Genomic DNA, 72,089 nt, shown 5'->3' with positions numbered 1-72,089 from the left:
GCTCACAGTGCATGTCAGTCCAAATGAGAATCATGAAGTCAAACGAACTGGCCAAGGAGCTCAGAGACAGAATTGTGGCAAGGCACAGATCTGGCCAAGGTTACAAAAGAATTTCTGCAGTACTCAAGGTTCCTAAGAGCACAGTGGTCTCCATAATCCTTAAATGGAAGAAGTTTGGGACCACCAGAAGTCTTCCTAGACCTGGCCGTCCAGCCAAACTGAGTAATTGTGGGAGAAGTGCTTTGGTGAGAGACAGGGGCAGACACTGACAGCTTGGGGCCCCTGTGCAAGAAATATGTCTGAGCCCCCTTCCTTTTATTGTGACAAAGCTACATATATATATATATATATATATATATAAATACTGTATATATATATATATATATATATATATATAGCCACACACAAATACATGTATATATATTACATAGTCTCCTTTATTATGTATATTGCTGTCCCTTATACAGTGCCCTCTCTTGTTATGTACAGTACTATCCCTTACATATTGGATTATATAGAGCCCTGTTTTTTATTACATACCGTCCTGTCTTGTTAGCTGTATAATGCAAAGATGGAGCATGGAAAAGCTTCCTTTCTAATGGAGGAGCTGATGGACTGGTCGTCTGGTCACCAGCTCCTCCATCAGCAGTCATTTTATATCTAAAAAGAAAGGGGACTATGTAATAAAAGATCACCATCATTCCCTTCTCCCCATCACCATCATTGCCTTCTCCATCACCCCATCATTGCCTTCTCCATCACCCCATTATTGCCTTCTCCATCACCCCCATTATTGCCTTCTCCATCACCCCCATTATTGCCTTCTCCATCACCCCCACCATTGCCTTCTCCATCACCCCATCGTTGCCTTCTCCCCATCACCCCCATCATTGCCTTCTCGCCATCACCCCCATCATAGCCTTCTCCATCACCCCCATTATTGCCTTCTCCATCACCCCCATGATTGCCTTATCCTTATCACCCCCATTGTTGCCTTCTCCCCATCACCCACATCATTGCCTTCTCAATCAACTCCATTATTGCCTTTTCACCATCACCCATGTTGTGAGTTCATTCTCCCCTTCACCTTTGATGTCTGATGGACTCCCTCTGCTGGTGAAGAGAGGTAGTGAAATTGATTGGGATGAAAGAACCTGTCATCTGAACTGGCGGAGTGTGATTGGACATCTGGAATTTCTGAGTGGATATAAGGTAGCCGATGCCCTGCAGGGCTACTGGTGATCCTTTCTGCTCTGAGCTCTTGCATCCAGCTTAGTTCCTGTCTACTAAAAGCTAAGTTTTTGCCCTGCTATTATTCCATGAGATTTTGTCTGGTTTACTTAGTGTTTGTGTTCAGCCAGTCCTGGTTGGGACTGGCTGAATTCCATTTTTGTCTCTGATCAGTTGATCTCTTTGCTCTGTTTTCAGAATATACCTGAGTGCTGATATAGAGATTTTGAAGTCTAGCGACTTCAGGGCCTTTTCCCTATCAGACGGTTGGGACATTTTTGGTAGGGTTTTTTGCGGATTGCAGCCAGCATCTTTTCTGTCCTGTCCTATCTAGTTAGTTGGGTGCCATCATTTGCTCAGCCTGTCTTTCTGTCTGTGTTTGTGTTTTCATCTGTTTTTCACCGACAATACATGTTGGGGGCTGTCTATTGCTTTGGGGTCTGCTCTGGGGCAGTTTAGATTTCCCCTTTCCTTCTTTAGGCTTATGTAGTTCTCCGGCTGTGACGAGGGGTCTAGGGCACCGTAGGAACTCCCCACGGCTACTGTTAGTTGTGGTGGATAGGATCAGGGTCTGCAATCCGATAGCTACCAACCTCTCCAGTTTTCTGGACTTAGCTTGTATTTTTGTTTTCTCCTCCTCCGGTCACTCATTCATAACAGAATCACCAGCCATACCGCAGATTCTAGGGTGCTCAATAGCAGGAAAGAATTGTAAAAAAAATAAAGTGTCAGAATTTTGTATTTTTTTTTTGGTGTATATTTTTTCCTCTTTTTCTCTGAGGCCGTAGGGGGAATTTTTTCTCAATGGAGATTAAGCAATTGTCTGATCGTGTGGAGCAGCTTACTGCTGAAGTGTGGGGAATTTCCGCCTATCTTGCTCATTCACAAGCTGCTGAACCAAAGATCCCTACTCCTGATGTGTTTTTTGGGGATCGGTCTACATTTCTGAATTTTAAGAATAATTGTAAATTATTTTTTGCCTTGAAGCCTAACTCATCGGGGAGCTCCGCGGAGCAGGTTAAAATTGTCATCTCTTTGCTGCGCGGCGATCCCCAGGATTGGGCGATTTCTTTGAAACCTGATGATCCTATTCTGACTGATGTGAACGCATTTTTTCAGGCCTTGGGGTTGTTGTATGATGAACCTAATGCTATTGATCAGGCTGAAAAGGCCCTGTTGGCATTGAGTCAGGGTCAGGATTCTGCAGAGTTGTACTGTCAAAAATTCCGAAAGTGGGCAGTCCTTACTACCTGGAATGATGGTGCCTTGGCAGCTCTCTTTCCAAAGGGTTTGTCAGAAACCGTAAAAGATACTATGGTGGGATTTCCTGTTCCCTCTGGTCTTGACGAGTCTATGTCATTAGCCATTCAGGTTGATCGGCGTTTGCGTGAACACAAAACTGCACGAGAGGTGTTGCCATCTGTTGAACAAATGTCTGAACCTATGCAATGTGATTGAGTTTTGTCTAGGGCGCAACGTCAGGAGTTCAGAAGGCGTAATAAGCTGTGTTTTTTCTGTGGAGATGCCTCTCATATTATTTCTGTCTGCCCTAAATGAGAGAAACGTTTGCACACACATTTGCTGTGGGTGGTGTTCAACCTAAGTTTCTTCTGGCAATTACTCTGATCTGCTCCCTGTCCACATTTTCCGCTAAGGCTTTTGTGGATTCGGGAGCAGCTCTGAACCTGATGGACTTGGATTTTGCTAAACGTTGTGGGTTTCCTATGACACCTCTGCGGACGCCTATCACTTTGAGGGGTATTGATGCTACTCCTTTAGCAAAGAATAAACCTCAGCTTTGGACCCAGGTGGTAATGCGGGTCGCCCCAGACCATCAAGAAAATTGCAGATTTTTGGTGTTGCATAATTTGCATGATACCATCGTTCTGGGGTTTCCCTGGTTGCAAATCCATAATCCAGTTTTGGATTGGAAATCTGTGTCTGTGGTGAGTTGGGGTTGTCGGTGTGCCCTTAGTGACGCTCCTATTTTCTCCACCTCTCCCCAGTCGCATGATGTTCCTGACTATTTGGCTGATTTTTATGATGTATTTAGTGAGAATGAGTCTGCGTCTTTGCCTCCTCATAGGAGTTATGACTGTGCAATTGAGCTGAGCCCTGGGTGTAAATTTCCCAAGGGTCGACTTTTCAATTTATCTGTACCCGAGCACGAGGCTATGCGATCCTATATTAAGGAGTCGTTGGAGAAGGGTCATATTAGACCATCCTCTTCACCCTTAGGTGCTGGGTTTTTTTTTGTGGCCAAGAAAGATGGTTCATTAAGGCCTTGTATTGACTATCGTTCTCTCTACAAAATTACTGTTAAATATCAGTATCCGTTACCCCTGATTTCTGATCTATTCTCCAGAGTTAAAGGTGCTTGCTGGTTTACCAAGCTTGACCTCAGGGGGGCATATCATCTTATTCGCATTAAGCAGGGGGATGAATGGAAGACGGCGTTTAATACTCCGGAGGGACATTTTGAGTACCTGGTGATGCCTTTTGGGTTCACTAATGCCCCTTCTGTCTTCCAGTGCTTCATGAATGATATTTTCCGAGACTTTGTGGATACATTTTTGATCATCTATCTGGATGATATTTTGATCTTTTCCAGGGACTGGGACTCTCATGTGGAACATGTTCGGACTGTGTTCTGGAATTTGAGGGAGAATTCCCTGTATGTCAAGGGATCGAAATGCCTTTTTGGTGTACAGAGGATTTCATTTTTGGGATTTATTTTGTCTCCGTCAACTATTGAAATGGACCCGGCCAAGGTACAGGCCATTTATGATTGGGTTCAGCCCACTTCTTTGAAGGCCCTCCAGAAGTTTTTGGGTTTTGCTAATTTTTATCATAAATTTATAGCTAATTTTTCTGGTATTTCCAAACCATTGACTGATTTGACTAAGAAGGGGGCTGATGTGCTGAATTGGTCTCCGGAGGCTGTTTCTTCTCTTCAGGAGCTGAAGCGAAGGGTCACTTCTGCTCCGGTTTTGCGGCAACCTGATGTCTCACTCCCGTTTCAAGTAGAGGTGGACGCTTCTGAGATTGGTGCAGGAGCTGTTTTGTCCCAAAAAGATCCTGTAACATCTAAAATGAATCCCTGTGTTTTCTCTTCCCGAAAGTTCTCCCCATCCGAACGTAACTATGTTGTGGGGAATCAGGAACTGTTAGCCATGAAATGGGCATTTGAGGAGTGGAGACATTGGTTGGAGGGAGCTAAACATCAAGTCGTGGTCCTTACTGACCACAAGAATTTGATTTACCTGGAGTCGGCCAAACGCTTAAATCCTAGACAGGCTAGGTGGGCCTTGTTTTTCACACGTTTTGATTTTGTGGTCTCTTTTCTTCCGGGCACTAAGAATTTCAAGGCAGATGCCCTCTCTAGGAGTTTCTTTGCTGATTCTCCTATTGTGACCAAGCCTGCTACCATCTTAGGTGAGGGGGTAGTTCTTTCTGCCATCTCGCCTGATTTGAGACGTGTTCTGGAAGCGTTTCAGGAGGACAAACCTGAGCGTTGTCCCATTGGAAAATTGTATGTTCCTGACCAGTGGAGGAAGAGAGTGATGTCTGAGGTTCATTGCTCCGCATTGGCTGGTCATCCAGGTATTTTTGGTACTAGAGATTTGGTGAGTCGGTCTTTTTGGTGGCCCGCCTTGTCTCGTGATGTCAGGAATTTTGTGCAGTCCTGTGGGACTTGCTCCCGGTCTAAACCTTGTTCTCGCTCTAGTGGGTTGTTGATGCCTTTGCCGGTGCCCAGGAGGCCATGGACCCATATTTCAATGGATTTTATCTCTGATATGCCTGTCTCTCAGAGAATGACTGTTATTTGGGTGATTTGTGATAGATTCTCTAAGATGGTACATCTTGTACCACTCCCTAAGTTGCCATCTTCCTCAGAGTTGGTGCCCTTGTTTTTGCAACAGGTGGTTCGCTTGCACGGGATTCCTGAGAACATTTTATCTGACAGAGGAGTTCAGTTTGTTTCTAGATTTTGGAGGACTTCCTGTTCCAAGCTGGGAATTCAGTTGTCCTCCTCTGCGTTTCACCCTCAGACCAATGGGCAGACGGAGAGAACAAACCAGACTTTGGAGTCGTATTTGAGATGTTTTATTTCTGCTGATCAGGATGATTGGGTTTCATTTTTGCCCTTGGCCGAATTTGCTTTAAATAATAGAGCTAGTTCTGCCACATTGATGTCACCTTTTTTTTGTAACTTTGGGTTTCATCCTCGATTCTCTTCAGGGCAGGTGGAGTCTTCTGCCTGCCCAGGTGTTGACACTGTGGTGGAGAGAATGCACCAGATTTGGGACCAAGTGGTGGATAAGTTGTCTTTCTCCCAGGAAAAGGCCCAGCGGTTTTCCAACCGGCATAGGACCATTGGTCCCCGGTTTAAGGTGGGTGATATTGTTTGGTTGTCATCAAAGAATATCTCTATGAAGGTGGCTTCTCCAAAGTTTAAACCTAGATTTATTGGACCTTACAGGATTTTGGAGATTCTTAATCCGGTCTCTTTTCGATTGGCTCTTCCTGTTACATTCAAGATCCATAACGTGTTTCATAAGTCTCCGTTAAAGAGGTTTGTTGAGCCAGTAGTTCCTGTGGTGGCACCTCCTGACCCTGTATTGGTTGAAGGTAATGTGGAATATGAGGTTCAGAAGATACTGGATTCTCGTCTGGCTAGACGGAGACTCCAATATTTGGTTAAATGGAAGGGTTATGGCCAGGAGGATAATTCTTAGGTCCCTGCATCCGATATTCATGCCGAAAGATTGGTTCGTGCTTTTCATCGGGCCCATCCTGATCGCCCTGGTGGCGTGGATGAGGGTTCGGTGACCCCTCCTCAAGGGGGAGGTACTGGTGTGAGTTCATTCTCCCCTTCTCCTTTGATGTCTGATGAACTCCCTCTGCTGGTGAAGAGAGGTAGTGAAATTGATTGGGATGGGAAGAACCTGTCATCTGAACTGGCGGAGTGTGATTGGACATCTGGAATTTCTGAGTGGATCTAAGGTAGCCGACGCCCTGCAGGGCTACTGGTGATCCTTTCTGCTCTGAGCTCTTGCATCCAGCTTAGTTCCTGTCTACTAAAAGCTAAGTTTTTGCCCTGCTATTATTCCATGAGATTTTGCCTGGTTTACTTAGTGTTTGTGTTCAGCCAGTCCTGGTTGGGACTGGCTGAATTCCATTTTTGTCTCTGATCAGTTGATCTCTTTGCTCTGTTTTCAGAATATACCTGAGTGCTGATATAGTGATTTTGAAGTCTAGCAACTTCAGGGCCTTTTTCCCTATCAGACAGTTGGGACATTTTTGGTTGGGTTTTTTGCGGATTGCAGCCAGCATCTTTTCTGTCCTGTCCTATCTAGTTAGTTGGGCCCCATCGTTTGCTCAGCCTGTCTTTCTGTCTGTGTTTGTGTTTTCATCTGTTTTTCACCGACAATACATGTTGGGGGCTGTCTATTGCTTTGGGGTCTGCTCCTGGGCAGTTTAGATTTCCCCTTTCCTTCTTTAGGCTTATGTAGTTCTCCGGCTGTGACGAGGGGTCTAGGGCACCGTAGGAACCCCCCACGGCTACTGTTAGTTGTGGTGTATAGGATCAGGAGTCTGCAATCTGATAGCTACCAACCTCTCCGGTTTTCTGGACTTAGCTTGTATTTTTGTTTTCTCCTCCTCCGGTCACTCATTCATAACACACCCCCATCATTGCCTTCTCCATCACCCCCATCATTGCCTTCTCCTCCACATGCACACAGCACCATTCACCTTTCTGCACATTCCTCCCCAGCACTACGCATGCACGCATACACACCACCACTTTTCTCTACACACACACACAACACACGTACATACTAAAAAAAAACACACACACAAACACAGCTCCTCTCACCTGTCCGAACACTCTCCCGCAGCTGCAGTATCACGGTCACCTCCTCCGGCTGCTTCCTGTCTCTGGCACAGCCGGCCGATGAATGATGACATCATCCAGCGGCGCTGCTGTCTGTGTCAGAGAAAGGAAGCGCATGCGCTGGACTGATCCCTGCAGCTCTGCTGCTATTTTCTCTTGTAGGCAGTGGAGCTGCTGGGATCGCTCCCTGCCCACTGCACATGAGGGCAATCTGGCCAAAGGCCCCCTGGAGCCTCGGGCCCGGAGAAACAGGCTAGACTGCCCTCATTATTAGCCACCCTGCAGGAGCCCCCTGGAGCCTCTGGGCCCCGGTGCATCCGCAGGTATGAGAGAGAGGTAAAGAAGAACCCCAAGATCACTGTGACTGCACTCCATAGATGCAGTAGGGAGATGGGAGAAAGTTCCACAAAGTCAACTTTCATTGTAGCCCTCCACCAGTCGGGCCTTTATGGCAGAGTAGCCCGACGGAAGTCTCTCCTCAGTGCAAGACATATGAAAGCCTGCATAGAGTTTGCTAAAAAAAACACATGAAGGACTCTCAGACTATGAGAAATAAGATTCTCTGGTCTAATGAGACGAAGATAGAATTATCACTAAAAAGTTCTAAGCGGTATGTGTGGAGGAAACCAGGCACTGCTCATCACCTGCCCAATACAATCCCAACAGTGAAACATGGTGGTGGCAGCATCATGCTATAGGGGTGTTTTTCAGCTGCAGGGACAGGATGACTGGTTGCAATTGAAGTAAACATGAATGCGGCCAGGTACAGAGATATCCTGGATGAAAACCTCTTCCAAAGTGCTCTGGACCTCCGACTTGGTCGAAGGTTCACCTTCCAAGAGGACAATGACCCTCAGCACACAGCTAAAATAACAAAGAAGTGGCTTCAGAACAACTCTGTGACCATTCTTGACTGGCCCAGCCAGAGCCCTGACCTAAACTCAATTGAGCATCTCTGGAGAGACTAAAAAGGCTGTCCACCAACATTCACCATGCAACCTGACGGAACTGGAGAGGATCTGCAAGGAAGAATGGCAGAGGATCCCCAAATCCAGGTGTGAAAAACTTGTTGCATCATTCCCTAGAAAATTCATGGCTGTAATAATTCAAAAGGGTGCTTCTACTCAATACTGAGCAAAGGGTCTGAATACTTATGACCATGTGGTATTTCAGTTTTTCTTTTTTAATAAATTTGCAAAAATTTCTACATTTCTGTTTTTTTCCAGTCAAGATGGGGTGCAGAGTGTACAATAATGAGAAAAAAATTGACTTTTTTGAATTTACCAAATGGCTGCAATGAAACAAAGAGTGAAAAATTTAAAGGGGTCTGAATATCATACCCACTGTATATCTATATCTCCTCATACATATGTACTGATTAGCCATAACTTTTACATGGGAATGAGAAAAGCATGCACTATGGGTAAGCAATCTGAGGCAATCTGAAGCTCTTGACAATATTGCTTTTATGTGGGTATTACATTGACCCACATCCTCTATTTAACATAACAAGGTGGCGGTCATTTCAATGTGCTACAGTGATTACCTCCCTAGAAAAAAATAAATGTGATTTTCTAATTAAAGCTATCTAGGAATCAACCTTCCTAACATTCCTTTCTTCACTTCTTTCCGTTCCTTCCATCCCTGAATTTTCTTCCATTCTTTCTTCCCTCCATCCTAACTCCTTCCCAACTCCATTCATTCCTTTCTTCCCTCCATCCCTGCTCTTTCCCAAGTCCCTTCCTTCCTTCCTTTCTTCTCTCCATCTCCGCTCCCTTCGTTCCTTCCTGACTGAATCCCTTTAGTCTTTCAATTGAGTTGCTTTAAGATGTGATAAAAAAAACCCAATTTGTAGGGGTCCCACTTCATCACTTACAAGACACCTTAAGAAGCCTCAATGGGTCGGAACACTTTTTGTCTCATGATTTGGACCTACATAATAGTAATGTTAAAGCTGATCTATATATACATTTATATTTACTATTAGTTTAAAAAATATTTAACTCAATAGTAATTAATAGTAGCAATACTCTGTGTTTTTCCCAATTTTTGATGAGTTGATGTTTAAGGTGGTTGCGGCACACATAATTTTTTTAAAGGAGTTACAGTATCTCAGGATATACATTTATACCATCTTTAGGATTTAGTTAAATAGTTATTTTGGTTCAAAAAGGTCACATGTCCATCAACTTCAACTGAGCAATGGGAAAGTACAAATGGAAAGGGTACAGGTGTATACATAATGCATGTTCCTGTCTGCCCTAAAGTGCAAGTTTTTCCCTCCTGATCCGGCATGTAGATTGACAGGCTCAGCTTCCAGAACAAGAATTTTACACATTTATATAAATATTTATGATATTTTATTGTAAAAAAAAAAGCATCTAAATCTTATTTTAAACCACTGATGGTTCCCACTGTAACCTTATCCTGAGTTAAACTATTCCACAGATTAATAGTTCCTATGGTAAAGAAGCCTTGTCTGCTTTGGAGATTGAACCTTTCTTTATCCAGGCGGAGGAAATGCCCACTTGCCTTTTGAGGGGGTTTTCCATGAAACAGCTTTTCACTACATTTCTTGTCTAGGCCATTTATGTACTTGTACGCATTAATAATGCCCTGTCTTAGACATCTCTCCTCAAGACTAAATACATTCCCATCTTTTAATCTTTATTCATAGCTAATAGTCCATGTCCCTTACCAGTTTTGTGGCTTTTCTTTGTAACTTTTGTAACTCTAGCAGCACAGTGGCTCAGTGGCTAGTACTGCAGCCTTGCAGCGCTGGGGTCCTGGGCTCAAATCCCACCAAGGACAACATCTGCAAGGAGTTTGTATGTTCTCCCCGGGTTCTCCTGCTTCCTCCCACAATCCTAAGACATACTGGTAGTGAATTTAGATTGTGAGCCTCATCAGGTATTGTCCTGATGAAGAGGTCATGTGCTGTCCTCGAAATGCGTTGATCTATAAAACCTGTTTAAATAAAGTTTTGAAAGTATACCGTCTGGCCGTCTATATCCATCAGCCGCGCAACAAGGTGACACTTTACCCGGATTATTTGCTTCTCAGTCCTTATGGACCCATGTCCTGCAGCAGCTGATCCATGTGCTACACATGTTTCTTAAGGGCAACTCTACCAGGTGAGCATATTTCCTTTCTCTGTACCACACTGTCAACCAGTTAAGACCCTATTGTGCTTTTTGTTCTCCCAATCTACACACCCTCACCTCGAAATAGTGAGTGACAGTTCAGCCATCCTATCTAAGACAAGGGCGTGCTGTGCTGTCAGTATGGTGATGGAAAGCTCAGCCATCCAATCAGAGGCTGGGGCATGCTGAGCTGTTAGTGTGTTGAGTGACAGTGGGCATGCTGGGGCTTCCTCGATGTTTCTGCTATTCTAGTGACTAGCTGGCTATTTAGTTGGCACTCTGGCTCCAATTAGTCACAGTTGTAGCTTAGCTCAAGTGGTGTGTTCTTGCTCTGGTCTGTTTTCCTGTATTTGATCTTTTTTGCCCAACTCTGGATCTTGCCATTGACCATCCGTTTACCTCGCCCTTTTGTCTTGATCCGCTACCTTGCCGGAGTTCTGACCTCAGTCTGTGACCTGACTAGGTCTTTACCTTACCCCTTTGCATATGACGAGCTCTCTTGGCATCTGACCCCAGACCTTTGACAACCGAATTCTCATGGCTTGTCCGTGAGTAGTGACTATAATCACACATAGCTTGGTGTCATCTGCAAAAATAGAAATAACACTATTAATCCTGTCTATATCACTAATAAATGAGGTGAATAATAGTGGACCCAGCATTGGACTTTGGGGTACACAATTTCTAACTCATGCAGATAAGCAGTCATTTATTACAACTCTCTGGGTGTGGTCTTTGAGCCAGTTTTCAATCCAATTACAAACCATACTTGTTAAGCCTATGGACCTTAATTTGCCCATTAGACGTCGATGTCGGAAAAACACCTTTGCAAAGTGCAAAAACACTATTCACAACTACTTCTCAATCCAGTCTTCTCAACTCTTCGTAAAAATTAATCAGATTAGTTTGACAACGTCTGTCTTTAGTAAAACCATGCTAACTATCACTTATAATGTTATTTTTATCAGATACATGGTAAACTTATAGGAGGCTTTTTAAAACTGGCCACCACATTAGCTTTGTGCTGGTCACTCAACACAGTACCGGTCATCAGTGTCTGATTGTAGGGGAAATATGACTTGTGTTTTCCTCCTGTGGATAATATCAACAAAAAAATGCTGTGCCATGACAGCAACACTTTGAGTTTCTGGAGGCTGCTTGGTCGGCTATTAACCCCCTTATTGAACAACAATATACTCTTTTACAGTGGTTTTAAGGGGCTTTCTTTCTTGGTGCTGCCTTCGCGCCGGAGCCCATTTTCGTTTTTTTGCGTTTCTGTTTTTCACTCCCCTTCTTTCCAGAGCCATAATTTATTATTTTTAAGTCAATATGGTTGTGTGAGGGCTTGCTTTTTGTGGGACGAGTTGCACTTTTAAAAGACACCACTAGTTTTAGCATATCATGTACTCAAAAACAGTAAAAAAAAATTCCAAGTGCGGTGAAATTGCAAAAAAGTGCAATCTCACACATGTTTTTTTTTTTCCACCATATTCAATAAATGCTAACACTGACCTGCCATTATGATTCTCCAGGTCATTACGAGTTTATAGACACCAAACATGCCTAGGTTCAAAACTTTGTTAAATAAAAAAAAAATGTGCACCATTTTCCGATACCCATAGCGTCTCCATTTTTCGTGATCTCGAGTTGGGTGAGGGCATATTTTTTGTGCACCGAGCTGACGTTTTTAATGACACCATTTTGATGTAGATACGTTCTTTTGATTGCCCGTTATTGCATTTTAACGCAATGTCGAGGTGACAAAAAAACGTAATTCTGGCATTTTTTTTTTCTCGCTACGCTGTTTAGCGATCAGGTTAATCCTTTTTTTATTGATAGATTGGGCTATTCTGAATGCGGTGATACCAAATATGTGTAGGTTTCATTTTTTTTATTGTTTTATTTTTAATGTGGCAAAAGGGGGATTATTTGAACTTTTGTATTTTTTTAATATTTTTAAAAACTTTTTTTCTTTTTTTTACTTTTGGCATGTTTCAATAGCCTCCATGGGAGGCTAGAAATTGCCATAGCCTGATCGGCTCTGCTACATAGAGGCGATGCTATTAACTAGTTAATAGCCGCGGGCGGATCGCAATTCCGCCTGCGGCTATTGCGGGCACGTGTCAGCTGACATGTCCCGGCTTTGAGGTGGGCCCACCACCGGAACCCACTTCAAAGGGGGAGATGCGACATGCGCCATACTAGTACGGCGCATGTCGCAAAGGGGTGAATGGTGCGTCAAAATAATGAAATAACATCCTCTGATGTCTGAGGATGCCACACGCGTCATTTATATACTAAAACACACAAACTGCTGCAACATTAATGATCGGTGTTATCACTGACCTTGGTTGCTTAACCTTATAGAAGCTGCTATCAAAAGCAACATGAAACCAAAACAAAAGAATAGCAAAAACCACTGTATATTAAATATACAAATATCATTTATTATTTAATATCACAACCTCAGTTTATTGCAAAATCATGACAATATTTCATACAAAAATTCATAAAAGAAAGAAAGGAGGGACAATGCCGGTAAAAAATGAGGAGGGAATGCAGGTCAGGGCGTAAGATTTGGGGCAAAGAAAGCATGGGTGTGCAAACACATTGTAGCAGTCAAGGGGCATATATTCAAATATCCAAATAGTAATCATCTCTAGTTTGCTCATCCAAATAATGATATCATAGTGATTAAATGCTTACCCATGATGAAACAAGACCTGCAAAGACTTCCCCATGGCCCCTAAGCCGCATTTCTCGTGCTCGCCCTGACCTGCATTTCCTCCTCATATTTTACATGCAATTTCCCTCGTTTCTTTTATGCATTTTTGTATGAAATATTTTCATGATTTTCTGGCTCCCTCTAGTGACCAGAGTCATAACCACAGTGTTATTGTGTTATTTTACTTTCACTTTGATGCTTGTATTTTTTCCCTCTATTGCAGTGCATTCTGGTAGGTTTTGCAAAGCATTATGCATAGCTCCCAAGCATCCCGATTCCCACTGGACAGTCCCGATTTCGGGTCCGTATCCCGCCGTCCCGGCCGGGATGCTTTCTTCCCCGCAATCGCGGTCACATGACCGCAAAATACAAGCAGTCTGACTGAGTCGCACATCACATTCAACTGGAAGTGACGTGCTGTAAGCTGACTGCCGGAAATGACTGCTGACCTCATTTCCGGCAGTCAGCTTACAGCACGTCAGGTGAAGGTAATAGTTCGGGACTCCGGGAGGACAGAACCGGCGGCCGTGGCAGCGCATCAGCGCTCCAGTACCACCTGGCTCTCACTCTACTCCATATGATCCCAGATCCTGCCTGTCTCTCTCTGTCACATGCTACCGCGGCGCTCGATGCGCGGCGCATGGAGCGGCAGCATGTAAAAGCAAGACAGGCAGGATCTGGGATCATATGGAGTAGAGTGAGAGCCGGGTGCTGTATGGAGTGCTCACTGGGGAGGGATTGTTGTTGACTCATAGACTGCCGGAAGTGTATGAGCTGGTGTCCATGACGACGCGTGGCTCCCTCTCTCCTCCTGCCAATGCTCTGTCAGGTTTAACCCTTTTGTTACTTTTCCTCACAGAGACTGGAATGGCCAAGAACTGACAAGAAACTGTCCTGTGCCAGCTATATACGAACCGTCCACACACTGTGCCAGCTATATACGACCGTCTACGCACTGTGCCAGCTATATACGACCTTCCACGCACTGTGCCAGCTATGTAAGACCGTCCACGCACTGTGCCAGCTATATACGACTGTCCACGCACTGTGCCAGCTATATACGACCGTCCACGCACTGTGTCAGCTATATACGACCGTCCACGCACTGTGCCAGCTATATACGACCTTCCACGCACTGTGCCAGCTATATAAGACCGTCCACGCACTGTGCCAGCTATATACGACCGTCTACGCACTGTGCCAGCTATATACGACCGTCCACCCACTGTACCAGCTATATATGACCGTCCACGCACTGTGCCAGCTATATACGACCGTCCACGCACTGTGCCAGCTATATACGACCGTCCACGCACTGTGCCAGCTATATACGACCGTCCACGAACTGTGCCAGCTATATACGAACCGTCCACGCACTGTCCAGCAATATACGAACCGTCCACGCACTGTGCCAGCTATATACGACTGTCCACGCACTGTGCCAGCTATATACGACCGTCCACACACTGTGCCAGCTTTATACGACTGTCAACACACTGTGCCAGCTATATACGAACTGTCCACACACTGTGTCAGCTATATACGACCGTCCACGCACTGTGCCAGCTATGTATGAACCGTCCACACACTGTCCAGCTGTATACGAACCGTCCACACACTGTCCAGCTACAGTCATATGTTAAAGTTTGGGCACCCCTATTAATGTTAACCTTTTTTCTTTATAACAATTTTGGTTTTTGCAACAGCTATTTCAGTTTCATATATCTAATAACTGATGGACTCAGCTATATTTCTGGATTCAAATGAGGTTTATTGTACTAACAGAAAATGTGCAATCTGCATTTAAACAAAATTTGACTGTGCAAAAGTATGGGCACCCTTATCATTTTCTTGATTTGAACACTCCTAACTACTTTTTACTGACTTCCTGAAGCACTAAATTGGTTTTGTAACCTCATTGAGCTTTGAACTTCATAGCCAGGTGTATCAAATCAGGAGAAAAGGTATTTAAGGTGGCCACGTGCAAGTAGTTCTCCTTTTTGATTCTCCTATGAAGAGTGGCATCATGGGCTCCTCAAAACAACTCTCAAATGATCTGAAAACAAAGATTATTCAACATAGCTTTTCAGGGGAAGGATACAAAAAGTTGTCTCAGAGATTTAACCTGTCAGTTTCCACTGTGAGGAACATAGTAAGGAAATGGAAGAACACAGGTACAGTTCTTGTTAAGCCCAGAAGTGGCAGGCCAAGAAAAATATCAGAAAGGCAGAGAAGAAGAATGGTGAGACCAGTCAAGGACAATCCACAGACCACCTCCAAAGACCTGTAGCATCATCTTGCTGCAGATGGTGTCACTGTGCATCAGTCAACAATACAGCGCACTTTGCACAAGGAGAAGCTGTATGGGAGAGTGATGCGAAAGAAGCCGTTTCTGCAAGCACGCCACAAACAGAGTCGCCTGAGGTATGCAAAAGCACATTTGGACAAGCCAGTTACATTTTGGAAGAAGGTCCTGTGGACTGATGAAACAAAGATTGAGTTGTTTGGTCATACAAAAAGGCGTTATGCATGGAGGCTAAAAAACACAGCATTCCAAGAAAAACACTTGCTACCCACAGTAAAATTTGGTGGAGGTTAAAGTTGAGAGTTGCATGGATTCAACTCAGTATCAGCAGATTCTTGACAATGTGCAAGAATCAGTGACGAAGTTGAAGTTACGCAGGGGATGGATATTTCAGCAAGACAATGATCCAAAACACTGCTCCAAATCTACTCAGGCATTCATGCAGAGGAACAATTACAATGTTCTGGAATGGCCATCCCAGTCCCCAGACCTGAATATCATTGAACATCTGTGGGATGATTTGAAGCGGGCTGTCCATGCTCGACGACCATCAAACTTAACTGAACTGGAATTGTTTTGTAAACACGAATGGTCACAAATACCTTCATCCAGGATCCAGGAACTCATTAATAGCTACAGGAAGCGACTAGAGTCTGTTATTTTTGCAAAAGGAGGATCTGCGAAATATTAATATCACTTTTATGTTGAGGCGCCCATACTTTTGCACGGTCAAATTTTGTTTAAATGCAGATTGCACATTTTCTGTTAGTACAATAAACCTCATTTGAATCCAGAAATATAACTGAGTCCATCAGTTATTAGATATATGAAACTGAAATAGCTGTTGCAAAAACCAAAATTGTTATAAAGAAAAAAGGTTAACATTAATAGGGGTGCCCAAACTTTAACATATGACTGAATATACGAACCGTCCAAACACTGTCCAGCTATATACGACCATCCACGCACTGCGCCAGCTATATACAACCGTCCACGCACTGTGTCAGCAATATACAACCGTCCACAAAATGTATTCATGTGTACCGGCAATATACAGCCATCCACACACTGTATACACGTGTACCAGCTATATACAGCTGTCCACATGTGATCAGCAGTGCTAAATGGGTGTGGTTTGGGGTGTGGATATGGGAGTGACTACTGAAATGGGTGTGGTTAGGGGGCGTGGCCTAAAATTTGCGACGGCTTTCTCCCTCTTTCCCGTCTTCAAAATTTGGGAGGTATGATTATGATTAGTTCAGCCTCCATTTCACTCCAGTTCTCCATTTTCCTTTAGCCTGCATTCAGAAAGCATCTCATTTCTTTTCTTCCCTTGTGATAGCATCTCTGGTACGTATTTATGTTTCCTGTATCTAATTCCTGTCCCATATTAGCCTGGTTAATTAGTCCTTCCCCTGGTTAGCTAGTAGTGCAGATGTTGATTTATAATGTATTATGTATAATATGTATCCCTGATGTACCCTGTATTTACTGAGCGTGTATATTATGCTTTGCTCTCGTGAGAGCGCGACGTCATCACCGGTGTTTCGCGCAAAGCATTACTGGGACTGAAGAACTGGAGTGAAATGGAGGCTGAACTGTCAGCGGTGTTTTGCGCAAAGCATTACTGGGACCGGACGATGTCGGGCACGTGGAGTGGAGATTGGGGGCCGTCAGAAGGTGAGAATATGTAAAAAATAGAATTAAAATAAAAAATAGTTATATACTCACCTTCCGACGGCCCCCCGATCTCCACTCCTCGCGCCCGGCACCTTTCGGTCCCAGTAAAGCTTTGCGCGAAGGGCCGGAGATGACGTCACTTTTGCGAGAGCGCGACGTCATCAGCGGTGTTTCGCGCAAAGCATTACTGGGACCAGAAGATGCCAGGCGCGTGGAGCGTGGAGTGGAGAGCGGGGGCCGTCGGAAGGTGAGTATATAACTATTTTTGATTTTAACAGAGTCTCTAGAATACCCGATGCAATAGAATCGGGCCACCATCTAGTATTTGTATATTTTATATACAGTGGTTTTTTGCTACTCCTTTGTTTTGGTTTCATGTTTGTATTGGAGTACTCCACCTTCCTATATTTTCTTGTGATTATTATTGGGGGAACCTAAACTCTATCATGCTCCTAGCCTATGGATTTAATAAGTAGTGTTGAGCAATCCGATACCACAAAATATCGGGTATACTAAGTTCCGATACTTTTTGCATATCGAATACCGGAATCGGAAGTTCCCATAATGCTATGAGCCAGTTTGATTTGATTCAGTCAATGAGGAATCCTCAGAAGTGTGGGCACATCCTGTTAGGCATGTAGGCATGTTAACTAATGGCATGGCTGTGATTGGCTGCTGAAATGATGTCATGATGCACTATAAAAGCCACCGCGGCCATTTTGGGTTCACTCTGCTGTGAATTCAGTTATGGACAGGCTGCTGTTCAAGACTCTGAGGGACAGTTAGAGATAGCGATTTGCTATATAATATTGTGCTTTACCCAGGCTACATTATCAACCACTGTAGCTTTCTTTTGCCTTGCAGCGCTGTTCACAGCTGTCTGGAAGGTCTGTGTGAGTGCAGCTCACGCTGTGTAGTGTGTCCTGCAACAACCTCTGGTTGTAGGCTGCTCAGCGTGCGTCACTGCCTTATACATTGTCCTTTTTTGCTGTAGTGCTGCTTATTTTTCTAGAATTTCTCCTATTAGTGTGCTTCCATTTGTATCCATGTAACCAGCTAGATTGGTTGCAAACACTATATAGGAGTAGATAGAGGAGCCTTTTTTCTGGCTTGTGCCCTGCAGCCCCAGCCAGATTGCGCCACTGCCTCATACATATTTATCTTTGTTTTATTGCTGCTCATTTTTCATTAATTCTCCTATTAGTGTGCATCCATCCGTATCCATCTACATTGGTTGCAAACACTATATTATATAGGAGTAGACAGCGGAGCCTTTCTGCAGCCTTTCAGTGCTAGTGCACAGTTCTCTGCACTGTTCACGGCTGTCTGTGAGGTCTCTGTGTGTGAGTGCAGCTGACGCTGTAGTGTGTTCTGCAGCCACCTCTGGTTGTAGTCCGCTCAGCGTGCGTCTCTGCCTCAGACATTGTCCTTTTTTGCTGTAGTGCTGCTTATTTTTCCAGAATTTCTCCTATTAGTGTGCTTCCATTTGTATCCATGTATCCAGCTAGATTGGTTGCTAACACTATATAGGAGTAGATAGAGGAGCCTTTTTTCTGGCTTGTGCCCTGCAGCCCCAGCCAGATTGCGTCACTGCCTCATACATATTTATCTTTGTTTTATTGCTGCTCATTTTTCATTAATTCTCCTATTAGTGTGCATCCATCCGTATCCATCTACATTGGTTGCAAACACTATATTATATAGGAATAGACAGCGGAGCCTTTCTGCAGCCTTTCAGTGCTAGTGCACAGTTCTCTTCACTGTTCACGGCTGTCTGTGAGGTCTCTGTGTGTGAGTGCAGCTGACGCTGTAGTGTGTTCTGCAGCCACCTCTGGTTGTAGTCCGCTCAACGTGCATCACTGCCTCATACATTGTCCTTTTTTGCTGTAGTGCTGCTTATTTTTCCAGAATTTCTCCTATTAGCGTGCTTCCATTTGTATCCATGTATCCAGCTAGATTGGTTGCAAACACTATATAGGAGTAGATAGAGGAGCCTTTTTTCTGGCTTGTGCCCTGCAGCCCCAGCCAGATTAGTATTAGCCTATTTTTTGGAGCCTCATCTATTGCATTGTAGGTTACCTTCCTGCATTGTAATAGCTCCAAAAAGTTTGTGATTAGAGTTGAGCGATACCGTCCGATACTTCAAAGTATCGTATCGGATGGTATCGGCCGATCTTTAAAAAAAGTATCGGTATCGCCGATTCCGATACCGGAAGTCCCATTCAAGTCTATGGGACTTCCGGTATCGGAATAAGAAAAACCCTTTCCTGCCCTTGTACAGCCTCTCTGGGGTCTGTACGGGCCTTTCGGGGGGCTGTGCCGGCCTGCCAGGGGGTCTGTGCAGGCTCCGGTGGTCTGTGCCGGCCTGCCGGTGGTCTGTGCAGGCTCCGGGGGGGCTGTGCCGGCCTGCCGGGGGGCTGTGCAGGCTCCGGGGGGCTGTGCCGGCCTGCCGGGGGGCTGTGCCGGCCTGCCGGGGGGCTGTGCCGGCCTGCCGGTGGTCTGTGCAGGCTCCGGGGGTCTGTGCAGGCATCGTCCGATGGGACTACAAGTCCCATCGGGCGATGCCTGCTACCATGACAGTGATTGACACATTAGCCAATGATGGGACAGTAGTAGTCCCATCATCCGGCTAATGTGTTAAATGTAAAAAAAAAAAAATAAAAAAATTGCATGCTACATACATACAACATGCATACTACATACATGCTACATTCATACTACATACTACATACATGCTACATTCATACTACATAAATACTACATGCAACATACATACTACATATATACTACATGCATGCTACATACATACTGCATGCTACATACATACCACATATATACTACATACATACTACATGCATGCTACATGCATGCTACATGCTACATACATAACACATATATACTACATGCATGCTACATACATACTACATGCTACATACTACATATATACTACATGCATGCTACATACTACATGCTACATAAATACTACATATATACTACATGCATGCTACATACATACTGCATGCTACATGCATGCTACATACATACTACATACATACTACATGCTACATACATACTACATATATACTACATACATACTACATACATACTACATGCATGCTACATGCATGCTACATACATACCACATACATAACACATATATACTACATGCATGCTACATACATACTACATGCTACATACATACTACATATATACTACATGCATGCTACATACATACTACATGCTACATACATACTACATATATACTACATGCATGCTACATACTACATGCTACATACATACTACATATATACTACATGCATGCTACATACATACTACATGCATGCTACATACATACTACATGCTACATACATACCACATACATACTACATATATACTACATGCATGCTACATACATACTGCATGCTACATGCATGCTACATACATACTACATACATACTACATGCTACATACATACCACATATATACTACATACATACAATACATTCATACAATACATACATAGACATACAGTACATATAACATAGAGTAACATACTTACCAATACTTGTCACATTGTTCCCCGAAGCCATTGTCTTTTCCGGAATAAATATTAACATAACAAACCACAAAAATACTCACCCACGATCCGAAGCAGTCCACGAGTGTGTCCCACGACGATCTTGGGTAGAGAACTGCAGCATCAGCTGTTGCTGCCGTTCTCTACGGGCTGCAGGAATCCAATGACGGAAGGTAGGTATCCTTCCGCACTGTATTCCTCCGCCACTTAAAAAAAAAAAAGTCCCTAGTCTCACTTTATGCCATTGCTGTGTGGGAAATTCCCACACAGCAATGGCATAAAGTGAGACTTAGGACTTTTTTTTTTTTAAGTGGCGGAGGAATACAGTGCGGAAGGACACCTACCTTCCGTCATTGGATTCCTGCAGCCCGTAGAGAACGGCAGCATCATCTGATGCTGCAGTTCTCTACCCAAGATCGTCGTGGGACACACTCGTGGACTGCTTCGGATCGTGGGTGAGTATTTTTGTGGTTTGTTATGTTAATATTTATTCCGGAAAAGACAATGGCTTCGGGGAACAATGTGACAAGTATTGGTAAGTATGTTACTCTATGTTATATGTACTGTATGTCTATGTATGTATTGTATGAATGTATTGTATGTATGTAGTATATATGTGGTATGTATGTAGCATGTAGTATGTATGTAGTATGTATGTAGCATGCATGTAGCATGTAGTATGTATGTAGCATGCATGTAGTATATATGTAGTATGTATGTAGCATGCATGTAGTATATATGTAGCATGTATGTAGTATGTATGTGGTATGTATGTAGCATGTAGTATGTATGTAGCATGCATGTAGTATATATGTAGTATGTATGTAGCATGTAGTATGTATGTAGTATGTATGTAGTATGTATGTGGTATGTATGTAGCATGTAGTATGTATGTAGCATGCATGTAGTATATATGTAGTATGTAGTATGTATGTGGTATGTATGTAGCATGTAGTATGTATGTAGCATGCATGTAGCATGCATGTAGTATGTATGTAGCATGCATGTAGTATGTATGTAGCATGCATGTAGTATGTATGTAGTATGTATGTAGTATGTATGTAGCATGCAGTATGTATGTAGCATGTATGTAGTATGTATGTAGTATATATGTAGTATGTATGTAGCATGTAGTATGTATGTAGCATGCATGTAGTATATATGTAGTATGTATGTAGCATGCATGTAGTATGTATGTAGTATGTATGTAGTATGTATGTAGCATGCAGTATGTATGTAGCATGTATGTAGTATGTATGTAGTATATATGTAGTATGTATGTAGCATGCATGTAGTATGTATGTAGCATGTAGTATGTATGTAGCATGCATGTAGTATGTATGTAGCATGTATGTAGTATGTATGTAGTATATATGTAGTATGTATGTAGCATGTAGTATGTATGTAGCATGCATGTAGTATGTATGTAGTATTTTTTTTTTTTTTTTTTTTAACATTTAACACATTAGCCGGATGATGGGACTACTACTGTCCCATCATTGGCTAATGTGTCAATCACTGTCATGGTAGCAGGCATCGCCCGATGGGACTTGTAGTCCCATCGGACGATGCTTGCACAGACCCCCGGACATCAGCACAGCCCCCCGGCAGGCCGGCACAGCCCCCCGGCAGGCCGGTACAGACCCCCACAGGGTGCACAGACCACCGGCAGGCCGGCACAGCCCCCCGGCAGGCCGGTACAGACCCCGAGCAGTCCACACAGCCCCCCGGCAGGCCGGCACAGCCCCCTGGCAGGCCGGCAGAGACCCCCGGAAGGCCCGAAATGACGGCGCATCATGATGCGCACACACCGCGCATCATGATGACGTCAGGCCGTCAATCAACTGAACTTCCGATTCCGATGCCGAATTCCGATATTGAAAAAATATCGGAAGTCGGTATCGGAATTCCGATACAGCAAGTATCGGCCGATACCCGATACTTGCGGTATCGGAATGCTCAACACTATTTGTGATACTATCGCTTTCACATCTTTGGTCACATCCTTTTTGTTTTTTTTTTTAAAAAACACGTAAATAAAGTTCACCAAACACTCCACTTGACAGTTGTGTAGGCCACATTAGCTCACATTAAAGTGTAGTCCACACACTTTATAAAATTAGTGTTTCTTATACCTATACATGGTCGTGGGCGTGGAGTTTCAGCAGGGAGAGGACGTGAGGATTCTGTGCCTGCTGCGGGCACCAGTGACTCAGCATCCCCCAGTTTTACCAGGGAACAGTCCTTTATGTGCAGCTTTGTAGGACCTCGCCGTACCTCACTGCTGCGGGATGAACAAATTGAAGCCGTTGCCAGATGGATGGCAGCTAACGCATCGACTTCAATTACTTCCACATCCTCTCAGGGCCAGAGCACTGAAGAGCAACCATCTGTCTCTTCACCACCTGCCAAATTGCCCAGGCAGTCAGAGAGCCTTGGACAGGAGCCATCTTCTCTACTTCTGTTCTCTGAATCTCTTGGCTTGGAAACAGGGGGCCAGCCAAGCAGCATTCTAGAATGTGAAGAAGAGGGAGTATGCAGTGATGCGCAACTGCTTTGTCCCTCTGAATCTGAAGAGGCGGGTGGGCCAGTGCCTATGGTCAGCACACCTCAGTACGCATCAGATGATGAGACTCAGGTGCCACTTTCTGGTGCGTACTGTGCTACCCAGGAGAAGCAGGTGTTTGAAGAGGGGAGTGTAGATGGTGAGGTCCTTGACCCATCATGGCGTGAGGAACAGGAAGGTGGTGGGAGCACCTCTGAGGAAGAGATTCCCCAAACGGCCAAAACAGGAGGGAGAGGGAGGGGGCAGATTTGGCTGCCTGTAGCCTCCACTTCGGAACCCATTAGGAGCATTCCTCTTCCAAAACCCAAAACGGGTGCTCCCAGGACTTGCAGTGCGTGGTCCTTTTTTGACACAGTTGCAGATGACATTTGCTTTGTCAAATGCAAGCTGTGTAATCAGAAAGTCAAAAGAGGGAAAAGTGTCAGCAACCTCAATACCATAAATATGTGGAAACATGTGCGGACCAAGCACGTGGTGGAGTTACAAAGACACACTGAAGACGTAGGCCAACCTACAGCACCACCTACCACCTCTTCAGCTCGTGTTGTAGCCTCTTCCTCCAGCTCACACACAGCTGGTTCGGCTTCCTCACAGGATCGCCATGGAAGAACCTCTGGCACTGTTGTCCAGAGACCCAGTGACATTCCACCCACAGCACCATGTTCCCTGTCATCCTCACACTCCCAGGCCACTCAAGAGCCATCGGTAGCACATGCATGGGAGAAAAGGCGGCCATAATCGGCAAACCGTCCCCGAGCACAGGCTCTGAATGCTGGCATTGCAAAACTACTGGCCCTTGAAATGCTTTCATTCAGGCTGGTGGAGACTGACACCTTCCGTAACTTCATGGCATTGGCAGTCCCACAATACACCATGCCCAGCCGCTTTTATTTCAGCAGGCAAACCATCCCTGCCCTGCAAAAGCATGTGGAGGGAAAAATTAAACATGCTCTACTAAACGCCGTCAGTAGCAAGGTCCACCTGACCACCGATGCGTGGACCAGTAACCTTGGACAGGGACGATACCTTTCTCTCACTGCCCATTGGGTCAATGTTGTGGAGCCGGGTACAGATCTTGAGAGTGGCGCTGTACGTGTTCTGCCAACTCCAAGGATTGCAGGAATCCAGTCTGTACACATTGACTCCTCCTCATACTCCAGTTCCTCAGAATCAGCGCTGCAGGAGCTGTCACGGTCTACCTCCACATGGACCCGAGAACGCTTAACTGTTACGACTGATATGAGCACAGCTGTGGCCAAACATCAACAGGCCGTACTGAAATTAATTTCTTTGGGGAATCGAAGCCACACAGCGCAGGAGCTCTGGAATGCCATCAAGCAGGAGACCGACGTGTGGTTTCTGCCAGCGAATCTCCAGCCAGACTTGGTAGTGTGTGACAATGGCCGAAATCTGGTGGCAGCTCTGGGCCTAGGCAACCTCACTCACATCCCATGTCTGACACATGTGCTCAACTTGGTCATGCAGAGCTTTCTGAGGGACTATCCTGATCTTGATGCACTGCTGCACAAGGTCCGCATAGAGTGCGCTCACTCGCGGCATTCCAGCATGGCAAGATCGTGCATTGCAGCTCTGCAGCGCCGATTCCGCCTTCTGGAACATTGCATGTGACCTACCCACCAGGTGGAATTCAACGTTACATATGTTGGAGCGGTTGTGTGAGCAGCAGGCAGCAGTAATGGAGTACCAGCTGCATCAGGCGCAAAAAAGTCGCACTGCGCGCCTGTCACACTTCACCACCACTGAGTGGGCCTCTATGAAGGACATCTGCCACGTTTTGTGTGCCTTCAATGATTCCACGTGGATGGCGAGTGCAGATGATGCACTAGTCAGCATGACTGTCCCCCTTATCTGCCTGCTTCAAAAAACACTGCAAGCACTAAGGGAGGAGTGTTATGAATGGGTCACCGAGGAGGAACAACAAAAAGCTAAGTCCCAGAAAACCAGAGAGGTTGGTCACTATGCAAATTGCAGATCCCTGATCTTAACCACACACCTAACAGTAGCAGTGGAGCGTTCCTACGTTGTTTCTAGACGCCTCGTCACCGCCGGAGGACTACATAAACCTAAAGCAAGAAAAGGGAAAACTAACTGCCCCAGAGCAGACCCCAAAGGAAAAGACAGCCCCCACACATGTATTGACGGTGAAGCAAGATGAAAACACATACACAGGCAGGAAAATAGGCTGAGCAAACGATGGGGCCCGACTAACTAGAAAGGACAGGAAAGAAAAGCCACTGTCTGCAATCTGCCAAAAAACCCTACCAAAAATAATGTCCAACACGTCTGATAGCAAAATTAACCCTGAAGCCACTAGACTTCTCCCACTGTATCAGCACTCTGGAATATTCTGAAACAGAGCAAAAAGAGGCCAATCTAATAAGGGACAAAAAGGCAAATTGGAAAATACAGAAAAATAGGAGTGGATGTTCAGCATAGCCCCAGCAGGGGCAAGCTGACCACACAAGAAACTGAATTGACCAACAAGTTCAAGTGTGAACATTAGCAAAAAACAAACTTAACTTAAGAAGACTGGAAGAGAGCTGAAGTCAAAGACCTGAGAAGCAGACTGAATCACCAGCAGCAGGATAGGGCGTCGGCTGTCTTATATCCAGTCTGATACTCCAGAGATCCAATCGTTAACCTTCTCATCAGGTGGCAGATCACTACCACTTAAACCAACCTCACTACCTCCTGTCACCACCAGAGGGAGAACGGAAGGAGAACTCTCAACTGGAGGAGCAGAAAATGAGCTCATAACAGAGGAGGTTTTGAAAGAGGTGGAGGATAAGGAGTCACAAATGCCATCTGCCTCTGGACAGTCTGTGCAATGTGGTTCCTCACAAAGGCCTAAGGGGACACTTTGTGAGGAGGATGAGGAGGAGTCAGTGGAGGAGGAAGACATCTCTAAAGAGGAGGGAGGTACACAATGCTCTAGTAGTCAGTATGTAGAGCGAGGGTGGGGTGATGCAGAGCAGGCAGAGATGACGCCTCAAGCAGGGGACAGCGTTTCTTGGCCAGTTGGGAGTCTGCAGCACATGGTTGATTTCATGCTGCAGTGCCTGAGAAACGACCGCTGCATCGCCCACATTCTCAACACGGCTGATTATTGGGTGTACACCCTCCTAGATCCTCGCTACCAGGACAACTTACAAAGCCTCATAACACCGTTGAACCGGGAGCGTAAAATGCGAGAGTACTAAGACACACTGGTGCATTCCATCATGTTCTCCATTCCACCCGAGGACAGTTCTGCTAGTGCTTTACAAAGCAGCTCTGTGCGTCGAGGCAGTGGAGGAAGCTCTGCACAAAGAGAGAGCAGAGGCAGCGCCTCGGCACAAGGCAAGACCAGTATGGCCCAAATATGGCAAAGTTTTGAGTGCCCGCCACAAATGTCTACACCATCACAGACGGCTCCAGTCAGCAGGAGGCAACGTTTCCGTCAGATGGTGACAGACTGCATGTCTTGCCCTGTCAGTGTACTCCCAGATGGCTCTTCCCCCTTCAAGTTTTGGGTCTCTAAGCAGGATACATGGCCAGAGCTTAGCCAGTATGCATTGGAGGTGCTGGCTTGCCCTGCTGCTAGTGTATTATCGGAATGAGTCTTTAGTGCCGCAGGTGGTGTACTATCAGACCGTCGCACTCGACTATCCTCCGATAACGTTGACCGGCTTACTTTTCTGAAAATGAACAAGGCCTGGATCTCGCTGGAATTTGCCAGTCCTCTTCCACAATAAATAATTGGTTGGCAACAGTATCCAGGTCTCCTGTTGAGTTCATGTTTCTACCAGGGCTGTGGAGTCGGAGTCGGAGTCGTGGAGTCGGAGTCGGTGCTCATTTTGGTGGAGTCGGAGTCGGAGTTGGAGTCGGTATAAAATGGACCGACTCCGACTCCTAAAATATATAATAAATTGGGTACAGTAATTCAATGCAGGATGTGCTGAATATTTATTCATAGGAGTTTGGGAAAGTTATGAAATGTCCTATAAATGGCTGTTATATTCCTGATCTAAGGCTACATTCACACACAGCGTTTTTCCTGTGTTTTTTGAGGATACGTTTTTCAGCTGCAAAAGTTGATCATCTTTTTAAAAAACTGCATCACCTGAAAGGTTTTTGAGCTCATAGATAATGTTCTCAATAGCAAAAGCAGATTAGAAATCTGCTCTATCTATCCATTTATCCATATCTGTCTATCCATATCGTATCTGTACCAAAAATAATGAAAACCAGGTAGTACACCAATATATATTCTGTTCTATCTAAATATCTTGATTATTGGATCATAAAAATGATTAAATGTCTGAGGTTCACATTGTACTACAATAAATTTTTCACTTAAATATAAGCAATATGTGTGGGAGTCGGAGTCGGAGTCGTGGAGTCGGAGTTGGAGTCGGTGTAAGGGAAATTGAGGAGTCGGAGTCGCAGGTTTGTCTTACCGACTCCACAGCCCTAGTTTCTACCACCTGAACTGTAATGCCTGGGCTCCAACACCGCCAGTTGTTGCTCAGAAGTGCCGTCTGCACAGAGAAAAACACTAGCTCCTGTGTTAGTGGGGTTCAGTAATGTCAGCTGCTCCCCTGCTGTGTGTCCGGCAATATCTCCTGCTCCCTCCACATTCAAACTACATCAGATATTAAACTTGCTCCAAGTAGGCCTCAGCCTACTCCATGATTGATCCTGGGCTCCAACACCACCAGTTGTTGCTCGGAAGTGCCGTCTGCACAGAAAAAAACACTAGCTTCTGTATTAGTGGGGTTCAGTATCGCCAGCTGCTCTCCTGCTGTGTGTCCGGCAATATCTCCTGCTCCCTCCACATTCAAACTATATCAGATTTTCAACTTGCTCCAAGTAGGCCTCAGCCTACTCCATGATTGATCCTGGGCTCCAACACCGCCAGTTGTTGCTCGGAAGTGCCGTCTGCAAGGAAAAAAACACTAGCTCCTGTATTAGTGGGGTTCAGTAACGCCAGCTGCTCTCCTGCTGTGTGTCCGGCAATATCTCCTGCTCCCTCCACATTCAAACTACATCAGATATTAAACTTGCTCCAAGTAGGCCTCAGCCTACACCATGATTGATCCTGGGCTCCAACACCGCCAGTTGTTGCTCAGAAGTGCCGTCTGCACAGAGAAAAACACTAGCTCCTGTGTTAGTGGGGTTCAGTAATGCCAGCTGCTCCCCTGCTGTGTGTACGGCAATGTCTCCTGCTCCCTCCACATTCAAACTCTATCAGATATTAAACTTGCTCCAAGTAGGCCTCAGCCTACACCATGATTGATCCTGGGCTCCAACACCGCCAGTTGTTGCTCAGAAGTGCCGTCTGCACAGAGAAAAACACTAGCTCCTGTGTTAGTGGGGTTCAGTAACACCAGCTGCTCCCCTGCTGTGTGTACGGCAATATCTCCTGCTCCCTCCACATTCACCCCGCATCACATATTAAACTTGCTCCAATTAGGCCTCAGCCTACTCCTTGATAGACCCTGGGCTCCAACACTGCCAGTTGTTGCTCAGAAGTGCCGTCTGCACAGAGAAAAACACTAGCTCCTGTGTTAGTGGGGTTCAGTAATGCCAGCTGCTGCCCTGCTGTGTGTCCGGCAATATCTCCTGCTCCCTCCACATTCAAACTACATCAGATTTTACACTTGCTCCAAGTAGGCCTCAGCCTACTCCACGATTGACCCTGGGCTCCAACATCGCCAGTTGTTGCTCAGAAGTGCCGTCTGCACAGAAAAAAACACTAGCTCCTGTGTTAGTGGGGTTCAGCAACGCCAGCTGCTCCCCTGCTGTGTGTCCGGAAATATCTCCTGCTCCCTCCACATTCAAACTACATCAGATTTTACACTTGCTCCAAGTAGGCTGCAGCCTACTCCATGATTGACCCTGGGCTCCCACACCGCCAGTTGTTGCTCGGAAGAGCCGTCTGCACAGAGAAAAACACTAGCTCCTGTGTTAGTGGGGTTCAGTAGCGCCAGCTGCTCCCCTGCTGTGTGTATGGCAATATCTCCTGCTACCTCCACATTCACCCCGCATCACATATTAAACTTGCTTCAATTAGGCCTCAGCCTACTCCATGATTGACCCTGGGCTCCAACACCGCCAGTTGTTGCTCAGAAGTGCCGTCTGCACAGAAAAAACACTAGCTCCTGTGTTAGTGGGGTTCAGTAACTCCAGCTGCTCCGCTGCTGTGTGTCCGGCAATGTCTCCTGCTCTGTCCACATTCACACTACAACTGATTTTAAACTTGCTCCAATTAGGCCTCTGTCTCCACTCTGTTTGTAGTATTTACCCTGGGTTCCAGCACCGCCAGCTGGTTCCCGGCAGTGTCTTTGGCACGGGTACTCCCTCCTGCCCAGCCTGGTTCCAGCATGCCAGCTGTTTCCGGGTAGTGTCAATGTCACTTTGACTCAAAATCTTTGTCCTGTCATGTTACGGTCGGGTTAGCCGACTCTATGGTGCCTGCAGTTTAGGTGCTTCCTATGTGGGCTGCAGGATCTGGCAATAAAGGCTGGTTCCGTAGGGCCAATAGGACAAGCACCCCCTGTAGGACTGTGGGTTTCAGTAACTGCGGCCGGCTCGTGGCCTTGCAACTTTGATTTTAATGGGTACCTTCTGCTACCCATCCGGGTTCCAGTACCGTCAGCTGGCTCTCGGCAGTGCCTTTGGCTTAGGTGCCTCCTTCTCGGTATCCGAGTTCCAGCAACGTCTGCTGGTCCTTGGTAGTGCTTTCTAGCACAGGTACCTCCTGCTTAGTAACCGGGTTCCAGTAACGTCAGCTGGTCCTCGGTAGTGCCATTGGCTCTTGTTCCTTCTGCTATCCATCCGGGTTCCAGCACCGTCAGCTGGTTCTCGGCAGTGCCTTTGGCTTAGGTGCCTCCATCTCGGTATCCGAGTCTCAGCAACGTCTGCTGGTCCTTGGTAGTGCTTTCTAGCACAGGTACCTCCTGCTTAGTAACCGGGTTCCAGTAACGTCAGCTGGTCCTCGGTAGTGCCATTGGCTCTTGTTCCTTCTGCTACCCATCCGGGTTCCAGCACCGTCAGCTGGCTCTCGGCAGTGCCTTTGGCTTAGGTGCCTCCTTCTCGGTATCCGAGTTCCAGCAACGTCTGCTGGTGCTTGGTAATGCTTTGTAGCACAGGTACCTCCTGCTTAGTAACCGGGTTCCAGTAACGTCAGCTGGTCCTCGGTAGTGCCATTGGCTCTTGTTCCTTCTGCTACCCATCCGGGTTCCAGCACCGTCAGCTGGTTCTCGGCAGTGCCTTTGGCTTAGGTGCCTCCATCTCGGTATCCGAGTCTCAGCAACGTCTGCTGGTCCTTGGTAGTGCTTTCTAGCACAGGTACCTCCTGCTTAGTAACCGGGTTCCAGTAACGTCAGCTGGTCCTCGGTAGTGCCATTGGCTCTTGTTCCTTCTGCTACCCATCCGGGTTCCAGCACCGTCAGGTGGTTCTCGGCAGTGCCTTTGGCTAAGGTGCCTCCTTCTCGGTATCCGAGTTCCAGCAACGTCTGCTGGTCCTTGGTAGTGCTTTCTAGCACAGGTACCCCCTGCTTAGTAACTGGGTTCCAGTAACGTCAGCTGGTCCTCGGTAGTGCCATTGGCTCTTGTTCCTTCTGCTACCCATCCGGGTTCCAGCACCGTCAGCTGGTTCTCAGCAGTGCCTTTGGCTTAGGTGCCTCCATCTCGGTATCCGAGTCTCAGCAACGTCTGCTGGTCCTTGGTAGTGCTTTCTAGCACAGGTACCTCCTGCTTAGTAACTGGGTTCCAGTAACGTCAGCTGGTCCTCGGTAGTGCCATTGGCTCTTGTTCCTTCTGCTACCCATCCGGGTTCCAGCACCGTCAGGTGGTTCTCGGCAGTGCCTTTGGCTAAGGTGCCTCCTTCTCGGTATCCAAGTTCCAGCAACGTCTGCTGGTCCTTGGTAGTGCTTTCTAGCACAGGTACCCCCTGCTTAGTAACCTGGTTCCAGTAACGTCAGCTGGTCCTCGGTAGTGCCATTGGCTCTTGTTCCTTCTGCTACCCATCCGGGTTCCAGCACCGTCAGCTGGTCCTCGGTAGTTCCATTGCCTCTTGTTCCTTCTGCTGCCCCTCAGGGTTCCAGCACCGTCAGCTGGTTCTTGGTAGTGCTTTCTAACACAGGTACCTCCTGCTTAGTCACTGGGTTCCAGTACCGTCCTCGGTAGTGCCATTGGCTCTTGATCCTTCTGCTGCCCCTCCGGGTTCCAGCACCGCCAGCTGTTTCAGGGAAGTGTCAACGTCACTTTGCACCAATACATTGTCCTGTCGTGTTGCGGTCGGCTTAGCCCACTCTATGGTGCCTGCAGTTTAGGTGCTACCTATGTGGGCTGCGGGTTCTGGCAATATAGGCTGGTTCCGTAGTGTCAATATGACAAGCACCCCCTGTAGGACTGTGGGTTTCGGTAACTGCGGCCGGCTTGCGGCCTTGCAGCTTTGTTTTTCATGGGTACCTTCGGCTACCCATCCGGGTTCCAGCACTGTCAGCTGGTTCTCAGCAGTGCCTTTGGCTTAGGTGCCTCCTTCTCGGTATCTGAGTTCCAGCAACGTCTGCTGGTCCTTGGTAGTGCTTTGTAGCACAGGTACCTCCTGCTTAGTAACCGGATTCCAGTAACGTCAGCTGGTCCTCGGTAGTGCCATTGGCTCTTGTTCCTTCTGCTACCCATCCAGGTTCCAGCACCGTCAGGTGGTTCTCGGCAGTGCCTTTGGCTAAGGTGCCTCCTTCTCAGTATCCAAGTTCCAGCAACGTCTGCTGGTCCTTGGTAGTGCTTTCTAGCACAGGTACCCCCTGCTTAGTAACCGGGTTCCAGTAACGTCAGCTGGTCCTCGGTAGTGCCATTGGCTCTTGTTCCTTCTGCTACCCATCCGGGTTCCGGCACCGTCAGCTGGTTCTCGGCAGTGCCTTTGGCTTAGGTGTCTCCATCTCGGTATCAGAGTTCCAGCAGCGTCTGCTTGTCCTTGGTAGTGCTTTCTAGCACAGGTACCTCCTGCTTAGTAACCGGGTTCCAGTACCATCAGCTGGTCCTTGGTAGTTCCATTGGCTCTTGTTCCTTCTGCTACCCATCCGGGTTCCAGTACTGTCAGCTGGTTCTCGGCAGTTCCTCAGCCTTCTTGTACCTTCTGCTACATTTCCAAGTTCAAACTTTTTGAAATGGTTTTTGGCAATCACTCTGGATCTCCCTGACGACGACACTGAAGACCACCCCAAAGAAGACCAAAAAGATGACCCTCAAGAAGATGACCAAGAGGACAAAGAACATGAAGACAACCACCAAGATACAGAACAACAAGAGACAGAAGACCAAGGAGCAGAAGAACAAAAAGCAGAACAAAAAGCAGAAGAACATTAAGCATAAGACTAAAAATCAGAGCAAAAGATATTATCTAAATTATAAGCAGAAGAAGACTAAGCAGTGTATGGGGGTGAGTCCGTTCCTCCTCGTGGTGCCCCTGGAGAACGCGGACAAATCCTGTTGTAAATCTTTTGTGACAGGCAGAACGGCTGGTGTAATCTTCAAACTTTTATAGATAACAACTACAGGAATGCCTGTCACAAATAAGAATATGATGAAGAAGAAGAATAGGAAGAAGATGAAGAAGTAGAATATGAAGAAGAAAAATAGTTGAATAAGAAGAATAACGTGCGGTTTCTGGGAAGGGAGTCCGGTTTTTAAGCAGAAATTTTCTGCTACGTGTGCACATAGCCTAAATGTAAAAATCAAAAGCAATATGGTTGATCCGTATGGGATCCAAATTTTTGTGTGCGCACACAGACATGTTTAAGTGAGTCTAATGCAAAACAGAAGAGACTGGTTCATACTACCATTTCTTTTACATGGACACTGAGAGGAATACCGCCAGCCTCATACCCCTTTGGCTCCCGCGGTAACCCCTCATACCCCAGCTGAACTACATTAAAGGCCCCGGAGACAGAGGACAGCACGCACCGCTGGTGCCTCGGTGCCAACGTTGAACAAGAGTGATCCCTTCAATCAAGACCCCTGAGGACTGATAAGTTTGTCTCATAGGAAAATACCTTTTATACTGTTTGAATGCCGTATATGCCTCTCTGCTGTTGGTATAACCTGTTCACATCATATTCACTTCCATACTGTTTGTTTGCCAGTATTATTCCTTGTAAATAAGCCTCCCCTTTTACTGTTGGTCTGCCTGCTCCGTGGTGACATATACCTCTCCTGCACGTTATTACATATCTTTACTACTTCATGTTTATTTTTAGCGCTGAAATAAAATTTAAATTTTAAGGCTTATATACTCGTTGGTCTATTTACCCTTCCTGTTGTTGGTATAACATTTAAGATTCGAGTTTTGCCCAGTAGACATATATATTTACATTTGGGTGTTTTTTTGAAAATATATTAATATTGCAGTGTAAAATATTCAAGACCCTTTCTTGGGACGAAGTTTACATGTAAAACATTTAAATATAGAAAAAGGCTAAAAAATAAACACAGAAAAATGTTTTTCGATTAAAATGCTGATTTTATGCAAAAACAAAATTAATTTATTCAGCTCCCTTCAGCTCGATCTCGAGCAGTAGCAACTTAATGGATGAACGCTCTGTAGGAAGATCGATCTTGTGGAAGCCCAGATAGGTCCACCAGGGTCTTCTCCTCTGTTATCTTGATAGTATCAATCCATCAGGTTGGTAGACTTCTTCTTTGCCTTGTTACTTATATTCTTCAAACCATGATGTCCTTCTCTATTGATTGCTTTCTTCATATGATGTGTCCATAGTAGGCAAATCGTAGCTTGGTGATCTTTGCTTCAAGTGACATGTCTGGCTTGATTTCTTCCAAAATTGATCTGTTTGTTCTTCTTACCATCCATGGTATTGATAACATCCTTCTCCAGGATCAAATTTCAAAGATGTTGCTTCTTCTTCTGTCTTGTTTTTTTATCATCCAGGTTTCGCATTCGTATGCTACCACAGAACAAGCCAAACTATGTATAAGCTGATGTCAACTTTGACACATGATAAGGTTTTTAATATTAGACAGTGTAGGACCGCCCCAATCACAGAGTCACCTTGTTGATGGTGGGACAGCTTTTATGCTATATTTGATCAAATACAGTATTACTAAGGCCGGTTTCACATTAGCGCTTTTGAGCGCAGCGACGGCCTGCGCACGGCCGCCGCTAAGCCCCGCCCCCTGCCGCGCCTCCGCCAGTAGCTCCGCCTACCGGCGCATGACGCTGCATGCGTCCTCTATCTTTATCACTGGGGGCGCAGGCCGTGCGCAGTATGCGTTTGGCGGCGCATGCGCCTTTTTGACGGTGCGCCGAGCGCAACCAAACTGCAGCAGGTTGCGTTTGGCGCAGGTCGGCGCACCGTCAAAAGGACGCATGCGCCGCCAAACGCATACTGCGCACGGCCTGCGCCCCCAGTGATAAAGATAGGGGACGTAGGACGCATGCAGCGTCATGCGCCGGTAGGCGGAGCTACCGGCGGAGGCGCGACAGGGGGCGGGGCTTAGCGGCGGCCGTGCGCAGGCCGTCGCTGCGCTCAAAAGCGCTAATGTGAAACCGGCCTAAGAACTCTGTATTACTTAGATGCACTTTTCCTTTTTTTTTTTTATTACAGCAGCGTTTTTCTCATTTTGTCTTTTGTGGGTTTTGTATGTATAAGCTGTGTCTTCAATGCCAGTGAAAATGCTTCTCGATTCGAAGATCTTGCTCAGTGACTTAATTATTAATTTATCTGTAGCTCTTCTCCTATTCACTTTCGGTGTCGTCTCTGCATCTTGAGAGATCATTGATCGGCTGAAGTCTTTTACAACTTCCAGTTCATTGCCATACATCACAAATGTGTCCCGGTCGTACCTGGCAATAGTCAATATCTTTGTCTTCCTTGTGTCGAGCAGCAGTCCCATGTTCGAGCTTTTCCATCTTGACACTCCGTGATAAGTCCTTCATTCCATCTAAGTTTGTTGTAATTAATGTTGTATCGTCTGCGTATTTAAGATTGTTGATGATTCGTCCAGCAATTATGATTCCTTTTTCTTTTTCAGCAAATCCAGCGTTCCTGAAAATATCTTCTGCATGTAAATTGAAGAGAAATAAAAAGAAAAAGACGTACACATAATTGGTATCTTCAAGACCGGAACAACATGAGTTATAATCTGTCACATTATTTATCTCCTGCAGTAAACACCATAAAAACAGATAAATAGAAAACATGCAGCAAAATGTTGTTTTATACCACCACACAAAAGATTGTAATAAAAAGCAATAAACAACTGTATGTATGAAAATTTTTATTAATGAAAATGTCATCTTGTCCCTCAAAAATAAAACCCTTACTTAGCTCTATCTGCACAAATATAAAAAGTAATATAGTTTACAGTATGACGGTGCAAAATAATATTTTTTTTTATAAAAAATATGTTTTTAGCATGCAAAAGTACCAAAACATAAAAAGCCTATGCAAATCTGGTATAGCTGTAACCGCACTGACCCGAAGAATAAAGTTGTGTATACATTTCCCTGCATGTTGAAAGTAAATATAAAGTAATAAAGTTGCATGGTCATATATATCACATAGTGAATAGATTTTAAAACATAATAATAATTCTTGAACTGATGATCTGTGCTTTACACTGAGCATTTATGTCAGAGTTTTTAGCGCACAATCAGACTGTCGTATAACATGGACGGTGTATGTATGGAAAATTTTAAATCTGTCTATTTTGATACGGAGTGACACACGCTGTCTCTGTATAGTTTTGACCGTAATCAAAACAGCAGATATACGAAATTGTTTGAAAAGCGGACAGCTCTATACGGTGTAGGTCTGGAAAAATGGAAAATCTCTTTTTTTTCCAGAGTCACACACAGCTTGTATTTGTCTGTGATACCAGCCGGTACACGGTAGTGTGTGGGGAGCGTACACCGCTATAGGGTGTGTGAAAAAATGAACGCTCGGTAACTGACCAAAACAAAATAATAAAACATGGAGTGCTTTGAAAAAAGCAGTTTGAACAGCAGTGTGCACACAGAAATGCAGCTATCAGGTAGCCTTAAAAGGCAGCCTAATCACCACCAGGGCTGCTGCACACAACAAAAATCCTCTCCTTTCACTGCTCACTAACTGTACAGTGAAAAGCGCTATCAGCAGAAGCAATTTTTTTTTCTTCTTCCCTGCCTAACGCTCTCCCTATTCAGAATCAGCAGCAGCACCTCTCCCTGTTCTAAGATTGGCAGAAGTAAGATAGCGGTCACGGCCTTTTATAGCCACTGTGACGCCACACAAAGCCAGCCAATCACTTCAATGCCCTTCTCTAAGATGGTGGTGGCCGCTGCCCATGTCATCGCGTTTCCCACAGTGTGCGTCCTCCATCATTGGCTGAGAAAAGGTGCTGGAAGCATTATTTGAAACGCGACTTTGGCGCTCGGATCGGCGACCTCATGGCCGACCTCACGCTATGGTCGGGCTTCGATCGGCGAAACCCGACTTTAGCTAAAGTCAGCGACTTTTGAATTTGACCGACCTGTTTCGCTCAACTCTAGTTCAAAGATCTTTCCTGGTATAGAAGTCAGACTCACCAGCCTATAGTTCCCTGGGTCCACCTCCTTCCCCTTTTTGAAGATAGGAACAACATTTGCTCTTCTCCAGTCTTCTAGGATTTCTCCTGTTCTCCAAGAATTTTCAAAGATTATGGAGAGTGGTTCAAAAATTTCTTCTGCGATCTCCTTCAGTACTCTGGGGTGTAATTCATCTGGACCTGGAGACTTGAATTCATTCATGTTAGCGAAGTGTTTCCTCACTATTTCTCAGTTAATAGATAGCCTGGATTCTTCTGTTCCTTTAATAGGACAGTGAAGATCAGTTGATGTTACATTTCCTTTTGGAGAGAAAACAAATGCAAATTAGGAATTTAGTTTGGCCTTCTTAACATCCTTTCTTACCATTTCATAATTTTCATCCTGTAAAAATCCTATAGCATCTTTGACTTTTCTTTTTACTTTTGACATATCCCCAAAATCTTTTTTTTATTGCTTTTGACTTCTCTTGCTAGCCTTAGTTCATTGTCAGCTTTAGATAATCTGATTAGTGCCCTGCAGGTTCTGTAGACAGCATTATATTCTTCTTTAGATATGCCTCCCTCTTTCCATTTGATAAACATTTTTTTCTTCCTGTTTAGCATGTGTTTAAGTTCTGTGGTCATCCACCCTGGTTTCCTTAAATACTTCATATTCTTCCCTCTTTTTGGAATGGAACATCAAATCTACGGTTTGCGTTCCAGGGCGGCATATGCGAAGGTACGCGTCACTCTATAGTCCACGGAGTGCGTCATGAGGAATGATTAATATGGGTGCGCACAGTGATGTGTTGGTGCGTTCCATGGTGAATAAGTTTACCCCTCCTGTCCTCAGAAAAGCTAAAATGACAGCATACCTTTACAGCTGGTGCTTCACTAAATTCTGGGCATTTTCTCTTTGCCAAGCACACCAGAAGCTGAGAGTGAGAGAATGATCTGTTCGCTTTAGCATAGAGGAGTACCACATTTTATGTTATTCTTCTAGTATATAAAATGCAATGGTAACTTGCTCATGCCACCGTATTACTATCATCCCAGGACAAGGGTCTGTTGCTTGTTCAAGACATTTGGTGCACAAGAGATTACATTATAACATTTTACAGCTTTCAGTCCCATCACAAGTAATGTCTTCATTGCCTATTCTGTTGATCCTCACTTTCTAAAGCTAGTCATAAATGGTGATTTCTCTCCAGCACCTGTAGTTGGTGAGCAGGGACGGACTGGCCATCTGGCAATTTTGGCAAATGCCAGAAGGGCCTGTCTGGTTGTGGGCTGCCTTGTCTGCTACATTGTTATCAGAATCTGCATCCTCAAGTTGTCCATACTGATAACAGTTGTGACACAGCACAAAGTCGCTGCCTCAGTCACTTACCCCAGCAGGCTGTGGGTGTCCTTTCTGTCTGCGACCTGCCAGAGGCAAGCACCAACTGGGGACATCGGCAGTGTAATGACGTCACTGCATTGCGCTGCCAGCATCCACTGCGAGAATGGATAGAAAAGGAGTCAGATGCTGCGGAGGATGAGCTGTCGGATTAGGTGAATATAAGGATTTTTTTTATTTTTGGGGGCTCTGGGGGACCATCACAATATATAGGGCGCTGTGAGTTGGATCATCATAGTATATAAGGGGCTATGGGGTGGACCAACATACTATAGAGTGTACTGTTGGGAAGACCATCATACTATATGGGGGACTGTGCCACGGATCGTCAGTCTATATAGGGAGTTATTAGGTGAGCCATCATACTATACAGGGGGGTCTGTCTGGTTGTGGGCTGCCTTGTCTGCTACATTGTTATCAGAATCTGCATCCTCAAGTCGTCCATACTGATAACAGTTGTGACATAGCACAAAGTCGCTGCCTCAGTCACTTACCCCAGCAGGTTGGGGGTGTCCTTTCTGTCTGCGACCTGCCAGAGGCCAGCATCAACTGGGGACATCGGCAGTGTAATGACGACACTGCATTGCACTGCCAGCATCCACTGCGAGAATGGATAGAAAAGGAGTCAGATGCTGCGGAGGATGAGCTGTCGGATTAGGTGAATATAAGGATTTTTTTTTATTTTTGGGGGCTCTGGGGGACCATCACACTATATAGGGCGCTGTGAGTTGGATCATCATAGTATATAAGGGGCTATGGGGTGGACTAACATACTATAGAGTGTACTGTTCGGAAGACCATCATGCTATATGGGGGACTGTGCCACGGATCGTCAGTCTATATAGGGGGTTATTAGGTGAACCATCATACTATATAGGGGGGTGTTGGAGAGGTGGGGGACCATCATAATATATAGGAGGCTGTTGGAGGGACCATGATACTATATGGGGGGGCATCATACTATATAGGGGGGTGTGATGTCGACCATCATACTTTTTTGGGGCTGTGGGGGGGCCATCATACAGTATTGGGGCTATGTGGGATCTTCATAGTGTATTGGGAATCTATCTTTCTGTGTTGAGTGGCTGTGGGGGGGGACCATGTTACTGTGTAGGATGTTTGTGGTGGACATCATACTGTGTGAGGTGGCTGTGGTGGACATTATACTGTCTGGAGGTCTATGGGGTACATTATACTATGTTTGGGACTGTGGTGACCATCATACTGTATGGGATGGTTATTGGGGACATCATAATGTACAGGGGACTTTGCTGGATATCACACTTTATATAGGGGTTTGTGGTGGACATCATACTGTGTGTGGGTCTGTAGTGCCTCTCATATTGTATATTCAAGGCTGTGGTGGATACCACACTGTATGGGAGGCTGTGGTGACAATCTTACTGTGTGGAGTCCTGTGGGGCATCATACTTTGAATAAGGTTTGTGGGGCAATCATACCATGTGGGGTCATCATATTTTGTGGGGAAATAATACTCTATGGGGGTCTTGAAAGGGGCATAATAGTGTGAGAGCACTTAGGGGCTTCAGTAGGGCCAAAATAACTGTCTACGTACTACAATACATTTCCTTCTCCATTTCTTAAAATCTTGGAAGGTATGCTGCTCTTTGACTGTGACGTGCTAGGACTATTTCTATGGGGTGCCTACTATTTCTATGTATGCCCCGGCTCAGGAGCATTATTGCAATAAAGAGGCACTGAGGGTCATTATTAGGCCGGAGTCACACTACCATAGAATACGGAAGAGTGCTATGCGAAAAAAAATCTCATAGCACTCGGTCCAATGTTAATCTATGGGGCAGCTCCCATCATCTGTTTTTTCTCGCCAGTTTTATACGTGCGGGTGAAATCGCAGCATGCTGTGATTTGCACTGTATCTCGGCCGAGACTCGCCAATGCAAGTCTATGGGTGCGAGAAAAAAACGGATTACACACGGACCATGTGTGTGACTTGTCAGAAATATGCACCGGTGTCCTTTAGAAAAGCAATTCAGTGCGCTATACTGTAAAATCACACTGGTTAAAATAGAATAGATAGAATACATGTGTACACATAATATAGGTGTATGTGTTGTGAATTCACTTTCTGGCCTACCTCTGGTTGCTAGTGAAGGTAGTGGAGCTGGTTATATTGACAGAGGGGTCGCGAGTTCTCTTTCCGGGCTCCCTCTGGTGGTTACTGGAGGTAATGGAGCTGATCTAATTAACAGAGGCCTGCCACCTGATAATGAGGAGGATGACTGGAGATCTGGAGTTTCTGACTGGATTTAAGACAGCCGACTCCCTCTATCCCTGCTGGTGATTTTTTCCTGCCTCCTGAGGTCTTAGTTTCCAGCTCAGTCCCTGCATGTTCAGCTAAGGCTTCTTTCACACATCAGTTTTTTGCCGTCAGGCAGGATCCGGCTATTTTTAGAAAAAACGGATCCGGCATAAATTTTGGAGAACTGTAGAAACGGATCCGTTTTTTTGCTGGATCCGTCTAGCAGGTTATATCTGTTTCTGGGGGATGGCCAATTGGATCTGAGCATGAGCAGACTTAAAAAAACGGATCCGGTGGCTGGATCCGTCTTTTTCTGCATCCGGCGCATTCCGGCGCCCATAGACTTTCATTGTAGCAAAAAGCTGGAAGCGCCGGAACCGGCGCTTCCGGCTTTTTTGCCGGAGACAAAAAACGTTACAGTAGCCGTTTTTTCCAGACGCCGGAATGAGACAAGTAGCCGGATCCGGCAAAAAACGGATGAAATGCAATGCCATCCGGCGCGATCCGGCGCTAATGCAAGTCAATGGGGAAAAAGTGGATCCGGCATTGCATTTTGCCGGATCCGGTTTTACAAAAAAAAGCCGGTTCGCGCCTGACGGCAAAAAACTGATGTGTGAAAGAGGCCTAAGTGTTCTTTTGCTATTGTTCTCATTTGATCTGGTTTTGTCTATTTCAGTTTTGTGTGTTCAGCCAGCTCCGGCTGGGGTTGTGCTGAATTTCCATCCTTATGTTACTGCTTGTGCCAGTTTGTTCCCTTATTAGATTGGCCTCTTTTTGCTCTGCTTTCAGAATATACCAGAGTGCTGATATAGTGAGCGAAGTCTAGTGACTTCAGTATTTTTCTATCAGACGCGTTGAGCATTTTTTGCAGGGTTTTTTGCGTGATTGCAGACAGAGTCTTTCCTTTTATGTCCTGTCTAGTTAGTGTGGGCCCCATCGTTTGCTCAGTCTATTTTCCTACCTGCATTTGTGTTTTCATCTTGTCTCACCGACAATATATGTTTGGGGGCTATCTATTCCTTTGGAGTCTGCTCTGGGGAAGTTTAGATTTCCCCTTTCTTGCTTTAGGCTTATTTAGTTCTCCAGCTTTGTCGAGGCGTCTAGGATCATCGTAGGCACGCTCCACGGCTACTGTTAGTTGTGTGGATAGGATAAGGGGTCTACAATCCGCTTAGTTACCAACCTCTCTGGTTTTCTGTGACTTAGCTTGGTCTTGCTTTCCTCCTCGGTGACCTAATCATAACATGTATGTAAATATAGGGTGGGCCATTTATATGGATACACCTAAATAAAATGGGAATGGTTGGTGATATTAACTTCCTGTTTGAGGCACCTTAGTATATGGGAGGGGGGAAACTTTTCAAGATGGGTGGTGACCATGGCCATTTTGAAGTCAGCCTCAGTGACGTCAGCAGTAGCCACTGAGGCTGCGCAGACTCCCCGCCTGACCCGTGGTGAACTCGGCAGTGAGGGAAAATGTTCAGAAACTTTCCCACGCTACTAAGTTCATCACCGGTCAGGCTAAGAAGCTGTGCAAGCAGGTTTTCAGTCATTCCCCAGTGGTTTACAGTCGGGGTGGTAGCATTAGCACTGCTCCCGGTTGTAAACTATTTAACCTCCTGAGATGGTTTGCAACATGGAACATAACTGTACGGTGGATAGGTATGGGATATTGTTGCTTTTTTATGTTTGATTTTGTACAGGAGAACAAGGGTTTCGATTTGATTGGGAGTTTAATAAAGATGGCAAAATGTGTGTTTAATTATTTCATTAAAATACTTTATACTGTAAAGATTACATATACCCTTTCATACTGTAAGATTAATAATGGATAGGTGTCTTATTGACACCTTTCCATTATTACCCGGGCTTAATGTCACCTTACAATAGCAAGGTGACATTAACTCCTTATTACTCCATATGCCACTGCTACACGGCAATGGGAGGAGAGAGGCTAAGTGCCAGAATTGGCTCATCTTACATATGCGCCTTTTCTGGGGTGGCTGGGGGCAGATGTATTTAGCCAGGGGGGGCCAATAACAATGGTCCCATTCTAGGCTATTAATATCTGCCCTCAGTCACTGGCTTTCCCTCTCTAGCCGAGAAAATTGCGCAGGAGCCCACGCAATTTTTTTCGCTGGGATGTCATAACTTTGTGGAGCCAATAAATAGGTTTCCACATTATTTATTCATGATTTTTAGGGCCGGTATCCATTATATGTCCATTTTCCAAGCTGACGAGAAAATCTCACCATACGAATGTCACACAGAGGCTTAGATGCGCGAAAATCGCATCCTCGCATTGCACATGGATGACATACGGATCATAGTTCAGGGAACATTTCTGTGATTCTCGTCTGTGAAAAATGGACCAATTTTTTATACAATGCATCTGACGCCAGCCTTTTAAGGAGGCACAATGGGGGGATTGTTATAATTTTATGGGAGTCATTATTATTATCAATGTAAGAAAGCACAGGGGATATTTTTATTATAAGGAGTAGGTACAGGGTCATTATTATAAGAGGTCAAGGAATAGCATTATTAACCCCTTCATGACATGTGCCGTACATGCGTTGAGCCCACATCTTTACCGGTACATGTCAGCTGATTTTATAGTGCGAATATTACAGGTACTCCGAAAAAACATACAGCGAGTAATTCAGGCTACGACTCCAGACATCCTGTGGAATACATTCAACAATACGGAATGGTGTACGCAGGCGTGCTTGGATGCAAATGATGGACATTTTCAACATCTGCTTTCAAACATCAGCTTCTCATGAACCAAGGTCCAAATTTCAGTGCTATAGATCGTCTCTTTCAGAAGTTACAGCATTTTTTTTACGGTTAAGTTGCGAGTGAATCACACGCAGTGTTACAAGTGTAATAGAGATCATGGATGACACCGATCTACAGAATAGAGAGAGAGAATCCTACTGGATATACACCCTACAAACCCTAACTCCTAGGGAACTCGATTTGGTTTTCAGATAATTTCAGATAATTACTTGGGGGTCAATGGTCTCCTGCTCTCTTTTGGTTTTTATATTCTTTTTGGTTGATGTATTCTTGATGCGAGTTCTAAGATAAATTGACATAGTATGTGTTCATTACTGGCAGGTATGTGTATAACATGCTGACCTATGTATCTCATCTTATATTCCTCTTCTGTGCATTAATCTATTTTGAGTTTTCAGGCACTATGACCTCTACATTTTTCCATTTCCAACCAGGGTAAGTACCTATTTTTTCATTTTTTTCCTTTTTCTTTTTATTATTTCTCTTTTTTTCTTTTTCTTTTATTTTTGTATATTTATATTTATTTTTATTATTATTATTTTTCACTTTTATTTTTACATTTTCATTTTTATTTTTATTATCACTTTCATTTTTTCATTTTTGTTATATAATTTTCCTTTTTCTTTTTTTCATTTTTATTTGATTTTGCCTCCTTATTTTCATTCATTTCTCTCTTCATTTGTCCTTTTCATATTTTTTTATATATATTTTCTATATATATTTTTTATATTTATTCATCATTATTTCATTTTATTTCTTTTTTCTTTATTTTTTCAATTTAATTTTTAATTTTTATTTATTTATCCTTTATTTTTTATCCTTTATTTTATTTTTCAATTTTTATTCTCTAGCTTTTTATTTCTTAGCCTTATTATTTATTTCAATATTTCTCTTCCCCTTCCCACTCTTTTTCCCTTCTCCCCCCTCTTTGCCTCCTCTTCATATTCTCCTATTACTCTTCTGCCTCTTAATCCCTCTTTTTCCTCTCTCCCGTGCCCTCTTTCTCTCACAGTGGACGCCATGTATTAGATTCTAACCATTGTTCAAGCTGTAACTTGAGCACCCGCGCTGCTGCGCATGCGCCTGAGGCGCCTATATTTTAACATCACTTTCCCATTAGCGCTATTGCGCATGCGCCAGTGGTGCCTGCACTCTCGCTTCTGTATTACAGCGCAGGCACCCGCTCTTTTTTATCACTTCCTCTACAGTGCTACAGACGTTGCGTTTGGCGTAGGTCGCCGCACCGTCAAAAGGATGCATGTGGTGGCAAAAGCATACCTGCGCACGGTCTGCGTAACCAATGCTAAAGATAGGGTACGCAGGCCGCATGCAGCGGCATGCGCACATAGGCGGAGCTGACTGGAGGAGGCACGGCAGGGGGCGAAGCTTCACGGCAAGCATCCGCTGCGCCTTCAAATGCAAATGTGAAACCAGCCTTACACAGCAGGTGCAGCTGCGCAATCGCCCACAATTTTTCAGCGCTCCAAGCCTTCCCTTCCCCTTTCAACAAACATACTGCGAACGCGCCGCCTCCCGCCCTCATCTCCATTTTAATTTCCTGTCTCTGGGCTACATTAACCCACTGACCACCATTGTCCCCACACGTCTGTACCTCTGAACATATACCTCATCATGCACTACTTTGTTCCTGCAGCCTTTACCAGGACCTTTGTCCTTCTTTGTGCCCTGACGGACTCTCCTATATTTCTCATAGGTATGCCTCATTTTCTTTGTATGGACACTGGCTGGGGTGCTGCCACCGCTACTTGCTTTTATGCTTTTAGTCTTATGCATTACCACTTCTTCCCCCCTCCCCCCTTCTTTTACAGCCCTAATTGGGATCCCTGTACTACTTCACTGTGGCCTCTCCTGTATAATCCACTTTTTCTACTTAAGGTCAGTTTCCATGTTTACACTGCCCCATTATTAATTACAACAGTTGTATTGTCTCCGTATTTTGCTTTTATACCGTGTCAACCACTCTTCATTCCGAAATTGTATCCCTAACCTGCATCTTAACGCGGTACTCTATACTTTCTGGATATATAGGCAACCATGTATATATTTTCTTTGTACATTTTTGTATATGTTGTATATATATATTTTGTAAAATATTCACTTCTGTACAGCACTTTTCACGTGTTATTTCTTGTGACTAATTTTTCTGTATATCTATCTTTTGCAGTGAGGTTTGACAAAGACTCATAACTGGGTCGAAACGTTACCTTGATACTTTATTATTGCTGTGGTTACTTCAATAAATTCATCTATGTTATGCATTTGAAAAATTATATTTTGAGTGCGGCTGTTTCTTCATCTATACAGAATAAAGGAGACGCTGCAATCATTTTATGGTAGTCAAGCATTGATCTAGTTTGATATTTTGTATCCATTGTCTTTAGTGAACAGCATGTTACACGCTTATCTTGTTGTCAGGCCCGTGATAGCAAAGATAATTTACAGGAACTTAAAAAGAAAGCAATCAGATGTTGATAAAGTTCTGGCTTCTCTGCAAAGTTTTGTTTATCACAGGAATGTCAAAGGTTCAATAATGACCCAATAACATGTCTGGATTGTATTTGAAAGGCTTTTGTGACTCGGAATATTCTTTATAATATTAGATCCTGGGTGATCTGGGACATCTAACAATAGTAAATGACTATGTTTGATTTTGCAATGAAGTGCAGAAAAAGTTATATCCTGGGAATTTCTTCTTCCAAATATTTGTATTGGCTTCTACATTTTTAACAATAAGGAAAATGAAAGAAGAGCAAATTAGGAAGGGAGGGAAATAAGGAGGTGGGGGTGGGGAGACCCTGGGAATTCCTAAGACAATTAACTAGTAACTAATGGCCTACATGCATTTTACAGCAAAGTCAGCCCAACCTGACAATTTTTATGTGTATGGACACCTCCCGAGAGAAGGAGTGGGCATTTTAAATGTGTGAAAATACTTTTGTCCTCAGTTATCCTCTCCCTATAGAGAGAACACATGTACCGTAAGGGGGGGGGGGGGTGACAAAGGAGATTACTGCTGACAGAATGAGTGAGTACGCCCTCCTATACTATGACACATCCCTTTAGCAATCTTTATTTGCAAAACAAAAAAATGAAAAATGAGGGAAATAATTTTGTCTTGGCAAGTCTGCTATATAACCTATTTAGGTCAGTCCTGTCAAATTGGTATGTTGGTATGCACAGGTCCTGGTTCAAGAAATTAGTTACTATGGAGCATTCAAATACAGTACAAATTAAGCTGAATTGAATGAGTGGTGTAAAGTGATTTGTGCTCAGCCAGGGCACAGACACCAGGTAGATACACTCCTGTAGAATGGTGTTACGCCCCTGACCTAGGTCCGTGCTTTCCTTACCTTACCGGGTCCACTAGAGTCTGTTGTGCTCCACATCCAGCTTTGCAGATGGCCCGGTGTGATCCCATGTGAGCACCTGCCTGGGCCTATATAAGTTTCACCAAGACACACACCTATGTCTTGGTATTGTAGGGAGGTTGAACTGACGGATAGATCTGCCTGTAGTAAGAGGCAGAGGGGTAGTGCAGTGTAGGTACAAAAGCGCTAAGATTAAGAGAAAAACATGCCGTGTTGTAGTTTGACCGTTAGAGGGCAGTAGGGAGTGTAGGAGTGTGACTGTGTAACTGCCATTGGTCGAAATAACTGTCAGGTGATAGTGGGCGGAGGAGCCACCAGTACTGGGAGTATAATAGGTTGAGGGAAGGTTCTGGAAAGTCCAGTCAGCCAGGGGAGCTCACTAGTAAGGAGGTTCTGCTGTAGAGGGAGAGACGGTAGAAAGCCTCCAGAGACTAACTGACAGTGGAGACGGTCACGGGGGGTGGTCCAGAGGACAGTAGGCGCAGACGGAGACGGTCTGGGGGTACCAAGCGGACAATGTACTGGGAATGGTGAAGCACTGTGGTGGATTGGCCAAGGGCAGCCACAGTGAGAAGAGCCACAAAGGACACCACAACGGTAAAAATAAGAAGTGAAGGTACCCAGGTCTGTGAACAAAAGGACTGTGAAATTCCTGTGATGCATGGCGGTGGTCGTCAGAGAGGCGGCCAATAAAAATGGACATGTTGAATATAACCCTTGTCTCAGTCTCGTGTCTGTCGGCGGCAAGAAGAGGGTCACCCCCCTTCCTGTAGGATCGCTCTCTCACCTATTCTACAGTATTAAGATGTCATTGTTGCTATTTTCTGGGTTGCTCTACACATGTTGACCTGCTCAGCTTCTGCCTGCAGTTTTCTGGAGGTCTACTGCCTGTCTGTGGTTTCCAGTATCCCGCCTGCCTGTCTGTGGTCTCCTTGACAACTGCCTCTTGCCTGTGGTTTCCAGCATCCCATCTAACTGCATTCTCCTGGATGGCATTTGACATATGGTATGATGACTGTCCTAAATAGGGTCACCTTGATGTGGTGGGATGGCTTTTACATTTTTTTAAAATTATGTTAACTAAGTACCCTCTGTGATTTTCATGCACTATTGTTATTTATTTACTGCAGGGAATTTGTTTATTTTGTTTTTATCTTAGGTTTTGTCTGTTTAGTGGCCAGTGTGAACATGTACCTACACATTGCATGCACACCAACTTATGCTCCAGTTCATCTCTTTAGGTTTTTATTTCAGGTTTATTTATGTCTCAACTGTAAAACTAGAATTTTTGCCATTCTGAAATGTATTTATTTATTTACAATGTATCCATTTACCATACAGCTCTCAATATTAGAGACCAGTTGTGCCGGTTTATGTAATATTTTGTAAACTAAAGGTGTTGTGTACTTTCTAGATATTGATGACCTATTTCTAGGAATCATGTCAATATTAGATTGGTGCCGGTGGTCACCAGGCATCAGGATGGCGCTGTATAGTGACCATTCTCAGGTACTGGAATGCCATGTGACTCCCTCCATGCACCTTAAATCATATTAAATCATAGGTTGACATGTAATGTGTATGCTCAACATAAGCTGTGGAAATCTTGTAGAGAATGACAGTTGGAAGCCAGAGCAAGATGGATATCTGTGCAGAAGGTGCTGTAATGGCAGTAGTTGTGGTAGGGATTACTGGATATAAATAAATGGATGTCTCCTACATACAATCACTCTCCTCCCCCACTCAATCCCTCAAGTCTCCTCCAAGACAGTCAGCAAAACTAAAAACAACAGAAGGCCTGATAAAAAGCTGTCAGCCCAGCAGCCACATGAGTCAGGATAACACTGCAGCTCAGTATTGTGCAGGGTTAATGAGTAACTAAAGTGACAGTGTGCATGGTAAGAACTCACATTCCTAATCGCCCCCTGACAATTGTGCCGCCCACCCCCTGTCTGTCAAACTCCTGCAGATCTACTGTATGTAAGGTAACAGGGACCCTCATGTGCTTCTTCTCTCCTGAGCACTGAGCACATGTGTCAAGTGCGGTACCCTGACAGTTATTCATGTTCACTAACGCTAATGAAATGTGCGGTTCCCTACTGTTCATTAATGTGTCTCATGTATTGTAATGCGATGCATTTGATACATAATGTGTGTAAGCTTAGGGACAATATAGGACCATAGGGGGATTAGAATAGAGGGGGCAGAGTAGAGATAGAGCATAGGATAGCATAGAATAGATAGAAGTATTACTTTAGGCACAGGCAGCAAGGAGTTAAGTAGATGGAAGGGACACAGAGCAGAGCAGCACAGAACAGGGAGATATAGGAGAGACACTTCCTGTTTAGAATCAGAGCCCAGCAATCTGCCCAAGGGGCAGAACGCATATAGTGAGACAGTGACAGGCTGTGGGGGATAAATATAAGAAAGAGGAACAGGCCTCATAGGGGTCGAAACGTTGTATCTGATGATGGCAGAATAAAAGGTACAGAATTTTTCACCTGGAGACGGATGCTGTTCCTCTTTCTTATATTTGTATACATTGCTGGACTCGACGGGCCCCGGGGCCTTTGGAACGTGCATCTTACGCATCCGTGTGCTGTCGGCTGTTTTTTTCATTGAAGGCTGTGGGGGTTAAGTCTAAAGACGGCAGTAAGGGGGCCCCCCTGGCTGAAGAATAGTGCAGTCGGGCACCAGGTCAACAGGACCATCCCCAAGAAGGATCCGGGGGTCTACAACGGTGGGAGCAGTTGAGATGGCGTTCCTGACACCTTTCCCTAATGGAACCGGAGAAGGGGCTGACAGGGAGCTGGTAATGCTAAAGGTACAGATGGGACACGAACTGTTTAAAGAGACTGCCCGGATGGCAGAGGAAAGGAAAGCGCAGACAGGACAGAGTCTGGCTAGAGGTACGACCATAAACGCCGAGAGTAAAGAGAGAGAAATGACAGAGATACTAGAGTCTGCCCATATGGCAGAGGAAGGGAAAGTACAGGAAACGTTGCCATGTGTGAACTGTGCTGTTGATGTGAAGAATGCAGATAAGAAGATGTCTCTGTGTTTGAACTGTGCGGTCTGTGAGATGAATGCGCTGCTGTCTAGTAAGGTTCAACTGTTGGAAAAAGGCCTAGTCTCTGAAGTGATTTGCAGAGCTCATGAATGCAGAGCTGACATGGCAGCAACTGAGGGGAATCTGACAGAGCCTGTGAGTGTGCTGTGGTGCATGCTGCACATGCAGTACAAGGGGCTTTATTTATCTTTTCATGTACAAGGTGCCGGGGTACTCACTGACACTTGCTTAGTGAACTCGCCCATGACTACCACCTCATGCTACCTTCTTGCATCTAGTTCCTACATGACTTCAGATCCAGGAGTCATGCAATCCTTCCTTGCTCTGACACAATGCCTGCAGGAAATGCACATTTCACAATCTAATTTCTTTCATTGAAGCAGCGGTGTCACTTATGTTTTGGGATGTGTTTCTAGCTTTTATAAACCCATCACAATTGATTATTTCTACAAATCAATTCTAGCAGTTGATAAAACAGAACCTCTAGTTCAGTTGTTCTTTCCAGATGCAGATGGCAGGAAATGTAAGGCTGAATTCACAGGTGGCATTTTTTTTGCGTCTCCGCGGCGGTTTTAACCGCGCGATTTTGCCGCGAAAACGCGAAAAATAAGCATCCCATGCATTCCTATGGGATTCCGCAATGCTGTTCTCATGCTGCGGTTTTTACCGCGGCGGAATCGCTTCGCTGTAAAAAACGCAGCATGCTCATTAATTTTGCGGAATCGCGGTGATCCCGCACCCATAGGAATGCATTGTTCTGCTTACTTTCCGCATGTGACTGTGCACACCATGCGAAAAGTAAGCAGAACATTTGCGGATGGTACCCACGGTCTGAAGGAGGAGAGACTGTCCTCCGGGCTTTGAGTACCATATCCCTGTAAAAAATAGAATTTAAAATAAAAAATATTGTTATTCTCACCTTCCAACGTCCCGCGCAGCCTTCCCGCCTCTCTCCGCGCTCCCGGTCCCAGTAAGCCTTTGCGAGCGATGACGTCCGTTCTCGTGGGATCGCGAAATCTCGCGGTCATTCGCGCGATGTCATCGCGAATGACCATGAGACGTCGCGATCCCGCAAGAACAGACGTCATCGCGGTAATTGTCGCAAAGGATTACTGGGACGGGGAGCGTGGAGAGAGGCGGGACGTCGGAAGGTGAGAATAACAATATTTTTTTTTTATTATAATTTTTTACATTCTATGTTTTTTATGATGCCTGCAGTAGAACTGAACTGTGTCTCCTTGCAAACACACCTGCTGCAGCTCTCACAGCTCTCCTGTATTGTAACAATGGCTGACTGTGAGACGGAAGCTGAGGCTGAGAGGACCCTGCAGATGTGTCAGGTATAATCACACACAGCTCTTCAGTGAGATCAGGAGAGCACAGAGCAGCCATAGCATGTCAAAACTAGTAACATTTCCTTTCATATAAAATAAGCTCTGGAGGCAGATGGAAAATTGGGATTACTCTGAAATAAAATATCAGATTTCTGATATCAAGGTATCATTTTATTCAGCTTCTTATGCAGCTTAGGAAGGTTGATCCCTTTAGTATTCCTGCACTGTGCCCCCCACTAACTATAATTATCCACTAAAAGTTGAAAGTAATTAGGTACTTTACTCTTTCCACCAGTCAATTATCTGTCACACTACAGCATCCCTAATTCCCCACAACTGTGTTTATCCAGCTCCTCCAATTCAGTATAATTACATCCCCCAATTCATTATAATTATGTGATCCCCCACTTAATTATAATTACAAACCCCAATTCATTATTGCAGGCCCCCAATTCATTGTCATGTCTTCTTTCCCACCCCCGCCCCCAATTCATTATAATCTAATGTCCTCTCTCCCACCCCCAGTTCATTCACTGTACAGGGTGGGTCATTTATTTGGATACACCTAAATAAAATGGGAATGGTTGGTGACCCAGATCGGCGCGCTGAATTTGCAGAATGGGCAAAACAAAAATTGGAACAGGACCCTTAGTTTACACAGAACATTATGTTCAGTGATGAGGCAAACTTTTTTGGGTGGGCCATTTATATGGATAAATCTAAATAAAATGGGAATGGTGACAGTTTTCTTGCGTAGGGTGTCTTTCATTGAAATCTGCTGCAATGACCCGGGTACTGCGCTCACCAGACATCAACACAATTTCTACCCGCTCCTCACGTGTTAACCTCTGCGACATGTCAATGGCTGTAAACAAAGAGAAGCTTGTAAATAACTCATGAAAGAATAAAGTTACATTAAAACCAAGCACATCATTGTTTTTCCCCCTCCCATATACTAATGTGCCACAAACAGGAAGTTGATATCACCAACCATTCCCATTTTATTTAGATGCATCCATATAAATGGCCCACCTTGTATGCAAGAAAAAGTGAAGACAGGAAGGGAGACAGTGGAGAAGCGAGGCTGCAGAGACCGCGGCAGGATGGGTGAGTATAACGATATTCACCTGTCCCCGGTCCATCGCTGCTCACCGCTGTCTCTGCTGCATCCTGTGTCAGTGACGTTTAGGCAGCAGGGGGCGCGGTGACGTGGTTAGTGCGCGCCGCCCCTCTGCTGGCTGAACAGTCACTGACACAAGAAGTGGCAGACAGTGGCAATGGACCCAGGAGAGGTGAGTATGGCATTTTTTGGCAGCATATGGGGGCATATTCTATGGAGCAGCATATGGGGCATAGTCTATGGGGCAGCATATTGGGGGCATAATCTATGGAAGAACATATGGGGGCATAATCTATGGAGCAGCATATGGGGGCATAGTCTATGGGGGGCATAAACTATGGAGAAGGAAGCATATGGGAGCATAATCTATGGAGCAGCATATGGGGGCATAAACTATGGAGAAGCATAAGGGGGCATAAACTATGGAGAAGCATATGGGGGCAAAATCTATGGAGAAGCATATGGGGGCATAATCTATGGAGAAGCATATGGGGGCATATTCTATGGAGCAGCATATGGGGCCATGATCTATGGAGCGGCATATGGGGGCATAAACTATGGAGAAGCCTATGGGGGCATAAACTATGGAGAAGCATATGGGGGCATAATCTATGGCGAAGCATATGGCGGCATATTCTATGGAACAGCATGTGGGGACATAAACTTTGGAGCAGCATATGGGGGCTTAGTCTATGGATTCCACCCTCGGCTTATACACGAGTCAATAAGTTTTCCCAGCTTTTTGTGGCAAAATTAGGGGGGTTGGCTTATACTCGAGTATATACGGTAATATGTAACTTAAATCATTTGTCAGGTCTAGGAAATACCAAGATTTGGCAAATTGGGTTACAGGTGTTTTTGTGGTGGATCTCGCTGAGTGGGACAAGCTGGAGCATCATGCTCACCTGCATTAGAGATTTCTGTCTCGTAGATTCCATCATCTTAACTGTTCTTCCTAAAGGGGTAGGATGGTCTTTTTTATTAGCAATATCACCCAGTAAGGGTTGTTTGAAGATATCATTAATATTCTGAGGAATGTTACAGCTTCACATGACAAATTATTTTAGGCAAATTTCATAAATGTTAATATGTTGATGTATGGCTACAGCTACTCCTCTCACTAGTTTAAAATACACCCAAAATGTGACATTCTCTTCTTACACAAAGGTCATAAGATTTTGTTTTGAAGACCTTACATTCTCTTTGGTTTATACACTGCACCTGTTGGTCATCACAGAATCAAGTGAACCTCTCCAGCCTTTGATAAGAAAGATCTAAGAGGCCGGGCAGCCGCTCAGCTTTCAAGTACCAAGACTAGTGCTGGTCAGAACTGTAGGAGGCCAGAAGGTCTAAGCTCAAATGACCATCCTGGCTCGACCAGGGGTCTGACATCAGAGGGAATCCTAAGTCTGACAGATTCACCACAAGGTGACAAACACAAACATATGTAAAAAATACAGTAGCAAATCGCTGGTAAAGAGAAGACGCACTGCACTATCCATTAGGGAATGCACTCTTTAACCCCTTAATGAAAGTGGTATTTTTGGTTTTGCATTTTGATTTTTTTGCTCCCCTTCTTCCCAGAGCCATAACTTTTTTATTTTTTGGTCAAAATGGCCATGTGAGGGTTTGTTTTTTTGCAGGACGAGTTGTAATTTTGAACGACACCATTGGTTTTACCATGTCTTGTAAAAGAAAACAAGTGCTTCTCCCCAGCTTCTCCCCTCTGTCAATCCCTTCACTGGCTCCCAATTGCCCAGAGACTCCATTACAAAACCCTAACCATGACATACAAAGCCATCCACAACTTGTCTCCTCCATACATCTGTGACCTCGTCTCCCGGTACTTTCCTGCACGCAACCTCCGATCCTCACAAGATCTCCTTCTCTACTCCCCTCTTATCTCCTCTTCCCACAATCGCATACAAGATTTCTCTCGCGCATCACCCCTACTCTGGAACTCTCTACCACAACATATCAGACTCTCACCTACCATCGAAACCTTCAAAAAGAGCCTGAAGACCCACCTCTTCCGACAAGCCTATAACCTGCAGTAACCACCGATCGACCAAACCGCTGCACGACCAGCTCTACCCTCGCCTACTGTATTATCACCCATCCCTTGAAGATTGTGAGCCCTCGCGGGCAGGGTCCTCTCTCCTCCTGTACCAGTTATGACTTGTATTGTTTAAGATTATTGTACTTGTTTTTATGTATACCCCCTCACATGTAAAGCGCCATGGAATAAATGGCGCTATAACAATAAATAATAATAATAATAATAAAAGTGCGGTGAAATTGCAAAAAAAGTGCAATCCCACACTAATTTTGTTTGGATTTTTTACTAGGTTCACTAATTGCTAAAACTGACCTGCCATTATGATTCTCCAGGTCATTACGAGTTGATAGACACCAAACATGTCTAGGTTCTTTTTTATCTAAGCGGTGAAAAAAAATTCCCAAGCTTGTAAAATAAAAAGTTGCCATTTTCCGAATTTTCCGAGACTCATAGCGTCTCCATTTTTCTTGATTTGGAGCTGGGTGAGGGCTTATTTTTTGCGTGCTGAGCTGACGTTTTTATTGATACCATTTTGGTGCAGATATGTTCTTTTGATCGCCCGTTATTGCATTTTATTGCAATGTTGCAGAGACCCAAAAAAGTAATTCTGGCGGTTCAATTTTTTTTCCCGATATGCTATTTACCATTTGGATTAATTCTTTTTATATATTGATTGGGCGATTCTGAGTGCGGCGATGCCAAATATGTGTAGATTTGAATTTTTTTATTGTTTTATTTTGAATGGGGCAAAAGTGAGGTGATTTGAACTTTTATTTTTTTTATTTTTGTAATATGTTTGAAAACATTTTTTTTTAACTTTTGCATGCTTCAATAGTCTCCATAGGAGACTTGAAGTAATTAGTCCGATCGCCTCTGATACATGCAGCCCTGCTCTATGTATCAGAAATGCTCACTTGCTATGAGTGCTGACCACCAAGCGGCGCTCATAGCGATGCAGCAATGACAAGCCCAGGGGTCTTCTCCTGACCCGTCGTCGACCCGCAGTCATGTGCTACGGGCGCCGATGGAAGCAGGAAAGGACACGCAGGAAGAGTTTGACAGCGGCATTTAACATGTTAACAGTCGTGGGTGAATCACGATTTCACCCATCGCTGTTAGGGGAACGTGTCAGCTGATCAGATCACCTGTCATGTCCCGAAAAAGGTGCGGGCTCATCGCCAGAGCCCGCACCAAACGGGCAGGCGTGCAATGACAGATTGTGTCCGTCATTGGACGTTAAAGGGTTAAAGTGCTTAATTCATAACACAAGTAATCTTCTCATCCTAAGACTGTCCTGCTGGGTGGCTTCTCAAATTCCTCTCTAACAAGGACAATGACCAATGAGAATTCTAGCTTTCTAGAGCTTGCTTTTAATGTGGTCTCCATAGCTATTGGAGGTCATAACTTTTAGCACTGAGTGCAGAATATACTATTAAAATACCCAAAAAGATAATTCATGTTTTTGAATTAAACAATATTGGTTTCTGAGTTCATTTGAAAAAAGGAAGAATTATAAAGGATCTCTTTTATTTACAAATTCGAGCCATATTCGAACAATATTCGTGCCGAATGTATGTCTTATGATAGGTTCCGAACATATTCGGTAATTTCTATTCCCATTGACTCTAATGACGTTCAGCTGTGTTTGACGAATACGCAAAAACAATATTCAATTCTGATAGTATTCGGAACCAAATCTGAACAAATTCACTCATCTCCACTCAGTACATTAGAGGATCGCTCCCCTTTAATGGACTGTACAGGTGAAACAAAGTCATGTGCTGGTCCTGCTTTGCCCCCATCTATTGTGAGGCCTGGATGGCACATAGCGAGGTGAGATGGCTTTTATGCAATTATGGTAGAACTTGCAGTGACTGTCCATGGTCAGTCTATAGAAAAGATGGCGCTGCCGTGGATCGCCCGCCAGGGCACTGAGGTTACTCGGTACCGGGCCGTGTCTCAGAGGGATGTGTCACGGTGGCGGTGACCCGGTCCGTGGCCCTGGGCGTCCATGCAAAAGGGGTGAAACGTGGCTGAATAAAGTTTATAGGTGGATGATACATGACGCCACCTGTGGTACTCGGCAATGAAGGTGTTAAGCCGACGCTGCAGTGCAGATCCTCTGGGACAGATGGTATAAGGCAGCAGAGATGTAATAGCTCCCCACAGGTAGAGATGTAGTCCCAGGGCAGTAATAGTAGGAGTTGAGCTAGATGGTATAGTGTTAGGCACAGAGATGTAGCAGTGCTGAGTGGGTTGGCGCAGGAAGAAGGCAATGACACAGCTGAGTGCAGTACCGATAGTTTACTCACAGTTCAGTTGCATGCAGATGCCCACTTGGTGCTGAGTCCTTCAGGCTAGGAGTCCAGCAAACTTCCCAGAAGGATAGAGTACACCTTTCCAGCACTCCCCTCAATATGTACCTTTGCTGGCCGTCTCATTGTGTTGCTTTTCCCGCCTTCTCCTACGCAACACCTCACAATAAGTGTCCCAGGCTAGCAGCTGCAGATCCTGTCGGATAATGTGCACAATTCGTTTCCTTGATCCTACTCCTTGCTGCCTTTCCGGCGAGATAACTGTGGATAGTGGCTGTGGCCCCTAAAGGGACCACATTTGTCGGCTTTGCTAGTTAAGTCCTTAGTTCCACTCCAGTAGGCTAAGGGGCCGAGTCCCTTCTGCGACCTGATTCCTCCACCTGAGGGCTATCAGCGTGGAACGAGCCCCACGGGCGGCCTCTGCCTATCACGTGCCTCTAGAATCTCCTCCCTCTTCCAGGGACCTTCCTTCCATCCTTATCTTCCCCCAGCAGCTCCTCCAGCATAGGAGCTGATGGGCCACACGTCCGTTCACTTCCTCCCCCTAAGGAGAATCTCTCTCACTTCCCCTTCTGCTCTCCCGCTCAGCCTACAAGCTCCGCCCACCTCCCAGCACCCATTCCAATCCAAACAGGGCAAGTCAATCCCTGTCTGGCCATAGTGTAAGTGTGAGGTGAGTGTCAGAGTACTTGTCAGGTGTTCTGAGTGTGGTTGAGTGTCTCTCCCTTTCCTGGGAAGTGGGATACCACACCTCTGGGTGAGGTGCAGTACCCCTGTGGCGACTGAACCCTCAGGGGCGCCACATACCCTCCCGTTAAACGCAGCACGTCGGCGGGCTGAAACAAAGTAAGAAAACATGATGTTACTGGAACATACAAAAATATTTTTAACACGTGTTATCGTATCGGATAAAACATTTTCAACTTAACTTCCCTTTATGGGTGGCACTTTCTCTTGAAAGTTACATTTTAACAACAATCTATGTCCCATATACTATCTTACATTATTTACGCTATGCCAATACCTATCCTATATTTCTTATCCCCTAAGTGTTATCTAGCTCTTGTTGTTAGGGATGGCGGAACGCACCAAATATAAATAATAGGAGGTGCGTTCGCCGCCCGGGGTCCACCGTGCGGTAGATGGGAAGACAGCTGCTGACTAATGGCAGACTCGCCAGGAGGCGCAGTACTGTGCTCGGGTTAGCGTCACCCAAGGCACCTAAGACAGGCTTCTGTTAAAGGCACAGAGAAGTCCTAATAAAAATTAGGAGTACACGCTGGACCTGTTGACTTCATAGGGCAAGCCAGCGTGTGGCGTCGCAGCTGCAAACGCCAAGAGGTGCTGCTGAGCGCAGCAGTAACTGCAGCCGCTTAACGACAGTGTCAGGAGACTGGACACCGTCGGACACTAGTGATAGGCGCGGTAAGCACAGTGGCGCATAGCTTGCCACAACCTGGCGCTGACTAATACCATCACTCTGTCACCATTCGTAATATCAGAGGGAAGGGGTTTCAAATAAGTCAGTCACCAGACACATGCATCCATCACCATACACACATAGCAGATAAGTCTACACTAGCGCATGGCCGAGTCGCCATGCGGGCTTTTTATAGCCATGCACTTCCGGGACCTTCCAGTACTTTGGGAAGGACCAATCAGATCCGACGCAGGACCTGAGCATGTGACCCCTGCTCTTCACTGAGAGGTCATCTTGTGGGCATGCCCAGTAGCACGGCGAAAGGACTTAGCCTCTGGAGCGGTTCCCTGCAAAGCAGGTTGCGCTACCTTTGCTGCACCAGAGGTGGCAGCAACATCCAGACTCACAGAGCGGGTCTGAGCAGGACGCCTGGATCGCCGAGATTGCTGAGCAGAACCCTGAGTGGCCGGAGGGGAATGGGAGACCGCTGGATGTACGGCTCTGGATTCCTGTTGTGCAGTGTCAGAAATTTGACGCCTAACATGATCCCTCACTATGCTCAAAGGCCACGATCAGGAGTGGAGCATGGATATTCTCCACCGGCTCCCAGGTCCGAGCCTCTGGTCCAGGACCATTCCAATCCACCAAATAAAATTTTTTGCCACGGACAATCCTGCGTCCCACAATGGCGTTAACCTCGAACTCGTCAGACGACAAGTCTGATGACCTGGCAGATGACTCGGAGAACCGGGCCATATGAACTGGTTTGAGGAGGGACACATGGAAAATGTCCGAAATGGCTAAGTGTGGAGGGAGAGCCAGGCGGTAGACCACCAAGCTGATATGCTTGAGAACCTTAAAAGGTCCAATGTATCGCGGTGCGAACTTGGGGGACTCGATTTGCAACTTGATATTTCGAGTAGAGAGCCACAACATGTCGCCGTGGGAGAAGCTTGGAGCGGTCGCCGATGTGTGTCGGTGGACGCCCTCATCCTTTCTTTAGAGGCCCGGATAGCATCCTGAGTGCGATCCCAAATGTCGCGAGCCTCCACTGCCCAGTCTGCCACCCTGGAGTCAGAGGAGGACACTGGCATCGGGACAGGGACGCGTGGATGTTGGCCATAGTTTAAAAGAAAGGGCGTCTGACCAGTGGAATCGGCCACTGCATTGTTCAGGGCAAACTCAGCCCATGGTAGCAAGGATGCCCAGTCATCCTGCCTGGCAGAGACAAAATGCCGCAGGTATGTGACCAAGGTTTGGTTGGCTCTCTCAACCAAGCCGTTCGTCTCGGGATGATAAGCGGAGGACAGGTTTAGCTCGATGCTGAGTAGACTGCAGAGCTCCCTCCAAAACCGAGACGCGAACTGGGGACCTCGATCACTAACGATTTTGTCCGGCATGCCATGTAAACGGAATACGTGCTTTATGAACAGAGTGGCAAGACCATGAGCGGAAGGCAACCGTGCGAGTGGCACCAGATACACCATTTTGGAAAAATGGTCGGTGACCACCCAGATGACCGTACTGCCGCCAGACTTGGGCAGGCCAACCACGAAGTCCATGCCAACCATCTTCCAAGGTTTATCTGCCACTGGCAGAGGATACAAAAGCCCCGCCGGCCTCTGTCTAGAGGGTCTGTTCCGTGCATACGAGACGCATGCCTGTACGTATTCCTTAACGTCTCGAGCCATATGCGGCCACCAATATGACCTTGCCAGGAGTTCAGTGGTCCGCTAATTGGCAAAGTGACCACCTACCCTGGAGGCATGTGCCCAAGCGAGAACCTCCGGTCGTAGCTGGGGAGGCACCAAGGTCTTGCCCGGTGGCACTGACTCGAGAGCGACTGGAGCCACGGTCGTAAAACTCTCCGGCGGGAGAATTAGCCGAGGCTCAGCCTCTCCTTCCAACCACCGAGCGTGAGAGAGCATCCGCATGGACGTTCTTTTCCCCTGAGCGATAATGCAGGGTGAAGCAGAAGCGGGAAAAGAAGAGCGACCACCTAGCCTGACGAGAGTTCAAGCACTGGGCCGTCTCTAAATAGACCAGATTTTTATGGTCCGTATATACCTGGAAGGGAAACCGAGCTCCCTCCAGGAGATGTCTCCACTCGGAAAAGGCCAACTTCATGGTTAGCAACTCCCTGTCACCGATGGAGTAATTCTTCTCCGCCGGTGAGAAGGTCTTTGAGAAAAAGAAGCAGGGATGCTTCCGACGTTGAGCATCCTTCTGGAAAAGGACTGCTCCTGCACCGACGGAAGAGGCATCAACCTCCAGAATAAATGGCTTATCTACATCGGGACGATGTAAGATGGGAGCGCCAGCAAAATGAGATTTTATAGACGTGAAGGCCTTGGAGACCTGTTCAGACCAAGCTTTGGGGTTAGCTCCTTTTTTAGTGAGAGCAACCAAAGGAGCCACCAGTGTGGAAAAGTGCAGTATAAACTGGCGGTAATAATTCACGAACCCTAGAAAGCGCTGCACCGCTTTGAGTGAAAGGGGTACCTGCCAATCCATCACCGCCTGCAGTTTGGCAGGATCCATAACCAACCCCTGGGCCGAGATGATATAGCCCAGGAACGGCAAGGACTCCTGCTCAAACTGGCACTTCTCCAGCTTGGCAAAGAGAGAGTTCGCCTGCAGACGGTCGAAGACCCTGCAGACGTCTCTCCGGTGGGTGGTCAAATCTGGCGAGAAGATGAGTATGTCATCCAGATAGACCACCGCCGATGTAGAGAGCATGTCGCAGAAGACATCGTTAACGAAATCCTGGAAGACAGCAGGCGCATTACAAAGGCCGAAGGGCATGACTAGATATTCGTAGTGGCAATCCCTGGTGTTAAAAGCTGTCTTCCACTCGTCTCCTTCGCGAATGCGGATCAGGTTGTACGCCCCCCGTAGATCTAATTTTGTAAAGACCCGGGCCCCTCGCAACCTGTCAAATAAGTCAGAGATCAACGGCAGAGGGTATTTGTTTTTGCCGTTATAGCGTTCAGAGCTCTGTAGTCAATGCAGGGACGTAACTCTCCATTCTTCTTCTGTACGAAGAAGAACCCTGCACCAGCCGGCGACACCGATTTTCTGATAAAACCTCTCGCCAGATTCTCCCGGATATATTGAGACATAGCCTCTGTCTCAGGGAGAGATAGCGGATACACAGAGCCTCTAGGGGGTTCTGTGCCTGGCAGAAGATTTATCGGGCAATCGTAGGGACGGTGCGGCGGGAGCGTCTCCGCAGATTTTTTGGAGAAGACGTCCGCGTACTGGTGGTAGGGCTTAGGGAGCGTGGAGAGATCCGAAGGCACTTCAGTGGAAGCCACCTGAACACTGCCCCTCAGGCATCTTCCCTCACAGTCCTTGCTCCAACCCAGTATATTCCCTGAAGCCCAATCAATATGAGGGGAATGGCAACGGAGCCAGGGAACCCCGAGAAGCACCTGGTCGATGCCATTTGGCAGGATGAGCAGAGACAGAATCTCACGATGAGAGGGTGAGAAAGAAAGCCCAAGTGGAACTGTCTGATGGGTCACCTGAGAGAGTAAAGGTGCACCGTTAACCACCCTGATGGTCAGAGGATGGGGCAGTAATACCAGAGGGATAGCGTGTTTCTGGGCGAAGGTAGAGGACATAAAGTTTCCCTCGGCCCCGGAATCCACGGTAACCTCTGCCTCCCAGGTGGAGGACCCACTGTCTAAGGTACCCCACAATACCGGTTTGGGTGAGAAGGGTTTCATATTAGACTGACCACCACCCACGGCCACTGGATGTTTTTTCGACCGCAAAAGACAGGTGATAGCCGAGTGACCAAACTGTCGGCACTGATAGCAACGTACAGAGCTTCGCATCGGACGCTGCCTGGAACCGGTGCGAGACACCTCCATAGGCTCGGAGGATGAGAGCTCCTGTGCGGGTTATCTTAGCGGCTTGGTGAATGTGGGAGCCAGGTTAACCCTACGTCTGGATTGTGCTCGTTCCAGTCTGCGCTCCGTAAACCGGAGGTCAATGCGGGTGGAGACGGCAATCAATTCCTCCAGACTTGTGGGAACCTCTCTGGTAGCTAGAGCATCTTTGACGTGCTCAGCTAACCCTCTCCAAAACACCGGGACTAAAGCTTTGTCCGGCCACTCTAATTCGGAAGCCAGTGTCCGGAACTGGACGACATAGTGTCTAACCGAGAGTGACCCCTGTGTTAGGGATAATAATTGGAGTGAGGTATCATGCGTGATCCGTGGCCCCAAAAAGACCTGCTTCAGGGCTGCGAGGAACTGAGCAGAACCCTGAACCACGGGATCATCACGTTCCCACAATGGCATTGCCCACTGTAATGCCCTGCCAGACAGCAATGAGACAATAAACCCCACCTTTGCCCGCTCTGTAGGGAACCGTGCAGCCAGTAACTCGAGCTGAATTGAGCACTGGCTCACGAATCCCCTACAGGTGGCGCTGTCACCCGAAAACTTGTCGGGGAGCGGGAGGCGAGAAATTGTTGGTGTGGGCAATAGTGCGGGCACACGTGAGACAGCCTCAGCGACTGTCTGTGCAGCAGCTAGCGCGGCATTCGCAGCTGAGTTGGCGCTCTCAATAGCCGCCAACCTGCTCTCCAGCTGCCGAATGTAGCGCTGCAACTGCTGCGGATCGGCCATTACCAGTCAGACCCTGGTGCTAGTGTAATGTTAGGGACAGCGGAACGCACCAAATATAAATAATAGGAGGTGCGTTAGCCGCCCGGGGTCCACCGTGCGGTAGATGGGAAGACCGCTGCTGACTAATGGCAGACTCGCCAGGAGGCGGAGTACTGTGCTCGGGTTTCGTCACCCGAGGCACCTAAGACAGGCTTCTGTTAAAGGCACAGAGAAGCCCTAATATAAATTAGGAGTACACGCTGGGCCTGTTGACTTCACAGGGCCAGCCAGCGTGTGGCATTGCAGCCGCAAACGCCAAGAGGTGCTGCTGAGCGCAGCGCGGCAGTAACTGCAGTCGCTTAACGACAGTGCCGGGAGACCGGACACCGTCGGACACTAGTGATAGGCGCGGTAAGCACAGTGGCGCATAGCTTGCCACCACCTGGCGCTGACTAATACCAACACTCTGTCACCATTCGTAATATCAGAGGGAAGGGGTTTCAAATAAGTCAGTCACCAGACACATGCATACGTCACCATACACACATAGCAGATAAGTCTACACTAGCGCATGGCCGAGGCGCCATGCGGGCTTTTTATAGCCATGCGCTTCCGGGACCTTCTAGTACTTTGGGAAGGACCAATCAGATCCGACGCAGGACCTGAGCATGTGACCCCTGCTCTCCACTGAGAGGTCATCTTGCGGGCATGCCCAGTAGCACGGCGAGAGGACTTAGCCTCTGGAGCGGTTCCCTGCAAAGCAGGTTGCGCTACCTTTGCTGCACCAGAGGTGGCAGCAACTTCCAGACTCACAGAGTGGGTCTGAGCAGGATGCCTGGATCGCCGAGATTGCTGAGCAGAACACTGAGCGGTCGGAGGGGAATAGGGGACCGCTGGATGTACGTCTCTGGATTCCTGCTGTGCAGAGTCAGAAATCCGACGCTTAACACTTGTCACATTGTCATTACTCTTAAAGTGCTACAGGGGCAACCGCTTTCCTATCAGGTTTGTCACCAGATCTGGACACACCATCCCTGCAACAATGTTTCCACTAAGTGCTGCTACTATTACTTCAAAAATTCTATACTATTATATACATTATAACAGACGGTACTCTATACTTCCTAGTGCTATACAATAGTACAAATATATCAAAACATTCCTATTTTTCCCTGTAAGACAGTATCAATCCTATCTTACAACACTGTACACTATCAATTTACATGTACAGATATATTAACATTTTTATTGATTACAACACGAAACGGTGATTAGCAATGGTAAATGGCAGATATTCTCCCAGCCGGAGTATCTTCTAATGTCCTTGTAGTGTGTGGAGGACCCGCTCCAAACCTCCAATGGTGGTCTTGGGTGGGCTGCAAGACATAACTGGCCTTCCCCATTAGAACTCATCTTCAGCCACACCTAACGGGTTTTTCTTCAGGTCTGTTGTTGTTGTGCAATGATGGAATCTTATTTTCCTGGGGTTAACTATTTACTAGAATTTTGCAAAAAGAGTACTGTTCACTTTAATGGGAAACGTGCAAAACCCTCCTGGGTAACTTATGTACATTAGTGCAAATCAGTTCAGTTCTCCTGATTAGCATTGCTCTATTGATCAGAAACATCAGGTTTTAGTCGCTTACATGGTAAAACTTGGGTGCTGCCACTTGATGGCTGTGCAAGCACAGGACCATTTCTGTCCACAGGCACATTGCCTAGCACCAGGATCATGGATTCCACACCCGGTGTATGTGTGGCTGGTATGCACTGTGTTGGTGGGGGTGTCAGGGGTTCCACCAGGGTTTCATCATCTGCAGCAGTGATGTCATCGCCGGTTACCTGCATTTCTCCGGCGCCGGACTCATTCGATTGTGACACCGCTGTCAGTTGCATCTGCAGCTCCTCAACTTCTCTTTCCAGGAGTGCCAGGTCAGCTACCGATGACCGGTTGTAGCCTCCATCTTCCTGGCCGGGGGAGCCTCCAGCTTCCACCCTGCGCCCAGCAGGCATCTTCTCACCGCTCGCCATGGCGTCTTCGTGGTGCTCTCCCTTCTCTTCCGCGCTGTTTCCCGCCGTGGGGCCCTTCTCCGCCCCCCCGTGGGTGGTGTCTCTTTTCTTTGCTGCCAGACCAGGCTAGGAGGTGGAGCCCTCCGACTGTCGGCCATGATGCTGTCATGTAGAAGTAAAGGCAGGGGGCGTTCATACTGTTTCACGCTCTTTTTTGGGTGCCACCCACGAAGGCACACCCTACTTCACTGCCATGGTGGCCATCTTTACAGTCAAAGTCACAGTTCAGTGAATCAATTCCTTTGCACATTTTAGGTTCAGCATTTCACAAATCAGTCAAATGTTTGGCACACAGGACCCGGTGGCACCGGGCTTCGTAAATCCTGTTTGTGACGCCAAAATGGATCGCCCGCCAGGGCAGTGGGGTTACTTGGTACCAGGCCCGTGTCTCAGAGGGATATGTAACGGTGGAGGTGACCCGGTCCATGGCCCTGGACGTCTGTTGTGAATTTGCTTAATGGCTTACCTCTGGTTACTTGTGAAGGTAGTGGAGCTGGTTAGATTGACAGAGGGGTCGCAAGTTCTCTTTCTGGGCTCCCTCTGGTGGTTAATGGAGGTAATGGAGCTGATCTGATTAACAGAGGCTTGCCACCTGATCATGAGGAGGACGATTGGAGATCTGGGGTTTCTGACTGGATATAAGACAGCCGACTGCCTCTATCCCTGCTGGTGATTTTTTCCTGCCTCCTGAGGTCTTAGTTTCCAGCTCAGTCCCTGCATGCTCAGCTAAGTGTTCTTTTGCTATTGTTCACATTTGCTGTGGTCAGTGTATAACCTAAGTTCCTTTTGGCAATTACTCTGATCTGCTCCTAGTCTACATTTTCCGCTAAGGCTTTTGTAGATTCAGGAGCAGCTTTGAATCTGATAGATTTAGACTTTGCTAAACGTTGTGGTTTTCCCATGATACCCCTGCGGACTCCTATCCCTTCGAGGGGTATTGATGCTACTCCTTTGGCGGAGAATAAACCCCAGTTTTGGACCCAGGTGATAATGCGGGTCGCCCTGGACCACCAAGAAAATTGTAAATTTTTGGTGTTGCACAATTTGCATGATACTATTGTTCTGGGTTTTCCCTGGTTGCAAACTCATAATCCTGTTTTGGATTGGAAGTCTGTGTCTGTGGTGAGTTGGGGTTGTCAGTGTGTTCTGAGTGACACTCCTGTTTTCTCCACCTCTCCCCAGTCTCATGATATTACTGATTATTTGGCTGATTTTTCTGATGTATTTTGTGAGAGTAAGTCTGTGTCTTTGCCTCCTCATAGGAGTTATGATTGTGCAATCTCACACAAGCTCACTTCTTTGAAAGCTCTCCAGAAGTTTTAGAGTTTTGCTAATTTCTATCTTAAATTTATAAGTAATTTTTCTGGTATTGTCAAACCACTGACTGATCTGACCAAAAAGGGCGCTGATGTGGTGAATTGGTCTCCAGAGGCAGTCTCGGCATTTCAGGAGCTTAAGCGGAGATTCACTTCTACTCCGGTTCTACGGCAACCTGATGTCTCACTCCCATTTCAGGTGGAGGTAGATGCTTCTGAGATTGGTGCAGGAGCCGTTTTGTCCCAAAAAGATACGGTGACTTCTTAAATGAATCCCTGTGGCTTCTTTTCTCGAAAATTCTCCCCATCTGAACGTAACTATGATGTGGGGAATCGGGAATTGTTGGCCATGAAATGGGCATTTGAAGAGTGGAGACATTGGTTGGAAGGAGCTAGACATGAAGTTGTGGTCCTCACCGACCACAAGAATTTGATTTATCTTGAATCAGCCAAACACCGTCTCCACTTTCTTCCGGGCACTAAGAATGTTAAGACGCACGCCCTTTTTAGGAGTTTCTTTGTGGATTCTCTTATTATCACCGAGCCTAGTACCATTCTAAATGAGGGGGTAGTTCTTTCCACCATCTCACCTGACTTGAGATGTGCCCTGGAGGAATTTCAGGAGGACAAACCTGAACGTTGCCCTATGGGAAAATTGTATGTTCCTGACCAGTGGAGGAACAAACCAGACTTTGGAGTCCTATTTGAGATGTTTTATATCTGTTGATCAGGATGACTGGGTCTCATTTTTGCCCTTGGCCGAATTTGCGCTAAACAATAGAGCTAGTTCTGCCACTTTGATGTCGCCCTTTTTCTGTAACTTTGGGTTTCATCCTCGATTTTCTTCAGGGCAAGTGGAATCTTCGACCTGCCCAAGTGTGGACACTGTGGTAGAGAGAATGCAGCAGATTTGGGACCAAGTGGTGGATAAGTTTTCCCTCTCTCAGGAAAAAGCCCAACGGTTTTCCAACCAACATAGGACCATTGGTCCCCGCTTTAAAGTGGGTGATATGGTTTGGTTGTCGTCAAAGAATATTCCTATGAAGGTTGCGTCTCCAAAGTTCAAGCCAAGATTCATTGGACCTTATAAGATTTTGGAGATTCTTAATCCTGTTTCTTTTCGTTTGGCTCTTCCAGTTACGTTTAAGATCCATAACGTGTTTCATAAATCTCTGTTGAAGAGGTTTGTGGAGCCAGTAGTTCCTGTGGCGGCACCTCCTGACCCTGTATTGGTTAAAGGCAATGTGGAATATGAGGTAGAGAAAATATTGGATTCTTGTTTGGCTAGACGGAGACTCCAGTACTTGGTCAAATGGAAGGGTTATGGCCAGGAGGATAATTCTTGGGTCTCTGCTTCTGACATTCATGCCGATAGATTGGTTCGTGCTTTTCACTGGGCCCATCCTGATCAGCCTGGTGGAATGGATGAGGGTTCAGTGACCCCTCCTCAAGGGGGGGTACTGTTGTGAATTCAATTTCTGGCTTACCTCTGGTTATTTGTGAAGGTAGTGGAGCTGGTTATATTGACAGAGGGGTCACGAGTTCTCTTTCTGGGCTCCCTCTAGTGGTTAATGGAGGTAATGGAGCTGATCTGATTAACAGAGGCTTGCCACCTGATAATGAGGAGGACGAGTGGAGATCTGGGGATTCTGACCGGATATAAGACAGCCGACTCCCTCTATCCCTGCTGGTGATTTTTTCCTGGCTCCTGAGGTCTTAGTTTCCAGCTCAGTCCCTGCATGCTCAGCTAAGTGTTCTTTTGCTATTGTTCACATTTGATCTGGTTTTGTCTATTTCAGTTTTGTGTGGTCAGCCAGCTCCGGCTGGGGCTGTGCTGAATCTCTATCCATATGTTACTGCTTGTGCCAGTTTGTTTTTGTCCCTTATTAGATTGGCCTCTTTTTGCTCTGCTTTCAGAATATACCAGAGTGCTGATATAGTGGGCGAATTCGTGCGACTTCAGTATTTTTCTATCAGACATGTTGGACATTTTTTGCAGGGCTTTTTGTGTGATTGCAGACAGTGTCTTTCCCTTCCTGTCCTGTCTAGTTAGTGTGGGCCCCATCGTTTGCTCAGTCTATTTTCCTATCTGCGTTTGTGTTTTCATCTTGTCTCACCGACAATATATGTTTGGGGGCTATCTATTCCTTTGGGGTCTGCTCTGGGGCAGTTTAGATTTCCCCTCTCTTGCTTAAGGCTTATTTAGCTCTCCGGCTGTGTTGAGGCATCTAGGATCATCGTAGGCACGCTCCACGGCTACTGCTAGTTGTGTGGATAGGATCAGGGGTCTGCAATCTGTTTACTTACCAACCTCTCTGGTTTTCTGTGGCTTAGCTTGGTCTTGCTCTCCTCCTTGGTGACCCAATCATAACAGGCGTCCGTGCAAAAGGCGTGAAACGTGACTGAATAAAGTTTATAGGTGGATGATACGTGACGCCACCTGTGGTACTCGGCAATGAAGGTGTTAAGCTGATGCTGAAGTGCAGATCCTCTGGGACAGATGGTATAAGACAGCAGAGATGTAATAGCTCCCCACAGGTAGAGCTGTATTCCCAGGGCAGTAATAGTAGGAGTTGATGTAGATGGTGTAGTGTTAGGCACAGAGATGTAGCAGCGCTGAGTGGGTTGGCGCAGGAAGAAGGCAATGACACAGGTGAGTGCAGTTCCGATAGTTTACTCACAGTTCAGTTGCATGCAGATGCCCACTTGGTGCTGCGTCCTTCAGGCCAGGAGTCCAGCAAACTTCTCAGACTGATAGAGTACACCTTTCCTGCACTCCCCTCAATATGTACCTTTCCTGGCCGTCTCACTGTGTTGCTTTTCCCGCGTTCTCCTACGCAACACATCACAGTCAGTGTCCTAGGCTAGCAGCTGCGGATCCTGTCGGATAACGTGCACAATTCGTTTCCTTGATCCTACTTCTTGCTGCCTTTCCGGCGAGATAACTGTGGATCGTGGCTGTGGCCCCTAAAGTGACCACAGCTGTCGGCTTTGCTAGTTAAGTCCTTAGTTCCACTCCAGTAGGCTAAGGGGCTGAGTCCCCTCTGCGACCTGATTCTTCCACCTGAGGGCTATCAGCCTGGAACGAGCCCCACGGGTGGCCTCTGCCTATCATGTGCCTCTAGAATCCCTTCCCTCTTCCAGGGAACCTTCCTTCCATCCTTATCTTCCCCCTGCAGCTCCTCCAGCATAGGAGCTGCTGGCCACATGTCCGTTCACTTCCTCCCCCTGAGGAGAATCTCTCTCACTTCCCCCTCTGCTCTCCCGCTCAGCCTACAAGCTCCACCCACCTCCCAGCACCCATTCCTATCCAAACAGGGCAAGTCAATCCCTGTCTGGCCATAGCGTATGTGTGAGGTGAGTGTCAGAGTACTTGTCAGGTGTTCTGAGTGTGGTTGAGTGTCTCTCCCTTACCTGGGAAGTGGGATACTATACCTCTGGGTGAGGTGCAGTACTTCTGTGGCGACTGAACCCTCAGGGGCGCCACAGCTGTATTCCAGTCACTGCAGTAACAACTGATCGGAGATGGTACAAGGTGTCTCACTCACACCGATCAGATATTGAAGGCCTATCCTAAAAATGTTTAGCTACCTGTCTGTTGTGTCTGATGCCGATCTTTGCTGGTTCAGAATGGTCATGGACCGCTCTACTAGTGATTCTACAGTCAACATAGCATTTGCTTCTCTTCCATTCCAATCTGTTGGTGTTATGTTACTGGCGATGTCATACTGATCGACAGCTGGATCCCTGTTGCCTAACTGCAGGGAGCTGACTGTCAATCAGCATGCTGTTGGCAGTCAAGCTCTGTAGACAGAGTGGCCTGGAAGAGGAAGAGCTGCCCTGTTGATGTGAAGCAGCAGAATCGTTGGCCAGATAAGTCTATGATTGCTCTCAGCCGGCGCTGGGCAGAACGGGTAGTGAGTTAGCAGCTACCTGCCTATCAGGTTTTAGCCTAATGGGAGAAAATTATCCTGGATAACCCCTTTAACAGATGTCATGATCCATGCTGGTTCAGGACATATAAAAAGCACAGGTAACCTTTTTCTTTCCCTAAGCTGTGCTTAAGGTTGGTTTTTCCCCCCAGTGGTCACTAGGATTATTGCACTGTGGTGTCGTTTGTTCTAAGTTTGCCCCCGGTGGTGGTGAGCATCATTGCACTCTAGTTTCTTTAGTTAAGTGCACATGATTATTATGCAGGTGTGATTGCTGGCTCTGCTATAAAAGAGTCACAGGTGTTGCAATCAGTGTTGGTGATAGTATTCATTTCAACCATCCTTGGTGGAGGAAGGAGCTGGAGAGCATTCCTTGCAGCACTGTCTTAGCCTGGTGTGAAAGGAGTCATATAGGATTTCCTTATAGCTCTGACAGAGCTTGGTGGCAGCGATTCAGGAGGAGAGCTGCGTGCTGGTGGTGGACTCTGTTGCCAGGAGCAAGTGCAACAGAGTAAAGCTAAGTGGTATCTCCCTGTTTGTGTTTTTCCTTAGTGTGTATTAGTACAGCGGTGGGGCCAGTGCCTGTGCCACCCAGTTCCCTAGCAAGGGATAGGTGTAGGGTGTGCTAGGGTGACAGGTTCCTGATCGGCGCCCGGTGCGGAACCGGCATAGTGAACGTTAGGAGCATTAGGGACACTGACTCAGGGGAGTGCAGGAGGTCTCTACATCCCCTTTCCCTATCGCAGGGCCCACCATTGTAACTGTTTCCCTTCCCTTTGTCTTGTTGTTTTAGTTACCGGCCTGCGAGCCGTGTCACACAGGACAGTATCACGTGCCGCGTCCTGTTGTTCTAGTTACCGGCCTGCTGGTCGCGTCACACAGGACGGGTCTACGTGACAACAGAGCTGTGAAAACTGCTATAAAACTAAAATTAATACTTGTGATGCCAAGCCGTCTGTGGTGCCCTCCTCAGTACCAGCAGCCCGTGCAGATAAATAGGTCATACACCTCAGAGACTGTCCCGGACTATAAAAGGGGTGAACTGGTGAACGAATTTATAGGCTGTGCGAATGGAGCCTAAAGCATATTTCAGAAACGAAAAAGCTCATTTCAGAGCCTCTGTCAAAGATAGAAATATTAGCAAAAAAAGAATGGTTTTAAAACATAACTTTTAGTCTTTAAAAAGGGAGGGGTCTATAGCTTCCATAAAATCAATGTGAATAGTATACAATCACACAAATTGCACAAATACATCTTTCAACTCCCTGTTTGTGAAATATAACCAATATCTCAACTCTCTGTCAGAGATGAAGAGTAGGTTTAAGATATTTTCACATCACATACTGTATATTATTCTGTGAACTGATATAAGCCCAAAGCCTCACCATGGGGAATTCAAGATGAGCTAATCTTATTTATATTGTTCACATATACTACTAAATCAAATAAAGATTCATCTGCCACATATCATTTGCAATTTATAGAGAATAAAAAAGCAACAGTCTCACCAATTGTAGGTTTTTTCCCTTTTCTTTTTTCTCCTTTAACCATCATTCAAGGAGTCTGGGTCCCAGAACCTACAATTGGTAAGACTGTCCTTTTTATTCTCTATAACTTGCAAATGATATATTTTGTCTATTTTTTTATCTGGCTATTTATTCCTCTGTCGAAGATCTAGAAAAAATTACCATAAATCAGTGCTATATTACCCATAACATGGCAGACACCATCCCTGAAACCAGACGGACCCCACTATTAATCAGTGGGGTCTGTTGGATGCCACTGGTTTCTGGCATGTCAAGGGATTGGAGCTTCTGGTAATTTCATTGTTCTGCTCCTATAATGAAGCAGAAGAATAGAATTAAGTATTGCAGGTGTGAATGGAGACTTACTGATGCTAATTCATAGACAATAGCAACCTGCTCAGCAAAACTGCAATAACGTCTCATTTCCACTGATACTGAGAAAGTTTCGTATTTATGAGAGTTACAGGTTTCCCCAAAAGTAGAAATAGAGCAAAAATGATGTGAAGATGTCTAAGGACGTCAGACTAGGCAAACAATGTAAAGGAGAAGGTGGTATGAAGAAGGTGTCTGCAGAGTGTGGGGAAGTGAGTAATGCTTCATTGTTTGCCCACAACCTGTTAGGACTTTACACTGCAAGCTGACAAGTAAGACAATGCCCTAGAGGAAATGTCAGCAAAGTGTGAAGGTTTGTAAATATATTGTGTGCTGTCAGGTGCAGGAAAGAGAGGGAAGGGGATGGGAAC

This window comes from Dendrobates tinctorius, unplaced genomic scaffold (assembly GCF_039654945.1).
Source record: "Dendrobates tinctorius isolate UK_male_01 unplaced genomic scaffold, ASM3965494v1 ptg000231l, whole genome shotgun sequence".
Taxonomy (NCBI): domain Eukaryota; kingdom Metazoa; phylum Chordata; class Amphibia; order Anura; family Dendrobatidae; genus Dendrobates; species Dendrobates tinctorius.
This window is presented reverse-complemented; position numbering follows the sequence as displayed.